At 43.3% G+C, this 72,089-nt stretch overlaps 1 long non-coding RNA gene across 1 annotated transcript; it reads right to left on the bottom strand.

Moving 5' to 3' along the window:
- Positions 1–30,234: 30,234 nt before the first annotated feature.
- On the bottom strand, positions 30,235–50,505 carry LOC116974010. Its single transcript, XR_004412251.1, has 3 exons — positions 50,494–50,505; positions 45,911–45,912; positions 30,235–30,337 (listed from the first exon to the last, which is right to left on the bottom strand). It is a non-coding gene; the product is annotated as an uncharacterized LOC116974010 (long non-coding RNA).
- Positions 50,506–72,089: the final 21,584 nt, after the last annotated feature.

The raw sequence follows: 72,089 nt of genomic DNA, 5'->3' as shown, positions 1-72,089 counted from the left end.
ATAGATGCTGCCTCACCCGCTGAGTTTCTCCAGCATTTTTGTCTACCTTTGATTTTCCAGCATCAGCAGTTCCTTCTTAAGCACATTGGAGAATTGTCAGTTCAAGAATAGTTATCAGCTGACATTTTGGCTGTTTCCAAATGTATTGAAAGGCTTAGAGTTTTGCATGCAATCCGTCAATCAGACCTCAACAGATTTGCAATACAAATGAAACTGCAGTTATAGAAGTAATTACACTTAGTACAGATCACACAGACAAGAAGATAACAAACCTTAGGGACCATTTTCAATAAATGTCATCCCAATTTTTTTAAGATAAGAAATATTTTAGATTACCCATACAAGTCCGAGTTAATATCAACACATACGCTGAGATTACTTTATGACATTAATTTTATTGCTAGATATGTTCAGTGCTTTCCTTGCACTCGTTTATAGGCCCTACCGTTGGGTCCCAGCATCACACGGGAGGGCTGGTCCCCCAACGCAATATTCCACCTCTCCACCAATTCAAATATTGGTGGCCAGTGCGGTGGGGGGGGGGGGGGGGCCTTTCTGGAGCGCTAATATGGGTGTTGTGGGCTGAAGGGACAGGTTTCCAGAGGGGTAGTATGGATATTGTGGGCCGAATAGATTCTTGGGCTGGTAGCTTAGTCACTCAAGCCTGGTGTGCTGGCAGCTCACTCACTCATGGCTAGTGGGCTGGTAGTTGACTCACGGCTATTCCTTGAAATTCCATTTCAAGCAGAGTGCAGGCCACCAATTTCAAATGAAGTTTCCTACCATTTCGAGCAGGGTGCAAGGCCACCAAATTCATATGCAGTTTCCTACCATTTCAAGTAGGGAGCAAGGCCACCAAATTTAAATGCAGTTTTCTACCATTTCAAGCAGGGTGCAAGGCCACCAAGGTGACCTCTCCCTCCCCCATCTTGCAGAGACTGAGCCACGCCCACACTTCCGGGTTTTATAGTCCCTCCCCCTCCCACCAGAAGAGGCGTGGCCTTCATGGCAGTGATTGACAGGAGAGAGAATCTCAACATTTTTTAAACACTAATAACTCTTTTATTTTTCATCGATGGGAAAAATCCTCTTGTCCTGCGCAGCGGAGGGGGACTGAGTAAGATGGCCAAAAATCACAGCCGTAAGTGGTAGCGAGGCAAACAATTGGGCAGCAGCCACCCGACAACCAAAATTCATTTTGTGAACACAAACTTGTTAAAAAGGCGAGGCAAACAATTGGGCAGCACACACCCGACAACCAAAATTCATTTTGTGAACACAAACTTGTTAAAAAGGCGAGGCAAACAATTGAGCAGCAGCCACCCGACAACTAAAAATTCATTTTGTGAACAAACTTGTTAAAAAGGCGAGGCAAACAATTGGGCAGCAGCCACCCGGCACCCAAAATTCATTTTGAGAACACAAACTTGTTAAAAAAGCGAGGTTAACAATTGGGTAGCAGCCACCCGACAACCAAAATTAATTTTGTGAACACAAACTTGTTAAAAAGGCGAGGCAAACAATTGGGCAGCAGCCATGTTACCGCCGCATCGAAGGGACTCACCGTGGAGTAGATGTGCGTTCAGTGTTATTCGCAGCTCAGAGAGCCGTGACCCTCTCGCTTCCCGGGTCTGGCAGAGACTGATTGAGGGACTACACTTCCGGGTTTTATGGTCCCTTCCCCCTGCGGCCAGTGGGGGCAGCAGAGAGAATGGGGAATTTGTAACAAACATTAATATCTCTCTGATTTTTTATCGATGGGAAAAATCCTCCAGTCCCGGAAGGCAGAGGGTGGCTCTGAGTGAGGTGGCCAAAAGTGACAGCCGTAGGTGGCGGCGTTCTCTCGGAAATCGCAGCACAGTGGGCCAAAAGCGGTCACCATCAGACTTTTAGTAATATAGACTTGACTAAGTGGGATCCGTTGGGTCCCATGTTCACACGGGAGGGCTGGTCCCCCGACGCAATATTCCACCTCTCGACCAATTCCAATATTGGTGGCCAGTGGGGGAGCTTTCTGGAGTGCTGATATGAGTTCTTGGGGTGGCAGCTCAATCCCTCAAGCCTGATCGGCTGGCAGCTAACTCACGGCTGGTGGGCTTGGGTGTTTTGAAATTCCATTTCAAGCAGGGTGCAAGGCCACCAAATTCAAATCCATGTTCCTACCATTTCAAGCAGGGTGCAAGGCCACCAAATTCAAGTGCAGTTTCTTACCACTATGAGCAGGGTGCAAGGCCACCGAATTCAAGTGCAGTTTCCAACCACTTCAAGCAGGGTGCAAGGCCACCGAATTCAAGTGCAGTTTCATACCACTTCAAGCTGGGTCCATGGCCACCAAATTCAAGTGCAGTTTCATACCACTTTCAGCAGGGTGCAAGGCCACCAAATTCAGTGCAGTTTCATACCAATTCAAGCAGGATGCAAGGCCGCCAAATTCAAGTGCAGTTTCATTCCACTTCAAGCAGGGTCGAAGGCCACCAAATTCAAACGCAGCTTCATACCATTTCATGCAGGGTGAAACCACCATAAAACCACTCAAAACACCAAACTCATAGTTCAGTAGACATTCAGTGTGTTCAGTTGATTCACAGCTCAGACAGAGTCATGACCTCTCCCTCCCCCATCATGCAGGGACTGAGCCACACCCACACTTCCGGGTTTTATAACACCCCCCCCCCCCCTGGAAAAGGTGTGGCTTTCAGGGTGTGATTGACAGGAGAGAGATTCTCAACATTTTTTAAACACTAATAACACTTTTATTTTTCATTGATGGGAAGAATTCTCTGCACCTGCTCAGCGGAGGGGGGACTGAGTAAGATGGCCAAAAATCACAGCAGTAAGTGGTAGCATTTTATCTTAAATCAATATACAGTGCAAACAGGAAGTGCATTTGCAGTAGTGCCATTTAACATCAAGACAAAGCACCCAAGCCATAATTTGCAGTAAGTAGTGCCTTTCAAATTCAAGCCAAAGCACCCAAGCCACCATTTGCAGTAAGTAGTGCCTTTCAACTTCAAGCCAAAGCACCCAAGCCACCATTTGCAATAAGTAGTGCCTTTCAACCTCATGCCACCATTTGCAGTAAGTAGTGCCTTTCAACTTCATGCCACCATTTGCAGTAAGTAATGCCTTTCAACTTCAAGCCAAAGCACCCAAGCCACCATTTGCAGTAAGAAGTGCCTTTCAACTTCAAGCCAAATTACCCGCCACCATTTGCAGTAATTAGTGCCTTTCAACTTCAAGCCAAAGCACCCAAACCACCATGTGCAGTAAGTAGTGCCTTTCACCTTCAAGCCAAAGCTCCCAAGCCACCATTTGCAGTAAGTAGTGCCTTTCAACTTCAAGCCAAAACCCACAAGCCACCATTTGCAGTAAGTAGTGTCTTTCAACTTCAAGCCAAAGCAGCCAAGCCATCATTTGCAGTAAGTAGTGCCTTTCAACTTCAAGCCAAAGCACCCAAGCCACCATTTGCAGTAAGTAGTGCCTTTCAACTTCAAGCCAAAGCTCCCAAGCCACCATTTGCAGTAATAGGCCATTCTCACGTTGCGAGTTGACACAAGAGGTAACCCGAGTTAAGGGCTCGTGGTTGTGTACGATATATCAAGTGAAAGATCAAGAGGTTAACCGAGTTCCCACGGGTAGACGGCAGTTTCCCGTTTACTTGTCATTTCTGCGATCTGACATTTTCGTCTCCCGAGTTAACCAGTTCCTGTCCCGTTAATCTTGAGCGAACATTGTCTACTGACGTGTTGTAAAATCATCACGTGGTACAAATGATGTAACGTATTTTCTTCACACACTAGAAAATCCTCCCTTGGTTGAATTGGCTCATTTGGAGACATGTCTGCAATAAGGCTTTTCGAGTCCAGGATGATGGTGTTTTTTATTCAAGTGCTGTATGCAGCAGCCATTTGTGTGATGCGAGGACGCTTGCGTGAAGGCAGAAGGGTGAGATTAATTAAAAGGAGAATTAAGAGGAAGTTTCACTTGGTGAAGCCCATCTTTCAAAGGAGATCTCTATTTGGACAATATGAAAAGCTGCTTAATGTGCTGTGCAAAGAGGATAAATCTGCTTTAAAATTTTTTGTCAGAATTTCACCTGAGCTACCGGGGAGGCAATCTGCAGATTTCCTTGATAACCTTTTCCCTGCTCCAAGGAGCCCACAGGCAGTGTTGACTTCTCCTGTGGCACTCCTGCTGCCTCTCTACCTGCCTCTCCTGCTGCGTCTCCTCCTCCTCCTACATGACAAAAGCCTTATTGGCAAGTTTTGTTCCCTTTCTTTGGACTTTTCTTGGAGCCATCTCTGTAAGTCTTCCTCTTAAAAAGATTCTCCAGCAATGAGGTGAAACGCCCTCGATGGCCCCAATGTCACGTGGTGATATTGAAACCGCCTTTTTTTACTCGCCTTTTTTTTTCCCTCTGTCCAGCTGCCGGGTTCACCGTGCCCAGGACTTCCCACGGTAGACTCAAGAGTCACTAAGGTTAACGCACGGGCCACTACGTTATTAAAATGTTTCAATTCTTAACCACAAGAGTAAAATTGACTCGTGGAAAATTTCAAACATGTTTGATTTTTGGCAAGAGTAGACAAGTTACTCGAGTACCTGCCGTTAGCGCCATGATGCACTACGTTGCATCCACGAATGCCGTACGCTAATCGTACGTTATTACCACGAGGTTTAACTCGGGTCACCTCTTGTGTCAACTCGCAACGTGAGAATGGCCTTTAAGTAGTGCCTTTCAACTTCAAGCCAAAGCACCCAAGCCACCACTTGCAGCAAGAAGTGCCTTTCAACTTCAAGCCAAATTATCCACCACCATTTGCAGTAATTAGTGCCTTTCAACTTCAAGCCAAATCACCTGCCACCATTTGCAGTAAGTAGTGCCTTTCAACTTCAATCCAAAGCACCCAAACAACCATTTGCAGGCAGTGCCTTTTTACTTCAAACAAACCATATTTTCATTTTCAAACCACATTAAGGGTACTCACAGTTGTGTTGACATTTGTTCAGTGTTATTCAGAGCTCATAGAGACGTGAACCTTGGCTTCATCCATCTTGCAGATACTGAGTGAGGCACACCACTTCCTGGTTTTATAGTCCCTCCCCCTCCCTCCAGCAGGTGCAGCAGATAGAATGGTGATTGTTTTAAACTTCAAGCCAAAACTCCCAAGCCACCATTTGCAGTAAGTAGTGCCTTTCAACTTCAAGCCAAATCACCCAAGCCATCATTTGCAGTAAGAAGTGCCTTTCAACTTCAAGCAAAGCACCCAAGTCACCATTTGCAGTAAGTAGTGCCTTTCAACTTCAAGCCAAAGCACCCAAGCCACCATTTACAGTAAATAGTGCCTTTCAATTTCAAGCAAATCACCTGCCACCATTTGCAGTAAGTAGTGCCTTTCAACTTCAAGCCAAAGCTCCCAAGCCACCATTTGCAGTAAGTAGTGCCTTTCAACTTCAAGCCAAAACACCCAAGTCAATGTTTGCAGTAAGTAGTGCCTTTCAACTTCAAGCCAAAGCTCCCAAGCCACCATTTGCAGTAAGTAGTGCCTTTCAACTTTTAACCAAAGCTCCCAAGCCACCATTTGCAGTAAGTAGTGCCTTTCAACTTCAAGCCAAAGCACCCAAACAACTATTTGCAGGCAGTGCCTTTTTACTTCAAACAAACCATATTTTATTTTCAAACCACATTAAGGGTACTCACAGTTGTGTAGACATTTGTTCAGTTTTATTCAGAGCTCAGAGAGACGTGACCCTTGACTTCTTCCATCTTGCAGAGACTAAGTGAGGCACAACACTTCCTGGTTTAATAGTCGCTCCCCCTCCCTCCAGCAGGGGCAGCAGAGGGAATGGTGATTTTTAAAAAAACATTAGTATCTCTCTGAATTTTCATCGATGGGAAAAATCCTCCGCACCCGTAAGGCGGAGAGGGGCTCTGAGCGAGGTGGCCAAAAATGATGTCCGTAGGTGGTGGCGTTCTGTCGGAAATTGCAGCACAGTGGGCCAAAAGCGGTCAAGATCAGAGATTTAGTAATATAGATATGTTCACTCTGGCACATAACTAGCACTAACCTACTGTGAATATTCATAAATGTTCAAGTGGAGGAATGAAATAGATCACAAGGGGTTTTGAAAGTAAATGTTAGCATGAAACTAAGGGTGGGTTGAGAGAAAAACAAAGAAAAACAATAAAAGCCCTTTGAAAGCTGTGAAGAAATAAGACAAAAAGGTGTGAAGTAGAAGGCTCCAGGGTAAAAAAATATTATGAATTAAAGGGCAGCTACCAGGAATGAGAACAATGAAGTGACAGTGGTTAAGGCAATAAGTGATTGACTTATGTTCACAAGGTATCACTCAGGACTGATGAGGTGAAGGTGGACTTGAAGATGAGGATGTGGATCTGGAAATTATGTTGTAGAACGACAAGAAGCCAACTGCACTGAGGGATAATCTGAGTCAACTTCATAGGGTAGATGTTAAGAGTCCACAAACAAATGTGAAATTTAAAGCAAGACGGAAAATTTAAACAAAAAGGATGTAATGGACATGCATGCTATGAGCTTCACAGTAATGTCATTGATAATTGAATTGTGAAGCATACCAATATAGTGTAATCTGGAGAAACAAGAGACTATTGGTACTGGAATTTTGAGTGAAAAACAAATCTATGGAGGACCTTCGTTCTGAAGACGTTCCATCCACAGATGGGCCAAACCATTGAGTTCCTCAAGTAGTATGTTTTGCTCAGAATTCCGGCATCTGCAGTCTGTTGTATTTCCATTTTACTGCTCCACTACAAAATCTCCTCCATGTATGCCCACGTTGTTGATGCTCTCTCTTTGATTAACGTTTTGTGAGGTTCTCGCTCGCTGCTCCCTCTGTGATTCCTATTATCCTGCTTTTCGACCATGTTCTCATACAGGCAGACTACAACAGCCATGTGTCCATCTAGTCTAATGATAGGTCCTGACCCGAAACATCATCTGTCCATTCACCTCTGCAGATGATGCCTGACCTACTGAGTTCCTCTAGCAGTTTCCATTTTGCTCAGTGTAATTTGGAGATCTTCAAACCGGGCTGGTTTCACAGCCGATGAATTTCAGCTTGAAACCTTTATGTTTGAGGCCATAGAGACAGCTGTCATAATGGAAGCATGACATGGATGACAGATCATTGGAAATTATTCAGGATCAAAAGTGATAAAAGACAAAAAATTATGGAGGGGATAAATACAGATGTCAATTTTGCAATTTGTAGATAAGCTAAAGAATGTAACTAATAATTAAAAATAGGCATTGCAAATATTACTGATTAATTAGTTCTAATGACAGAAGTGACAGGCCAGCTGATGTTTTGTGGCTGTACATCTATAAGTTTTTGTGGACCATCATGATCAACAACTGCAGTAAGCATTTACAACTTGAGGAGCTTTGGCTAGAGTCTATTAACTGGATTCCCCTTTCTACACAGAAATGTGTCAGGGAGGGAAAGAGTTACCTGGAACCTTTATTCACTGGCTATCCCTCTCTCTCTCCCCCCCACACATGACATGGGCTTCCTTGCTCCCTCTCCCTCTCCCTCTCCCTCTCCCTCTCCCTCTCCCTCTCCCTCTCCCTCTCCCTCTCCCTCTCCCTCTCCCTCTCCCTCTCCCTCTCCCTCTCCCTCTCCCTCTCCCTCTCCCTCTCCCTCACCCCCTGCATGTGGTATGCTAATGAAATCAAGGGATATTGGGAGAAAGCAGGAACAGAGTACTGATTTTGGATGATCAGTCATGATCATATTGAATGGTGGTGCTGGCTCGAAGGCCGAATGGCCTACTCCTGCATCTAGTTTCTATATTTCCAGAGCCAACTACCAGATTAAATACGGTATAGATTTTGATGCGTAGTACTGTACTGCTGTAGTCTGTGGTCAAGGACAGAAGGAGACAACCACAAGTGAGGCAGTTATGGGAATTCAAAATATAGTGCCATAGGACTTTAGCCCTTGTATTTGTCCAAGCAGGTAGAAGATTCTTGAAGCCTATGTGGAGGAAGTAGCAAGGCTCCAGGGAGGATGGGCAAACTGACTGCTGCACTGTGGTAGACCACTCGAGTTAGTGAAAGGGAATGTACAGCGACAGGGACGAATATGATTAGAGGTTACTATTCTCTGCATTATTAACTGTGAGTCCTGAATTCTGTGTTACATACCCAGTGACTGGATTAAGGACAAATCTTCAGGTTTAAAGGTGAAATTTGAATGGGTGGGAAAATATCCATTTGCTGTGGTGCATGCAGATGCCAGCAGAATAGTGGGATGTAGAAGGAGGTTTTGCTAGGGGAGTATGAGCAACTGGGGTTCACTCTAAAATACAGAACCATAACAGTAATAATCTTTGGATTACAATCCGAGCCCTAGAGAAATTAGTATGATGTTAAATAATTAGAAAGCTAAAAGCTTGGCTCATAGGGTACTGTGGAAGAAATGAAATTCAACGTGTGGGACTAAATATCTGAAAAAAACTCCAGCTGCTGAATATCTGAAATAGTATAAATTAAATACTGGAAATACCCAACAGGAAAGTGTGCATCTGTGGATAGAGAAACAGACTGTTACATTCAGATCTGTTGTAGGATATTTCACCTGGAACTTTAATTCTGTTTCTCTGCCGCAGATGCTGCTGATATGCTGAATGTTTTTAGTATTTTCTATTTTGATTTCAGTACATGGGAGTCTGTCATCAGTACTGAGGAATGAGGGAATTGGTCTCTTTCTAGATTTCACTTGCATCAAGGTGGAGCTCATGTTCTGATGAATTGAAACACCTGGGTCCTCGGTAGGGGTGTCAACTTTCTCATTCCCAAATAAGGGACAAATTCCCAATGGCAATTCGGTGACCGACTCGGCCGTGGCTGGGTGAACGATCATTTGGCCCGGGTGCAGGACTGTACACAAAGCCCAGCTGGTGGGCCAGCTGAGGAGTTTTAGATCAGGCACGGACTTTGTGCATGACCTCAATTTACTCTCCCTTTTCCCCCTCACTTCCCTGTGCCTCACCTGGATTTACACCCGATTCTCCCTTTCCCCTTCCCTCTTTTCCATTCCACCTATATTCCTTCCTCTGGCTTCACATTTTCCACTTCTATACGTATTATACCAAACATGGATAGGACATGAAGTCAAATAAAAGCAGATGAGACTAGTGGGCCAAATGCAGGCAGGTGGAAGAGTGTAGATGGGACATGTTGGTTGGTGTGGGCAAGTTAGGCCAAGGGGCCTGTTTCCACGCAGTGTAACTATGACTCTATCTCACACACTTTGTCTTTTTGTCTCTGGCCTTTGTCCAACCATCTGCCAATCAAAGGGAAAGCATCCCCTGTATCCACCTGTCCCATTCCCACTTATCTTCCAGCTTTCTCCCCCTCTCCTCTCTACAGTCAGTCTGAAGAAGGGTCCCGACCCAGAACATCGCCTTTTCTGAAAACAGCAGATACTGCTGCTTCGGCACAGCTCCAACAAACAGTCTGGACCTCTGATGTTGTGTAGTCTTTTTATGTTTTCTCTGTGCCTATTGTATTACTGCTTGCTCCTACATCTTAGGAACATGTTGGATAGTGAATTAATTGGCTTCTTAAATTACCTCCGTGTAGTTGAGCGCTGACTGAAGTGGGTGCTTGGGTGGACCGTAGAGAATAGATTACAGGGAAATAAATTGGGAAATGGGATGGCTGAGATTGTTTTGATCGCAATCATAGACTACAAGGGACAAATGGTTGCTTTCTAAGTTGTAAAATATTATGAGAAGAAAAAGGTATTAGAATCATGTCTGAGGTGGAGGTAAAAATTTGAGAGAAATAAGTAATTTGTGGGAGTAAGCTCGGGGGTCCCTAATACTGTTATACTGTAAGATAGAGTATGAATCAAGATATAATGGCATATTGCAAAAGGTTTGGTAATAATCAAGGATTACTTTAATCTTTATATGTTGGACATATCAAATTGACGAATGAAGCTTCAGGACATAGTCTAGAACATAGGACAATATCATGGAGCAATATGCACTGCAATCAAACATAGGTAGACTATTTTAGTTCTTGTCACGTGTAATGAGGCAGGATTAATTAATTATTTCACAGGTAAAGATCCTCTGGAGAAGAGTGGTCATACGATGATGGAATTTCTCAGCGTATGAAAGTGAAACTATTGCCTTAAAAATAAAGGGAACATTAAGGAGATGAAGGTAGATTTGGTTAAAGGACTCCTGCAAAATAGATTGAATGGCATTGTAACAATGTGGGAAAGTAATGGCAGACATATAATGAAATATGTATTAATTCTCAATAAATATTTATATTCCTTTGAAAAAATGAATGAAGGATGCAAGAAGAATTATCCCTTGAGGTGAACCAAAGTTGAGGACGTTATCAAATTAAAGTGACAAAGTGAAATCTTGCCTAAAAAATGTAGACCAGAAGATTGGGAACAATTTTGAATCCAGCTAAGAATGATTAAAGGAATAAAATAAAGTATAAAATAAATTAAGTATTGTGGCTAAACATAAGAATATACTTATTGGGACAAGAGTCTGCTGCTAGTCAAATTTGACCTGCCATTTAATCAAATCACAGCTGCTCTCTAATAATCATTAGCAAGAAAACTAAAAATATATACATATTATACCAAGTAGGTGGATACCTAAAGTCGGATTTGGACCATAGCTCATAAAACTGGATGATTCCTTTGTTCAAAAAAGCAGTGCAATAAGATTAGAAAAACAAAAGATAAAATTGAGTAAGAAACTTAAAGCTGCCATGATATTGAGAAAAAAATGAAGCAAATTAATGAGTATTATGCTTAACAAAACTATTAGAGGTATTTGAGGCTGCAATGAGAGACAAATTTGGATATCATTCAATAATGTGCCATATAAAAGTTCATGACATTTCGTTTAAAATATTATCAAGAGTAGATGATTAGCTAATGCTATGAAAATGGATTCAGTATAAATCAATCATTTTCAGGTTGGTAGTCTGTAACTACTGGAGTCATTGAATCAGAAGAGTATTGAAATAAGCCCTTCATCCTACCACATCTGCCGTGACCTTTATGCCCAGATTAGGATTATATCCATCTATACCTTGCCTATTTAAATGTCAAAGTGCCTTTTAAATGCAATCATTGTTTTGATCCACGACCTCCTCTGACAACAGATTCCTGATAACAAACACTCTTATATAATAAAACTTAGCAATCAAATCCCATTTAAAATTCCTCCCTCTGCTTTTGTTTTTGTACTCTTACCATGGGGAAAATATTTTGATTATCTACCCTATCTATACTTCTTCTTCTGCTTGCGTATGGCGTGCACAGCCTAAAGTTGAGGTCAACCTGTTCTATTTGATCTTGTGCACGTTGGGTTGATTGCATTAGTCGAAACAGGGCGGACCACGTGAAGGTTGCAATCTCCCACCCAATCTATACTTCTCACACTTTTATATATTAGGTCACATCTCAGCCTCCTTTGTTTCATGCATTACAAGCCCAGCCTTTCCATAACGAATATTCTCTAATTCAGGCAAAATCCTGGTGAATTTTTTTGTGCTTTCTCCAGCACAATAATATTATTCTTATTGTGTGGTGACCAGTACTATGCACAGTATTTAAGATCCAGCCTAATCAGTGTTTTAATCTCAGTGGATAGATAAGAGGCCGCAGAAGTGGAATGGTGAATAATAAACCAACTGCTGGAGGAATTCAACACATCAGCCTGCATATGTGGAGGTAAATGGACAACATTTTGGGTTGGGGCCCTTTCTTTACTGTTTTATAAAATAGTAGCACAAACATACCAACTTTTATATTCTATGTTCCATCACCACCCTAGCAACACGTGTTACCCCTCATAGAATTGTGGACTTGGGGCCCCAGGATCTGTCTGCTCATTAAACATTCTTTTTGAACTCTAACATTTATTATATCTCTTCTATTCCTATTTGACTTCTAAAAATACATCTTTCTGCACTTACCAGAATTAAAGTTAATCTGCCAATGCTTCGCAAAGCTTTCCAAATAATCTATATCCTTCTGTAGTCTTAAGGGCCTGTCCCACTTGGCGATTTTTTTTGAAATGTGCAAAATCTTTTGGCAACACTGATATGACGCTAACAGTCGCCGAAAAAATCGCCTAGTGGGACAGGCCCTTTAGACAACTTGCTATCCTCAACATTACCAATTTCCATATCATCTGTTTCAGGTTTCACTTCTGGGAATGCAACTATTTACAATCTGCATAATGTCCACACAGTGGTGCAACTTTTGGAGTTCCTGCTTTACAGCTCTTGTGACCCAGATTCTATCCTGAACTCTGGAACTGTTTTGGGTAGAGTTTGCATCTTCATCCAATGAGTGCATGGGTTTCTTCCAAGTGCACAGGTACCTCAAATCTGCCAAAGAATCGCAGGTTGGAATGATAATTGAGCACAGTGAATTGACCCTTATGTGTAGCCAAGTGGTAGAATCTGAGGAGAGCTTCTGAGAACTGGGAGAATAAAATAAGGGAAAATTGGTGTTTGAAGTGTTAGATTGAACTTGGCAGGCTAAAGGATTTGTTTGCTTGTTGTATGATTCTCAAATGTGCGAGCGAGTGTGTTATCGCCTTATTTACTGTCGGTACACAAGTGATCAACATAGAAACATAGAAAATATGTACAGAAGTAGGCCATTCGGCCCTTCGAGCCAATATCACCATTCAATGTAAAGTAAGTAAAGTAGAGTAAAGTAAGGTATCCTTTATTGTCATTCAGACTTTACAGTCTGAACGAAATGTTGTGCCTGGCAGTCATAACATAGAATAAAATAACAAACCACATGAAAAACACAGATTTAACATCCACCACAGTGAGTCCACCAGGTCATCCTCACTGTGATGGAAGGCCAAAGTCTTAAAGTCCTTGTCTCTTCCCTCCTTGTTTTCCCTCTGCGTTGAGGCGATCCAGGCTTCCGATGTTGCGACCCCGCCGGGTGATGATAAGTAAGTCCCACGGCTGAATCGGAGCTCGGCGAACAGGCCGGTTCAAACTCCGCGGTCTGGGGCGTATGAAGCTGCAGAAGCTGCCACCCTCCAGTCCAGTGGACGAAGCTGTTGTTGTGGGAGCTCCGGAGAACAGGTCACCAACCTGGGACCTGTGAGCTCCCGACGATGTCGTCCAGTGGGCCCGCGGCCGAGCTTCCGAGGCTCCGAAGTTGGGTCAGAAGTCGGGTCACCGCCGCTGCAATGCCACCACAGCTCCGAAGTCGTCAAAGCCCCGAAGTTGGAAAGTTCTGGCTCCGCCTCCGGAGCCTCAAGGTCGGTCCCAGTTGGAGGCTAAAATAAACTGAAACAGGACAAAAAGAAAAGAAAAAAAAGAAAAGACAAACAGACTGCAGGAAAACCACAGCTGCAGGGCAGCGCCGCCACTTCTGGCTGATCATCCAGAATCAGTTCCCTGTTCCTGCTTTCTCCCCATATCCCTTGATTCCATTAACCCTGAGCACTATATCTAAATCTCTCTTTAATACATCCAGTGAATTGGCCTTCACAGCTTTCTGTGGCAGATAATTTCACAGATTCACAACTCTTTGGCTGAAATCGTTTTTCCTCATCTCAATCCTAAATGGCCAAACCCTTGTTCTTATTCTGGACTTCCCCCAAAAAGGGTAAACATTTTTTCTGCATCTAGCCTGTCCAATCCCTTAAGAATTTTATAGGTTTCTATAAGATCCCCTCTCATTCTTCTAAATTCCAGTGAATATAAGCCCATTCTTTCATCATGTGTCAGTCCCATCATCCCGGGAATTAACCTGGTGAACCTACGCTGCAGTCCCTCAATAGCAATAATATCCTTCCTTAAATTAGATAACGTAAACTGTGCACAATATTCCAGGTGTGATCTCACCAGGGCCCTGTACAACTGCAGTAGAACCTCCTTGCTCCTAGAAACATAGACACATAGAAAATAGGTGCAGGAGTAGGCCATTCGGCCCTTCGAGCCTGCACCTCCATTCAATATGATCATGGCTGATCATCCAACTCAGTATCCTGTACCTGCCTCTCCATACCCCCTGATCCCTTTAGCCACAAGGGCCACATCTAACTCCCTCTTAAATATAGCCAATGAACTGGCCTCAACTACCTTCTGTGGCAGAGAATTCCACAGGTTCACCACTCTCTGTGTGAAAAATGTTTTTCACATCTCGGTCCTAAAAGATTTCCCCCTTATCCTTAAACTGTGACCCCTTGTTCTGGACTTCCAACATCGGGGACAATCTTCCTGCATCTAGCCTGTCCAACCCCTTAAAAATGTTGTAAGTTTCTATAAGATCCCCCCTCAATCTTCTAATTTCTAGCGAGTACAAGCCGAGTCTATCCAGTCTTTCTTCATATGAAAGTACTGCCATCCCAGGAATCAGTCTGGTGAACTCCTATACTCAAATCCTGTACACAACTCTTACTGTATATTACACTTGCTCCTAAACACAACGTGCATTGAGCATATTGTGGGAAGGATATGAAAAATACAATTTTTTTTAGGTAGGTTAGCTAAGTGGGTAAAAATTTGGCTGAATGTAAATTATGTGGGGAATTGTGAGTCTACTCACATTGACAGGAAGCAGTAAATAAAAGCAGATATTGTATGAGTGGAAAGAGATGAGGATATGCTGGTTATTGGCAACCACATGGAGTAAATACCAAGAGCATATCAACCATGATCTTATTGACTATCTTTAGAGATACAGCGCAGAAACAGACCTTTCGGTCCACTGAGTCTGCATCGACCAATGATCACCCCATACACTAGCACTATCCTACACACTAGATACAATTTACAATATTACCAAAGCCAATTAACCTACAAACCTGAATGTCTTTTGTGTGTTGGAGGAAACTTGAGCACCTGGAATAAATCCATGTGGTCACTGGGAGAACACCGTACAAACAGCACTCTTAGTCAGGATTGAACCCAGGTCTCTGGCGCTGTAGGGCAGAGACTCTACCACTGCACCACTGTGCCACTCTACATGGGTGATTGAATGACGCATGGGCCTGAGAGGCTGTAAGTTCTACTCTTGGTTCTATTTCTCACCTTCCTGTGTTCCTGGTTATAAATCTATAAAGATTGTGGTTATAAAGCAAAAGTGAGATAATCATCTGGGAGAACTCTATCAGTGATGCTCTCAAAACTATCAAGGTCCATATTATGAAGATGTTCACGCAACTTGGAATGTCCACGCATCTTGGTGGAGAGTTAGGTTTGACAATAAGGCAAGAACATCTTGTGAAATATGGTTATAGAAATTATGTGGTCAAAATCAGCAAGATTCATGTGTCAATACTGAAGATATGGATATGTCAAAAATGTTGATTAGATTATTCCTTTAATAATCCTTTTCAGGAAATTACAGTGCCACGACAGCTTCAAGACAAACATAACACCACGCTTTCATACATAACAAGTTAAAATACGTTAAAATACAGGTTAAAATACAATTAATTTAAAAAAAGTGCAGTTATTTATGCTCATTATAAAGTCTTATAGCAGCTGGTAAACAGGACTTCCTGTATCTCTCCGTTTTGCACATTGGTGCAATCAGCCTCTGGCTGAAGATGCTGCTCTTGATCACCTTCAGGGCATGAAGTGGGTGAGTGGGGTTTGTCATTATGGAACCTAGTTTATTTAGAGTTCTGGCCTCTGCCACCTGCTGGACCGTTCGTTGCTCAGCCCCGACCACTGAGCCGGCCTTCCTGATTAGTTTGTCCAATCTGTTTTTATCCGCTATACGGGCGCCATCTCCCCAACAGGCCACAGCAAAGAACAGAGCACTGGCCACCACTGAATGGTAGACACTGCACAGTAGGGGTTGGCAGATATTAAAAGACCTCAGCCTCCTTAAACAATACAGTCGGCTTTGTCCCCTCCTGTACACCGCCTCCATATGACACTTCCAGTTCAGCTCACTGTCAAGCTGCACCCCAAGGTACCTGTGATTAGCAACCACCTCCACCTCAGTGCCCTTAATGGTGATCGGCGTTGCTTGAGTCCTCCTCCTCCCCCTCCTAAAGTCCACCACTATCTCCTTTGTTTTTTTGGTGTTGAGATGGAGATTATTGTGTGTGCTCCACTCCACAAAGTTACTTATAATGTCTCTGTATTCCTCCTCATTGCCCCCTTTAATGAGGCCGACAACAGCTGTATCATCCGATGTGATTGTATTGACTGTCCTTTGTCCTTGAGCCTTAAGCACAAATTCCAATGGCAATATAAATATCAAGAATAATTACAGCTTTGTTTTGCTCTTTCTATATAACAGGCTGTTTTGAATTTGAGGACATCAGACTATACAATCAGTTATTAACAAAGGGCACCTATTATGCACATTTGAATTCCTACTACTACTTTACAAGTGGCATCAACCTAAGTGGACTAATTGTTGTGTTAACATAATGAAGAGCATAATTATGCACCAACACGTTAAGCTCTCACATGAGTACCGCAAAGTGTAATTTCAGGGTATTAGCATGTTTTACTTTACAATGAGCCTCTCTTGAATCTTACATGAGTTTCACACGACTGCTTTTTCTTTTTAGCCTCTATTTGTCTGTTTTCTATTTACCTTTTAAGCACTCTCAATCTCAATGGGATGGGCCTTACTAATTCTTGATTACTTTCTCCTGGCTGTAGCTTTATAATGGCCATGGCTTGTTTTAATCCCAAACACTCTATAATTATTATGAAGCCAAGGAGTGTTCATGAACACAAGCCATTTCCATAATGTTATGGAATATACCTTCTGCCTCTAATATATTAGTAAGCCAACCTTGTGCTAAATCAGCCTGGAAATAGCCGCAATAGCCTCCTGTCAGTGGCTGATTGAAACTTCCCAGTCACAATGTTGGTCCTGTTTATCAACAATGTACCTGATCTTCTATACAAAACAACTACTAGATACAATGTAGGAAGTACATCAACGGCAGTATACAGCCTTTTTTAACTGCACTAAAGCCTTTGATAAGGGGATTGTGGGGGATCCTTCTCATGTTTGACTGCCATAGACATTTGTGACCATTCACTGGCTGCTCCATGGTGACACACAGGCTTCACCATCACAATGAAACCATAATTAGGGGCAGCACAGTGTTGCAGAAGTAGAGCTGCTGTCATACATCACCAGAGACCTGGTTCGTTTCTGACTATGGGTCCTGTTTGTATGGAGTTTGAACGTTTTTCTTGTAACCACATGGGTTTTCTCCGGGTGCTCCTGGTTTCTTTCCACACAATAAAGACGTACAGGTTTATAGGTTAATGAGCTTTGGTAAAATTGTACATTTTCCCTCATGTGTAGGATAGTGCTAGTGTATGGGATCGCTGGTCAGCATGGACTCAGTGGGCTGAAGGGCCTGTTTCTCATTGTGTACCTCTAAAAGTCTAAAAAAGTTTAAAACAGACCCAGTGCAATGTGGCATCGCAATAGCCCTCTTCTCAATCTTCTTCACTATCATACTTCTCCAACAATTTCTCTGCTGGAGTGGCCTTGATCTACATGATATATGAGACTGTGTCTAATCTTCATCAAAGGACACAAATTGCTAGAGTAACTCACTGGGCATGCAGCATATCTGAAGAAAATGGATGGGTGATGTTTCAGATCGGGACCATTCTGTAAAGAACTCGAACTCACACAGGTTGAAACACAAGCATCTTTATTGTTCAGGTCATGATCTTGTAAGTAGGTCATTACACATTCACACTGCTACGGCTACTGCCAGGCAGTGGCCAAGTTCTTACAGTGTGAATGTTATAATTAGGCAGAATTATAATTATTAAGCATTCTGATTGGCTAACATGCAATAGCCAATCTACACATTCTATATTTAATCGTCATCACTTCTGCTTCAGTACTGCTCCAGCCAGTCATTGACTCATAGTACTACACACTTACAAGCCAAGCCCAAGTCATTATTGGTTCCTTAACTGAAGCACATGAGAGGTTTTACATTACAATACAATATCGTTTATTTGTCATTTGAACCTCACATGAAGTTCAAACGAAATTTGATTTCTGCAGTCATACAAGAAAAGAACCAAGACACACACCAACATAATTTACACAAACATCCATCACAGTGAATCTCCTCCTCACTGTGATGGAAGGCAAAGTCTTGTCTCTTCCCTGCTCTCCATTCCTCTCCCGAAGTCAAAGTCAAAGCCCCCGGCCGGCGCTAGCTAGTCCCACGGCCACTTAAAGCCGCGTCGGGCAATGTAAGGCCCCGCTCCAGGTCACTCTCAACCCCACAATTCTAGCGGGAGAAGTCACCGTTGCTGGTGCCTCGCAAAGCAGTCTCCCACCGGGGACCCGCGAGCTCCCGGTGTCACCATCCACCGGAATCGGGTCGCAGCAGCGCGCCGCCGCAGCTCTCCACGCTCCGAAGCTGGCCAGCTCCACGATGGTAGGTCCGCAGCTCTGCAGGCTCCGTGACTTGAGCTGTCGTTCCGGTTGGAGGCCGCTCCACGGTGCTAGGCCCCAACGACAACGGAGACCCGACAGTGAAAAGGTCGGGTCCCGTACAGGGAAGAGATCTAAAAGTTTCCCCCGCCCCCCACACATACACAGTCAAAAACCCACCACAAACTATACACTCAACAGGACAATAAAAAAAAAAATACAGACGGACTGCAGAGGCCGCTGCAACGTCGGTCGCGCCGCCAACCCACTATTACATTATGCACCTGGAGGACTGCGCTTCTTCAGTGACTTTCTTCTGGACTGTAGTGGGCAGTTCAAATCACTTGTGAAGTAATAGCTGTTCTGCCTCCATAAATTCCTCCAAATGTACTGGCATGATTGGCAAATCAGTATCAGGCCAACATCCCCAACACTGGAGATAGACACAAAATATTGGAGTAACCCAGTAGGACAGGCAGCAGCTCTGGATAGAAGGAATAGTTGACGTTTCAGGTTGAGACCCTTCTTTAGACTGAGAGTCAAAGGAGAGGGAGACATAGAGATAAGGACGGGTGTGTGAAAACATCAAAGGAGATGATGTTCGAGGAAAATGTAGAACAGATCATTATTAGCTAGGAGAAGGTGACAGAAGCATACAGAGATAACATTTAATCAGGGGGACAGTCAGACTGGTTGGAGTACTAGGAAGGTGTAAGGATGGAGAGAGAGAGAAAGCAAGGGTTACTTGAGGTTAGAAAAGTCAATATTCATACTGCTGGGGTGTAAGCTACCCAAGCGAAATATGAGGTGCTCCAACACTGGAACTCTGATCATGCACAACTAGCTCTTATGGGCAGGTCACATTGTCTCCATGCTTGACATCACACCTCCAAAGCAAGCATTGAACTCCCACAAGGAAAACGATTTTCAGAAGGACAGAGAAAATGCTTCAAACATGACCCCAGAAACTCCTTGAAAATTTGTAACATTATCATCAACTTAAGGGAATCATTGGCCCAAGGCCACTCAAGGGCAGAAAGTATGTGGGAAGGCACTGTGTCTCGATAACAGGACTACATGGAGTTTAAGCTCAAACAGCAGAAGGGTTATGTAAAAAATCAATCAACTACTCCCTCTGCCAAGCTTCGCCTGCCCTGTCTATGGCCTATATCCCCCATAGGACTTATTTGTCATTCAGAAACCAGACAGCTATAGTGGGAAGCAAGCTAACTTTGACCCCGAGAGACTGCCTAAAAATAAAGAGGAAACATAATATTCCTGGACTTTCAGCAGAGAGTGAAAGATTATTTGGGAATGGATAACATGTTCAAAGACATAAAACATGTTATCGAACATCGAAAACTACAGCACAGGAACAGGCCCATTGGACCACAATATCTATGCAAAACATGATGCCAAGACGTTCCTTTATTTACCTGCAAATAATCCATATCCCTCTATTTCCTGCATATCCAAAAATCTCTCAAATACAACTGTTGTATCTGCCTCAATCACCAACGCCAGCACTAATCACCCTCTGTGTAAACAAGCTGTATGCTTGTTCCTGGATTAGGAGTCTGTACTGAGGAAAAGTGTGTTAGAATTGAAAACTGCAACCACACAGAAAAAAATGATGTTACGTTGAACATAAAAATCAAATTCTTTAACGTGGTGATACTGGGAGTGAAAGCAGCTGTTTTCAATAATATTTTATAATCGCCTTCTTAACATATTAACCTATTTTGAATTATCACTTTGCAGTGATAAACAAAGGAATATTACTTATGAATCTTGTTTTATTGTACCTAATTACTGACTTTTATTAAAAATGTTAACCTCCAGGTATTGCATGAAAATTGGAATAATGGTCATAACTCCTGGAAGGATAGTTGATGGTTCTCGGCTGAATTACTCCTATAAATCGAGTTCCTAAAGTCTTCACATTTTTTTAATCAAAGCAAGTTCCAATTAAAATGTTCTTATTTCTTAGTATCCATTTAGCCTCCTGTGGTTGAAAGATCCCAAATGATAATATGATTTGTATTGGTCAAATCCCCTAAATAAAACATTGCAATCTCAGCAAATCAATCGCGATTTCTTCAATAATTAATAAAAAAAACCTTTAATTGAGATATTTTGATTTAATAGTACATTGTTGAATATGAGTCAGCAGCTGTTAAAGTGCACATTTCTTTCAATTTATCATCCACCAATATTAAATGAGGGAGACCTATGTAAAGAAAACTTCCAAAGCATAATCAACTTCTTCCGGCACCCGTCATAGTCGCAGCAGGTTGGGGAAAATTTTCAAAATGTTGAAAATCCAGTGGCGACCAGAAAAAGGTTCAACTCTTTGGGCAACTACTCACGGCCATATAGGCGACATGTCGCAGGGTTATGCCTGTATGGTCGTGAGTAGTCACCCAAAGAGTCATACCTTTTTCTGGTCGCCGCTGGATTTTCAACATTTTGAACATTTTCGGCAACCTGCTTGCGACTAAGATGGGCGCTGGCAGTCGCCAAAATAAATTGCGTAAGTGGGCCAGGCCCTTTATCTGATATTTGTTTGCTCACATTGGTCGACCAACATACTGGAAGAAGAATTAATGCACATCACAATATTATTCTGCAACAGAGCCACACCACTCCAAGATCTTTACTTTATTGCCTGTTCCTGACTTTGATGTTTTCTGTTTAGGTAGACCTTTTTGGGAAGAGAATGACTTGTTCTCACCATATCCTTGAAGTTGCTGATCAGGGGAATGTGGTGCATGCTGGTGCAGCTGAGGTAAGAGATGCTTGGTTGGGTAATTGAGTGGGTTATGTGGATTGTTGTGAATTATTTCTGCTATTTTAGCTTCATTACCATTTGCTCCCATTGAAAAGACCTTAAACCACCCTGGATGTCCCTCATCCATTTTGGACAGACAACATTCCCATGAGTTGACAAGGATGTCACCATCCCATTTCTCAAAGAGGATTTGAGAACATCCTTTGTTCCTGTAATGATGTGATTAAATTCAGAACAGAATACCTGTTATGGGAGAATGGTGTCAGATATCTATTCCACCCATTGGAGCTGGCTAAGGATGTTTAGAGCCTCGATGGCAGGGATATTAGCCTAGGTGAGCATATTGGATTGGGAACATTTTGTGTAGGCCAGTATAGGTGGGATATTTATTGTGTTTTGAGTTGCCTAATAGAGGTAGTCCAAGATTCAATAATTTGTCAGAGAGTCAGGGTAACTATTCTCAATTGGACATGACCTTTGTGTCAGGATAAGGTCTTAATCGTTGAACACCAATTTTTCTTTCCAAAGATATTGCTGGTGAATTTCATTATTGATGAATTCCTTTACTGAGAGAAAATCAGCAGGAAACAGAAGTGATATTTGCTTCACAGGGTTTTATCACTGGGTGGGGGTGGGAGATTGCAACCTTCATGTGTCCGCCATGTTTCAACAAATGCAATCAACCTGCCGTGCACAATCAAATAAAATCAAATAGAACAAGATGTCCTACAACTTTAGGCTGTACACGCTGTACACAAGAAGAGGATCACTGGGTGGCATTGTGCAGTGACAGCAGGATTTGTATAAGAACTTAGTCTTTTAAGGGCCTGCTACTGAACCCCCCAACGACAAGCTACAACAACCTACCACCTAGTTAACGTCAAGATGTGGCAAGTTAACGACAACCAGCGACCCATTAGGACGTCCAACTATGAACAAACCTACGACAACCTATGACCACACAGGTGACAACCTACGACAACCGAAGTCAACCTACGTCCTCCCGCGATAAGCTACGACAAGCTACAAACCTGTCGGCGACAACTGAAGATAACTGAAGACATAGGTTGAAGTAGGTAGTTGCCAATGGAATTCACCGAAGTCAGCACTGGCGACAACCTACATCACCTGGCGACAAACTACAACAGCACCCATGTCAGGAAAAGTCAAGCTATGCTCATTGGCGTCAACCCACTATCGCCGAAAAATGTTGAACATGTTGAAAATCCAGCGGCAACTAGAAAGACGCTACGACTCTGTGAGTGACTGAGGAGACTACTCATGACCATACAGGCGACACCCCAGCGACCATGTGGCAACAGCCTAGTCGCCTGTAGTCGCCTAAAAAATAACCTAAGTGGGACAGGCCCTTTACCTATATTTAGTATCAAATGCATTTTCTCTTGTGCTGCAGGGAACAGATTAATAATGGTCTCCAAGTGTGCATAGACACAAGTTTTATATGCAAGCTGCAGCTCATTGTCTGAGGACAGAATGAACTTGGTTCTGGAATGGACTGAATGAAGGCTGAAGAGTTTCCCATTCATTATTTAGATCTGTTGCATTCAATAGACAATAGACAATAGAAAATAGGTGCGGGAGTAGGCCATTCGGCCCTTCGAGCCAGCACCGCCATTCAATGTGATCATGGCTGATCATTCACAATCAGTACCCCGTTCCTGCCTTCTCCCCATATCCCTTGACTCCGCCACCTTTAAGAGCCCTATCTAGCTCTCTCTTGATAGTATCCAGAGAACTGGCCTCCACCGCCCTCTGAGGCAGAGAATTCCACCGACTCACTCTTTGTGTGAAAAAGGCTTTCCTCATCTCAGTTCTAAATGGCTTACCCCTTATTCTTAAGCTGTGGCCCCTGGTTCTGGACACTCCCAACATGGGGAACATGTTTCCTGCCTCTAGCATGTCCAAAACCTTAATAATCTTATATGTTTAAATAAGATGCCCTCTCATCCTTCTAAAATCCATCCCAGGAATTAACTTTGTGAACCCTCAATAGCAAGAATGTTCTTCCTCAAATTTGGAGACCAAAACTGCACACAATACTCCAGGTGTGGTCTCACGGGGGGGCTGTACAACTGCAGAAGGACTTATTTGCTCCTTTACTCAACTCCTCTTCTTATGAAGGCCAACATGCCATTCGCTTTCTTCACTGCCTGTAGTAGGAAGTAGGAAGATGTTGGAGGTGAGGCACTATTTTTCAGTGAGGAAGAGTGAGAAGAAGATTGGGGAAATGACACAATCTTACTTGACCAATACCTGCATTGAGATTGGATCCATAGGTAACCAATTCATTTGCGTCTGAGCTTGAATGCCATTTTGTAGCATATGGAGAATTAAATCCATTTGCTGAGGACAGCCATATTTGAATCACTTTTTCCATTGTCCCTTCATAATTAGTTTAGAGATACTGTGCGGTAACAGGCCTTTCAGCCCACCGAGTCTACACCGACAAGCGATCCCTGCACATTAACACTATCCTACACACACTGGGGACAATTTACACTTATACCAATCCAATTAACCTACAAACCTCTATATCTTTGGAGTGTGGGTGGAAACGGAAGATCTTGGAGAAACCCATGCAGTCACAGAGAGAACGTACAATCTACGTATAGACAGCACCCATAGTCGTGATCAAACCCGGGTCTCTAGCGCTGCAAGCATTGTAAGGCAGCAACTCTACCGTTGCACCACCATGCCACCCGATTGACAGAATTGAAGTGTTTCTGGGGTTGATAAGGTCATGTGCAATGATTGATTCAACTGTCTGCATTTTTCTTGGATATGTCACACCATTAATATCATGTTTGTTGCACTTATAAAGGATGGACTCTGCATTGTTACTCAGGGAATACTTCTGTATCTTCTGGAGGAGGCAGCTCTGGAGGTCTCTCTTGGCAACTTACCTTATGGCTGACAACATGGAAATACCTCTGACCAGACCACAATTACAGTTGTCTGCAATATTTCATTGAGACATAGAAAAATAGGCCATGTGGCCCTTAGGGCTGGCAACGCCATTCAATATGATCATGGTTGATCATCTAAAATCAGTACCCCTGCTTTTTCCCCATATCCCTTGATTCATTTAGCCCTGAGAGCTAAATCTAACTCTTTCTTGAAATTGGCCTCCACTGCCTTCTGTGGCAGAGAATTCCACAGATTCACAACTCTCCAGGTGAAGATGTTTTCCTCATCTCAGTCCTAAATGGCCTACCCCTTATACTTAAACTGAGACCTCTGGTTCTGGACTTCCCCAACATCGGGAACATTTTTCCTGCATCCAGCCTGTCCAATCCTTTAAGAATTTTATATGTTTCAATAAGATCACCTCTCATCCTTCTAAATTCCAGTGAATACAAGCCCAGTCGACCCATTCTTTCATCCTATGTTAATCCTGCCATCCCGGGAATTAACCTGGTGAACCTACGCTGCACTCCCTCAGTAGCAATTAGGTCCTCCCTCAAATTAGGAGACCAAAATTGCACACAATACTTACGTGTGGTTTCACCAGTGCCCTGTACAACTGCAGTAGGACCTCCTTGCTCCTAAACTCGAATCCTCTCGCAATGAAGGCCGGCATTCCATTAGCTTTCTTCACTACCTGCTGTACCTGCATGCTTACTTTCAGTGACTGACGTACAAGGACACCCAGGTCACGTTGCACCTTACATTGTCCTAATCTGACACCATTCAGATAATAACCTGCCTTCGTGTTCTTGCCACCAAAGTGGATAACCTCACATTTATCCACATTATACTGCATCTGCCATGCATCTGCCCATTCACCCAACCTATCCAAGTCACCCTGCAGCCTCATAGAATCCTCCTTGCAGCTCACACCACCACCCAGCTTTGTATAATCCACAAACTTGGAGATGTCACATCTAAATCGTTAATATATATTGTAAACAATTGGAGTCCCAGCACCGAGCCTTGCGGCACCCCACTAGTCACTGCCTGCCATTCTGAAAAGGACCCGTTAATTCCTATTCTTTGCTTCCTGTCTGCCAACCAGTTCTCTATCCATGTCAATACCCTACCCCCAATATCATGTGCTTTAATTTTGCACACTAATCTCTTGTGTGGGTCATTGTCAAAGGCTTTTTGAAAGTCCAGATACACCACATCCACTTGCTCTCCCTTATCCATTCTAATTGTTACATCCGCAAAAAATTCCAGAAGATTAGTCAAGCATGATTTCGCCTTCATAAATCCATGCTGACTTTGACCGATCCTGTCACTGCTTTTCGAATGCACTGCTATATCTTTAATAATCGACTTAAGTATGTTCCCCACTACCGATGAAATGCTAATTGTTCTATAATCCACTGTTTTCTCTCTCCTTCCTTTCTTAAAAACTGGAGTTACATTGGCTATCCTCCAGTCCACAAGAAAATGATCACTTTGACATTGCATCCACAATTTCTAGGACCACCTTCTTGAGTACTCTGGGATGCAGACCATCAGGCCATGGGGATTTCTCTGTCTTCAGTCCCAGTTTACCTAACACCATTTCCTGACTAATGTGGATTGCCTTCAGTTCCTCTCTCCCACTAGATTCTCGGTCCCCTATTATTTCTGGGAGATTGTTTGTGTCTTCCTTAGTGAAGACAGAACCAAAGTAATCGTTTAACTGTTCTGCCATTTCATTGTTTCCCATTATAAATTCACCTGTCTCTGATTGAAAGGGACCTACATTCGTCTTCACTAATCTTTTCCTTTTTACATATCTAAAGAAGCTTTTACAGTCAGTTTTTATATTCCCCACACGTTTTCTTTCATGCTCCTTCTCCCCCCCCCCTCTCTTAATTAATCCCTTTGTCCTCCTGTTGAGTTCAACATTTCTCCCAGTCCTCCGGTTTGCTGATTCAGCTGTCCAATTTATATGCCTCTTCCTTGGTTTTAAAACTATCCTTGCTTTGCCTCATTGCCAAAGTTGAGCTGTCTTCCCCGCTTTATTTTTTCGCCAGGCATGGATGAACAATTTTTGGATTTCATCCGTGCGGTCTTTAAATCTTTGACATTGCATCTCCACCGTCAACCCTTTAAGTATAATTTGCCAGTCTATCCTAGCCAAATCCTGTCTTATACCTTCAAAGTCTCCTTTCTTAAAGTTCAGGACACTGGTCTCTGAATTAACCGTGTCACTATCCATCCTAATGCAGAATTCCACCATATTATAGTCACTGTTGCCCAAAGTGCTTTGCAGAACAAGATCGCTAACCAATCATTCCTCATTATACAATACCCAGTTTAGGATGGCTTGCCCTCTAGTCGGCATTTCTATACATTGGTTTAAAAAACCAGCCCGTATACATTCCAGGAAATCCTCCTCCACAGTGCTGCTACCAATTTGGTTGGCCCAATCTATATGTAGATTAAAGTCACCCATGATAACTGCAGTACCTTTGTTACACGCATCTCTAATTTCCTGCTTGATGCTATCCCCAACCTCCCTACTGCTGTTTGGTGGTCTGTATACAACTCCAAAAAGCATTTTTTGCCCTTGGCTATTTCACAGTTCTACCCATACCGATTCCACAGCATCCAAGCTAATGTCTCTCCCCACAAGTTCATCTCTGCCAAGCCAGGATGTTGTCTGTTCCCAAACTAATATATGAGCCTTTCAACTTCTTGTCAGCCTGAGGTAGTAGCAAGACTGATCTGTTATGTATTCTGGGAGGGAGTCAAAGGGAGTTTCAATAAAAGAGTTGTTAAAAATGATCCAATGGTCACTGTTCTTGGTGAGTTCTCCTCCATAGCAGTGCACTTGCGAAGGTGTTTGGCCATTAAATGTTTTTAACAAATGTCAGAATACCATACATCATAGTCAATGTGATTTTCTGTGTTCTTTCCAGCTACCATCTGTTCTCTACCTGTGGTCATTTATTTATTTTGGACCTTAACTTTCAAGTGTCTGTAGATCTGTTTCCTTGCTCCTTTGAGATGTAACTGAGTTTCATTCTAAAAAGACTTTGTACTTATAGTTTTACAGCTCCTGAGTTCTCTGGCTGTCATCATCAAATCAGTCCTTGCAATTTCTAGCAGTCAATCCAAAGCATTTTTCATGGATGCTCAATAGAGTGGACCTCAGGAGAATCTTGCACTGCAGAGTCTGCAGCTCCTGTTGGCAACGTCTATGAAGCATTGACTGAGAAGGAGCTTTCAGGATTCTTGAGATGTTGATTGATTTTCTTGCTGAAACCTTCTGTAGGCATTGTTGTTTCGAGACCAGGCTGCTGCAAATGTCAAAATGCAATTGAAAATGGTCTATTGTACTGCCATTAGCATTTGCCCTAACGCAGGTGATATGGATATTCTTGTGATTTCTCACTCTGACAGTGGCATGGAATATTATCTCGACTGAAGTTGCTGCTGGGGATGTAAACATTGTTTTTGGACAAATCAGTCTGTTGGTTATGGTAAACTGGGCTGCAAGCATTTCATAAAGAGGTAGGTCCTTCACTATTTGGCATGTAGCAGCATGTTACACAACTCTACAGTTCTTTCCATCAATCTGATGTCCCCTGGATTTCTCACTTTTCTTGAAGAAGCTTATTAAAACCTATCCCTTTGTTTAAGATATCTTTATCTGGCTCCCTCAGGTTTTATTTAAAAGAAAACAGCCCAAATAAAGATTTAATGTTGTTTTACAATGTAAGTGGCTTCATAGAAATGCACATTAATCATGGGCAAAGTTTGGGTAAATGGAATTGGAGAATATAGATTCAAATAAAGAGATGGCACCGGCACTCAAGAAAGATCAATGAATTACTTCAAACCTGGCTGTGTTTTCAAAGATTTTGAAGACTATTTCCTCACCAACTTGCAATAATAATGTGCAGCTTACATTCACTCATGTAACTACATGTCTGCAAATCTAACTGAATTGTAAAATAATGAACTACTATGACCAATACTATACATTGATTGTAACACATTAACTAAACTCCTCAGTGGATTTTATGAACTGTAATACAATTCCAAGACTTATACAGCTAAAGCCTTATCAGAAAATTGACTAGCGAAGTACTTGAATGATAGAGTCAATATTCAGCTGAACTCTAAGATAAACCCTCAATATATTTCAAAATTATTATGTTAAATATTAAATAAAAACAATATAATACAATCAACCTTACAACTAACCAATATATATTGCACATGAAGGTATAAAAATCAATGGGAGGCAAAAATTAAATGATTTCCATTGCAGAAGGTGAAACATAACATTTCAGCAGAGATTATATTTACTCTGTACTCTTTCACAGAAGATTGCAATTATTTAAACAATTTGTGAAGCTTAAGATAAAATGTGTAAAGGAATAAAATAAATGACAATAAAGCATGGAAAAGTAAAATCACCAGTAATATCTGGATCAGTTCCACTCTGCCAGGAAATAAATAAATTATAAGGTTATGATTTTACTATTGACTGCCTGAAACAATTTACAGAATCTTTTTGCTGCTTCTGAAATGTCTATTCCCCCGGCAGAGAAAGATAAGATTAGTAATCTGGATCAGAATGAGGTCAACACTGTGGAAATCAAAATTCTACTGATACTGGAAATCAGTAATAACATCAGAATGTGTTACAATGTTCAGCAGGTGAGGTAGCATCTGTAGAGAGAGAGAAGCATAGAAACAAAATTAATATTTCAGGTCAATGATCCTTCTTAACTTCTAATGATGGACTGACTGTTAGTCAGAAATGTCATATTTTTCTCTCCCACAGATGTTGTCTTACCTTCTGCGTGTTTCCTACACTTGCTATTTTTATATGCAGGCCAACAGTGGATACCAATGTGCAGAGAAAGGACACTGTTGGATGCCAGAATTAAGGCACCAAGTATGTTAGGATTTTTCTCCTGCATTCTGCTTTCTTTGTGTGTCATTTACTGGTAGTAGATAGTAGACTATCTGCACTGCTAGTGTTATTAAATTCCATCAAGTTTTACTAGTTTAATTGTGTACTCAAAAATATGCTAGTGAAATCCTTATTTATCACTGCAATCAAAATTATTAGCTGAATGCAATATAAGCCACTCAATGTTTTGCTGCAGCATAGCCCATAGTATTTATCAATGAACTTGCTATTAGGTCATGGGTTAGTGACAGTTACTTATTGCAGTCTTTTGCTCAGTAGGAATTAAACTGAATCTATCTTATTTGTTTTACAGCGAACAAAAATAATAAACTTTGATCCAGCACAGGTTAGATTTAAACATACCATAGAAGGAAATGTGTGCAAATGTCTGCAATATAGAACAGAATAGAATAGAATATATTTTATTGTCAATCAAACAGACAAGGTTTGAACAAAATTTCATTCCAACAGTCATGACATTACAAAAAAAACCAAGACACACACTTAACACAATTTACACAATTTACACAAACATCCATCACGGTGAATCTCCAATACCTCCTCACTGTGAAGGAAGGCAAAAGTCTTATTTCTTCCCTTTGTTCTTCTTCCTCGGTCCAGCAGGCCAACTGTAGCATCGAGGTGACTGGGGCTCATGATGTTAAAGCCCCCGGCGGGCGATGGTAAGCCCCGCGGGCCATTTAAGCTGTGCGGGGCGATTTAGGCCCCGCTCCAAGTCATTTAAACCCAGCCATTCCGGCTGCAGAAGTTGCCGTTGTGGGAGCTCCAAAAAGCGGTCTCCCACAAGGGACCCGCGAGCTCCCGATGTTCCTGTCCACCGGGCCTGCGGCTGGAGCCTCCGAAGCTCCAAAGTTGGGTTGCAGCCGAGTGCCACCTCAGCTCTCCCCGCTCCGAAGTTGGCCAGCTCCGCGATGGCAAGTCCGTAGGCTCCGCAACTGGAGCCCTCAGGTTGGTTCCGGTTGGAGGCCGCCGCCGACTCCACGATGTTAGGCCCAACGACACCGGAGACCCGACAGGGAAAAAGTCGGGTCCCAGTACAAGGAAGAGATGAAATGATTTCCCCCCACATATCACAGCTAAAAAATAATAAAAATTAGAACCAAAAACATACATCTAATGGACAAAAAAAAAAAAAGACAGACGGACTGCAGTTGAGCCGCTGCCATTAGGCACCACCACTCGGCCAATATGTTGAGAAGCCAGCATCACTTACCTATTATAACACAGAAGAGGACCATTTGTTTATGACAGTTCCCAGCAGAGAAATTCTATCAGTCTCATTATGCTAATTCCTGCCAAGGTAGACTGTTAAGGTGTGCTTCTGTGGGATGTGGGAGGAAACAAGAGCACCAGGAGGAAGCCCACAGTCATACAGACAACACCTGAAGTCATGATTGAACATGGGTTTCTGGTGGAACATGGAGACTATTAGATGTGTAAATTCCGGTATCTAGACTTACCCCCTTAGTCTGGTTTAGTCAAACACTAAGTCAAACTCTGGTTCCAAAACCTTACTTTATTGAAGAACAAACTGCAGGGCCGGTTGCTGATCCACCCACGCAAGTCAACAGTATCTCGTGCAAACAAAACAGGTCACATTTAACCGACACACCCCAAAGAATTACACACCCTCTTACACCCTTCCAAACTAAGGGCGTGACATCACTTGGGGTAGGCAACCCCAACAAACCAATCACACATATTAATTATAACAGTACATAATTGACAGTTCCACAACCCAATAGCCAATACATTGTATTTGAAAAAAAGCTCCAGAAGGAAGAAAACAAGAACAAACATTGAAACATGTGCCCTGAGATTCAAACGGTTTCTCCAAGGCTCAACAGTTCAACCAATCATCAATTAACAGGATGACCATCTCACAACATTATTTATACTATTACAATGCTTTTGCAGTGATCCAATCAAAATGATGCATTTATGGTTCATTTGGAAAACTGCTATACATGTTATCAATTTAAGAGAAACAGGGAGAACACCTGGACCCTTCACCATCCTGCATACCAGTCAAAGCCTGTAAAGTTCAGCTGACAAGGGTTAAGCAATTCTGACAAGTGCAGGGATCCTCCGTTTTATTGTGTCTTTAATTTGGCCAATATTATCATTCCCCCATTTTATCATTCATGATAACCCTCATCATAAATGATAACTAAACAATCAGATAATCAGATAACCAGATATACATATGTGTGTATATTACATTTTCCATCTATCAACAACACAAGATGATAAAAAGTACTGGACAAGCTAGATGCAGGAAAAATGTTCCCAATGTTGGGCGAGTCCACAACCAGGGGCCACAGTCTTTGAATAAAGGGGAGGCCATTTAAGACTGAGGTGAGGAAAAACTTTTTCACCCAGAGAGTTGTGAATTTGTGGAATTCCCTGCCACAGAGAGCAGTGGAGGCCAAATCACTGGATGGATTTAAGAGAGAGTTAGATAGAGCTCTAGGGGCTAGTGGAATCAAGGGATATGAGGCGAAGGGAGGCACGGGTTTTTGATTGGGGACGATTAGCCATGATTGCAATGAATGGCGGTGCTGGCTCAAAGGGCCGAATGGCCTCCTCCTGTACCTATGTTTCTATGTTTCTATGATGTTTCTTCCCAGAATCTTGTCAAGCTTCCCGAGTTTTCGTGGGCGTAGCTTCACAATTTCCATCTGATGAGTCTTCACCTCCCGAGTTTTCATGGGTGCGAATTCGCTCCATCCATGTTGTTGCCCATTCTTCCATCCCTTTCCATAGTCAAACCTATGACCTAAAATTCCTGAAAAACTTGGGACAAACAAGATACCATCATGCACCCATGCTGTTCCATACATTCACTATAATTCTATTTCACTCGAACCTATTATATTCTGCTCTATCACTGTATTCATATTGCTATTCTGTTCCATAATATACTTTTTATTATCCTAGGATCAACATTAATCAGCCCTCTTCATATTCATACGATGCTATAATATGTATATCTGCTGATGGGTTCTCATATAGATTTCAGCAGGGTTCAGTCCAGATTTCCCTACAGGCGTGACTCTAAAGCAAACCATGAAGAATGTTCCAATTTAACCAAATTCAGTCTCAGCCTTCAATTCAATATTTCAAATTTCAGTGCCCCTCATCCTTCTTATTCCACAGCATTGTGACCGATAACACAATTCCATTACAATTCCTGGGGCCAAGGAAAGAGCGTTCACGTCGCGGCCCTGTTTCCACCAATCTTTCCACCACCACGCACAAGAAGCACAAGAAGCGCAAGACAGACACCATTGTGCAGATGCCGAGAAGTGTGTTCAGCTCTGGCTGAACAACTTCTAATCTTGTGTGTGGACTCGATAAGAAGAAGATTACAATTCCTGTGGAATTCACAGCTGTTCAAATTTAAACAATCAATTTCTATACGTCGTCAATTTCATCATAAATCCAACTAAGAATTCTGAATCCAGGGATAATTTCTTCTCACCTTGATAATAGAAGCTGCTTTACCATCAAGGGTTAAACAATTCAAATCCATCGGTTAAATATGCATCGGCTCAGCTATTCCTACACCCATTCAAATTTCTCCCTCTAATTCACTAAGTCTCTCCTCCAGTACTTCTTCTTATTTATGTATGTTTCTTTACTATGTTGACTCTTTACTATGTTGGCTCCGTTCTCAGTCTAGGGGTTCTCGCTTATACTAGTTTCCTTTTATCTCTAAGTAACTCTTTCTGGATGGTTAGTATTGACTTTCCGAGGGGAACATAAATTTCAGTCTACCTCATCATTCTATACCACCACCTAGGGTTCCCAGGGTATTTCTGTCAGACTAGCACTGCAATTCCTGATATCTGATATTGTATGTCTTCTTGTGTGCATTTAAATCTCATAACAGAAATTTGTCTGGGTAGCATTTAGGCCTCTAAGAAATATGTCACCAATTATTGATTTGAAATTTGAGTCCCTACCGAAGCCAGAAATCTCCTATTTTCATATAATATCAAGGATCTGCGTAAACATTGATCCTCAAATGTTACCATGATGCAATCCCAAATTAAAGCAAATAATTCAGCCTATTATGCTGAATAATGGGTGAACTGGGTGAACTGGGGTGAACTGGGGTTGGGGACTGGACTTTGTGCCTTCCCTCATGGTGGGAGCCATTGTGGGGGGATGTTCTTTGTGTTTAAGACTCTCATTGGTGTTATGTCTGTATTCTTTTTTTTGTGTGCTGCAAAATGGCAAAAAGCATTTCACTTCATTACACCTCGGTGTATGTGAATGTGACTAATAAAAACCTTTGAATACTTTGAATACTTTTAATAAGGTGACTTAAAGGTAACTGATTTTACATTTTTCCCATCCTAATTAATAATTGCATACCCAGACAATTTCTCTCCTCACGATTCGATAGATGAACTTTCATCTACATGTCCAGGTCCTCTATGGGTGCATCTCTTAAGTCCTCTCTCACAGACGTCCTCTCCTTGATGATCACTAAACAGTCCTGTCCCACTTCTGACTGCTCTTCTGGGGGTGAGACAAGAAAATATACTAGGTTAATTTATATACTGTGTCTAAATCAAAATTTTCAACTATCTCTGAAATAGATCCCATGCCATCCTGATAGGCCATTGTTAAATGTTAGATTTTGAAGTCATTTCAATAATTTCCTGATGGTGGGTAGTTAAATTTGGGTGCAGAGAGGGTGTCCCCTGGTTACAGAGCAATGTCTATTCTCATATTTTTAGAGTTGAGATAACCCGTTCAGACAAAGTGGTGCAGTAGAGCTAGAAGGGATTGCTGTACAATGATCTTTCTAAAGTTGGAACCTGCCTTGATGATCTCTCTGGAGGCATACTGTACATTTTTAATTTACTGTGACTCGATTCGTCTTCCTTGCTGGTATGAAGTGTTGGGTTAGATAAGATGTTAGCAGGGTTTGGCACTAGTATATACTAGACTAAGTGGGACTCGTTGGGTCCCATGTTCGCACGGGAGGGCTGGTCACCCGACGGCCGATGCAATATTCCACCTCTCCACCAATTCCAATATTGGTGGCCAGTATTGGTGGGTTTTCTGGAGCGCTGGTATGGGTTCTTGGGGTGGCAGCTCAGTCCCTCAAGCCTGATCTGCTGGCAGCTCACTCACGGCTGGTGGGCTGGCAGTTGACTCATGGCTATTTCTTGAAATTCCATTTCAAGCAAGGTGCAAGGCCATGAAATTCAAATCAATTTTCCTACCACTTCAAGCAGGGTGCAAGGCCACCAAATTCTTTAGCAGTTTCTTACCACTTCAAGCAGGGTGCAAGGCCACCAAATTCAAGTGCATTTTCCTACCACTTCAAGCAGGGTGCAAGGCCACCGAATTCAAGAGCAGTTTCTTACCACTTTGAGCAGGGTGCAAGGCCACCGAATTCAAGTGCAGTTTCATACCACTTCAAGCAGCGTGCAAGGCCACCAAATTCAGTGCAGTTTCATACCACTTCAACATAGAAACATAGAAACATAGAAAATAGTTGCAGGAGTAGGCCATTCGGCCCTTTGAGCCTGCACTGCCATTCAATATGATCATGGCTGATCATCCAACTCAGTATCCTGTACCTGCCTTCTCTCCATACCCCCTGTTCCCTTTAGCCACAAGGGTCACATCTAACTCCCTCTTAAATATAGCCAATGAACTGGCCTCAACTACCTTCTGTGGCAGAGAATTCCAGAGATTCATCACTCTCTGTGTGAAAAATGTTTTTCTCATCTCGGTCCTAAAAGATTTCCCCCTTATCCATAAACTGTGACCCCTTGTTCTGGACTTCCCCAACATCGGGAACAATCTTCCTGCAGCTAGCCTGCCCAACCCCTTAAGAATGTTGTAAGTTTCTATAAGATCCCCCCTCAATCTTCTAAATTCTAGCGAGTACAAGCTGAGTCTATCCAGTATTTCTTGATATGAAAGTCCTGACATCCCAGGAATCAGTTAGGTGAACCTTCTCTGTACTCCCACCTTCAAGCAGGATGCAAGGCCGCCAAATTCAAGTGCAGTTTCATTCCACTTCAAGCAGGGTGCAAGGCCACCAAATTCAAGTGCAGTTTCATTCCATTTCAAGCAGGGTGCAAGGCCACCAAATTCAAATGCAGCTTCATACCATTTCATGCAGGGTGAAATCACCATAAAACCACACAAAACACCAAACTCACCGTTCAGTAGACATTCAGTGTGTTCAGTTGATTCACAGCTCAGACAGTTGTGACCTCTCCCTCCCCCATCATGCAAAGACTGAGCCACACCCACACTTCCGGGTTTTATAACCCTTCCCCCTCCCACCGGAAATGGTGTGGCCTTCATGGCTTGATTGACAGGAGAGATATTCTCACCATTTTTTAAAAAACATTTCTGCACATACTCAGCGGAGGGGGAGTGAGTAAGATGGCCAAAAATCACAGCCGTAAGTGGTAGCGTTTTATCTAAAATCAATATACAGTGCAAACAGGAAGTAAGTGCATTTGCAGTAGTTCCTTTTAACTTCAAGCCAAAGCACCCAAGCCACCATTTGCAGTAAGTAGTGCCTTTCAACTTGAAGCCAAAGCACCCAAGCCGCCATTTGCAGCATGTAGTGCCTTTCAACTTCAAGCTAAAGCACCCAAGCCGCCATTTGCAGTTAGTCCATTTCAACTTCAAGCCAAAGCACCCAAGCTTCCATTTGCAGTAAGTAGTGCCTTTCAACTTCAAGCCAAAGCACCCATGCCACCATTTGCAGTAAGTAGTGCCTTTCGACTTCAAGCCAAAGCACCCAAGCCGCCATTTGCAGTAAGTAATGCCTTTCGACTTCAAGCCAAAGTACCCAAGCCGCCATTTGCAGTAAGTAGTGCCTTTCAACTTCAAGCCAAAGCACCCAAGCCGCCATTTGCAGTAAGTAGAGCCTTTCAACTACAAGCCAAAGCACCCAAGCGCCATTTGCAGTAAGTAGTGCCTTTCGACTTCAAGCCATAGTACCTAAGCAGCCATTTGCAGTAAGTAGTGCCTTTCAACTTCAAGCCAAAGCTTCCAAGCCGCCATTTGCAGTAAGTAGTGCCTTTCAACTTCAAGCCAATGCACCCAAGCCGCCATTTTCAGTAAGTAGTGCCTTTCAACTTCAAGCCAATGCACCCAAGCCACCATTTGCAGTAAGTAGTGCCTTTCAACTTCAAGCCAAACAGCCAAGCCGCCATTTGCAGTAAGTAGTGCCTTTCAACCAAGCCAAAGCACCCACGCCACCATTTGCAGTAAGTAGTGCCTTTCAACTTCAAACCAAAGCACCCATGCCGCTATTTGCAGTAAGTAGTGCCTTTCAACTTCAAGCCAAAGCACCCAAGCCACCATTTGCAGTAAGTAGTGCCTTTTAACTTCAAGCCAAAGCACCCACGCCACCATTTGCAGTAAGTAGTGCCTTTCAACTTCAAGCCAAAGCACCGTCACCATTTGCAGTAAGTAGTGCCTTTCAACTTCAAGCCAAAGCACCCAAGCCACCATTTGCAGTAAGTAGTGCCTTTCAAATTCAAGCCAAAGTACCCAAACCACCATTTACATTTAGTGCCTTTCAACCTCAAGCCAAAGCACCCAAGCCACCATTTGCAGTAAGTAGTGCCTTTTAACTTCAAGCCAAATCACCCAAACAACCATTTGCAGGCAGTGCATTTTTACTTCAAACAAACCATATTTTCATTTTCAAACGACATTAAGGAGACTCGCAGTTGAGTAGACATTTGTTCAGTGTTATTCAGAGCTCAGAGGGACGTGACCCTTTGGCTTCATCCATCTTGCAGAGACTGAGTGAGGCACACCACTTTCTGGTTTTATAGTCCCTCCCCCTCCCTCCAGCAGTGGCAGCAGAGAAAATTGTGACTTTTTAAAAAACATTAATATCTCTCTGATTTTTCATAGATGGGACAAATCCTCTGGTCCCGGAAGGGGGAGGGGGGCTCTGAGCGAGATGGCCAAAAATGACAGCCGTAGGTGGCGGCGTTCTCTCGGAAATCGCAGCACAGCGAGCCAAAAGCGGTCAAGATCAGACTTTTAGTAATATAAGATATGGAGCATTCTTTCAACTGAGTTAATTGCTGTTAAATTTCGTTCCAGTTCATGTTGTTTTTCTTCTTTCAGTTTCAGAGCTGTAAGAGTTAAGGGCCTGTCCCATTTTCCCGAGTTATTCACGAATTCTCCCGAGTTACTCACAAATTCTCCCGAGTTTTCAAACTCGCAGAATGTTCATAACTAGTACGTAGGAGACCATAGGAGTCCGTGGATATATCGTAGTGGCTCATTATGCCAGCCGTAGGTACTCGGGGCTATTTTTTTTACTCGTGGACATTTTTCATCAGGCTGTAAAAAATGTCCCGACTTACCTGATGCCCCGAGTACCTACGGCTGGCATAACGAGCCGCTACGATATATCCACAGACTCCTATGGCCTCCTACGGACTTGTTATGAACATTCTGCAAGTTTGAAAACTCGAGAAAATTTGTGAATAACTCAGGAGAATTCGTGAATAACTCGGGAAAGTGGGACAGGCCCTTAAGGATGTTACAGTGAGGAGCAATTCTTATAGTTCTTGTAGATGGTTTTATTTGAGTTTTATTCTGGCATTTCCTGAATCAATTTATCAGTGCTGCTGGTGGCCTATGATCTTTTTGGAAATGTATTTCCACTTTCTGGGGAGCTACATTACTTTTGATGTCTTCTCAAGGGGTCCGTATATTCTTTACCTCACTCCCCCAATTGTGTTTGATAGTTAACACTGTCCTGGAGGCTTGATAAAACTCAACAACATTTCAGTTAGATATATTTGCTCTAATTGTTCGTGTCTGCCATAATGATTGCTCCTCTCCACTATTGCTCCTAAGTCTCCTGCCTCTGCTGGTTCTTACTGGTACCTCAGTGTATCCTACAGCTCCCTCCACTTCTCTCAACTAGAGCCAAATCTTATTTTCATCAAATTCCTTTATTACTCCTTGATTTCTCTTACACGCTGCTCTATTTTGTCTTCTCGCTGGGCATTCCTTGCTCCACTGACCTTGCTGGCCACAATTAAAGCAAGCATCCGACTTTACTATTCTGCTGACTTTAAAAGGTGGTTTCGGGGAAACATAGGGTTGACTGTAATTGCTCCATGTTACTGGGGTATCTATTGGTACCTCCTTCCGTGCGACATATTCAGTCTTTTCCACAACTACCGGCTGATTCTCTTGTTCTCCAATATCCCTCCAGTGATACTTCGCTGCCTGTGCCACCTGACTGGCACTATTTTCTGTCCAGTCCATGTTACTAGTTTTAATGCATTCAGCCACACTAGTGGGAAGGCAATTCAGTAAGATGGCACAATATTGTGGGGCATTTACTCTGTTTCGATAATTTAGATCACCCGATTGGTTCATATATAATTCTGAAAATCGTTCTACGAATTCATCTGCTCCCTCTCTCTTTTTTGGTCATATCTAGGATTCTGGCAAAGTCAATCGGCTTCTGAAGAGTACTTGCAAGGGCAGTTAAAACTGCCTTTTCCCTAGCACCATTATCCGCTATTATATTTGCCAGTGTTATGTGTTGGATGTCCCAAAGCTGTTATGAAGCTAGAGTGTTCAGTTGCTGTAATTATTTGCTGGATCACTGCCCATAAATCTCTGGAGTCTGCATGATATACGCGCATTGTTGTTCTTAAGTGATCCACAAAGAAAGCAGGTGATTTTCTACGATCGGGTATTTGACTTAAAATTGGCATCATCTCATTGGGCTTCCATAGGGTATAGACTTTTATGGTCCGGGGATTATTTGCACTCACTGCATTGGCCGGATCAAAAGAAGGCATTTCCATGATGGGGAACTGCCTTCAAGTTACTTGTTTGTGATTGTACTTTCTGTCATATCGGGATCTATCTCGGTATCTTCAATTATTGTCCCACTCCCAGATATATCTTCCTCTTCCCTAGGGGGTTCACGGTACCTTCTAAATGACTCCCTTTCTTCTCTCCATACTCGTCTAATTCATCTAGGTTTAGGCTCGCAAGAATACTCTGGTTGTTGTCCTTTAAATTTTTTGTCCTTAACTACTGGAGCTATCTTTTTTGTTTTACTCCTGGTACCGTGAACTACCGGACTGTCTATCAATAGTGGAGCAGTCGGTGTTAAAGAATCCTGTACTTGTGTTGCTGCTGTTTGTAAAGCTGGCTTTATGGTAGAATCTGCAGGTGGTGTTAAAGGTGCTGCAGGATCTGAATGTCTGTGGCTACTCTCCAATCCTCTGGGACCTATCTTGCGGCTACAGAAGATACAAAAATATTTGTAGGGCCCTGCAATCTCCTCTCTTCTCTATCTCAATAATAAGGAAAAGATCCATTCTGTCTCTTGGCATTTATCCACTTTAATGATTTTCAATAGCCCAGCAAAACCTTGTTCTTGAACTCAAACTGCCCGAGTATATTATTAGTGCCCACATTAATTTCACTGTCCTCCATCACCTTCTCCTTGGTGTGTACAGGTACAAAATACTCACTTTGTACCTTGCCTATGTTGTTTAACTCCAAGCATCAATTTCATTCTTTAACTTTGAGCTTGCCCTCTTGTTTTTAATGTGTATATAAAAAACCTGAGAATTATCTTTAATCCTACTCACCAATTACATTTTATGGCCCCTTTTGGTCTTTCAATTTCCTGCTTGTGCTTTTTCCTACTTACTTTATGTTCCTCAAAGGGTTTAGAAAGATCTCATCTTTCTAAACTTTACATACATTTCCTTTGACTTTTTTTAACCAAATTTACAACCTCTCTGATCATCCAAGGCTTCTTTACCATGCAATACTTTGTCTTTATCCTTACTGGAACATGCCAGTCCTGAACTCTGATCAGCTAGCCTTTATGTAAACTTATCTAATAGCAATTGCACGTAATTTACTCTCCCTAGCTCCTACCTGGTAAAGCTGTAATCTACCTTACCCCAATATTCAGAGTTACCCTTATTCATAACTATCTTAAAACTTATGGAGTTGAAATCACTATTCCCAAATGCTCTTCCACTGAAATACCAGTCAGCTGGCAAGGCTTGTCTCCCAACACAAGATCAAGTATGGCTTCTCCTTTACCTGGACCGTTAACATACTGTTTCTGGAAAGTCCCTTGGATACACCTAACAAATTCTGCCCTATCTAAGCCTTTTGCACTGAGTAAGTGACAGTTAATGTTGGGGAAGTTAAATTTGTTAACTAAAATAATCCTGTTGCCTTTGCCTCTTTCTGTAATCTGTTTATATATCTATAAGAAGCCTATAGTATCATTCCATTAGATTGATTGCTTTTTTCGTATTTTTGAGCTCCACCCATATTACCTCAGTGGAGAAACCCTCCAGGACGTCATCTCTGAGTTCTGCTGTGACATTCTTCCTGATTAGAAAGCAACTCCTCCACCTCTTTTCCCCTCACCCTATCAAGTCTGAAACATGAAATCCCTAGAATATCAATCTGACAGTGTTGTCCCTCTCGTAATCAAGTCTTTATAATGGCCACAACATTGTAGTTCATAGAGGGGCAAGAGAGGATGCTCATGGAGGGGATAGTTTTTGTTTCAATCAACCTGCCTCAACATTTTTATGTTGATTCAATGATCAAGAGGTTGGAATACTCTCGTACAATGTAGCTCACAGAATGCCTGCCAGGAATCTAACTGCAGAAAAGCAAATTATGTTGGTATTGATCAGACACCTGGCAAAAATGAAACAAATGGCAGCGTCTCTTTTTCCTGAAGCTGCTGAAATAATGGCAGATGCCTTTGTGAAAGCGTGACATTGGGGAAATCACATTTTGTTAACAAAATCTACAATTTAAACCCAACGGTTACTAGTGTGCATCATATGATTGCTCTATACCAGCCCCCAGTCAAACGAGAAGCTGTCAAGAGAGTCAAGAGTCTTTTATTGTCATATGCCCTGAAACAGAACAATGAAATTCTTACTTGCAGTAGCATAACAGATATGTACACATGTTAATCAGTAGACACCATATGAATAACAAAATGAAGTACAATACATAAAAAGAAAACAATAGAGTGCAAAAACAAAAACGATGCCTCCAAGTTCCTAGTCCAAGCAAGGCAGTTGTTTTACCTGCAGTTCCTAGTGTTCAATAGCCTAATGGTTGCTGGTCAGTTTAGGGTCAGATTTCCGACATTGATAAATGCAACCACTCTTCTCGATCCCATCTAGGGTTACATATCAGTCCACTATATTTGTTTCGGTTCATTTGGTACCCCTGGATCAGAAGGTTCAGCATATTGCAGAGATTTCAGACAAATACATTGAACTAATCCTGCAGGATAGAGTTGGGCTAATTCTGCATTGCTTGAAGTTGTTTATCTTCCATGAATAGACTTAAGAAGTTCCATGGTCCAGATTTTGCTATCAGCTGCAAGGAACATTTAGACTTCGCTATTACAGACCCCAGTGCATACTTTTCATTTGTTGCCAACTTCTTCCATTATATAAGCCTCTTCATAGCAACAGAGGACATAGTGAATCACATGCATAAGGAGAATATGAACAAGCCTCGCCATTAACTCAACTGAAATGCTTTGAAATTCAGCTGAGCCACTGTACCCAGCATGACCGGCTATCAAAGCTGGCTAAGAAGAGAAATGTTTCTTACACTCAGGAATATTCATAATGTATTAAAATATTAAATACAAAAAAATTCTAATTGAATAAGCCCAAAAATCAATTGAAATAGAATAATTGCACACATTTCCAAACCATTGAGAAGACCCATAAAATTATCATTTAGGATCAGGTTTTCAATCCAATTCACTTTTTTTTAAATTTACTTAGAAACGTAACATTGCACCCAAACAAAATGATTAAATCATTTGTATATCTTGAGGGTAATGTTCCTATGACATTATTCATCATAGTAATTTGGCACTCTTACTACAAATGCTGAGATTTTATGAAAATTTCATTTTCAGATGTGTTAATCGAACTGTACCTACTAACTATAGTAGGAATATTTTTATTATTAGAATCTTCAATTTAAAAAAAACATTCCAAGCATTTCACAATTGTGCTGTTTCACGCTAGCTCTTATATTTCGTGAAATGCCAATGAGTTTGATTGGAATATTGCAAAAATGGATATAAATGCAGAAATTATTGGCCAGAAATGCTGTTCAAGGTTTGAAGCCATTGCACAGTTCTGTGACAACACTGGGAGAGTAGTGGGAATGAATTAGAGAACCAGGGATTAATGGAATTGACCATTCAGCAATAACTTTAATGCAGTTATGTGGATTTTTCTACCAATTCTATAATACTAGAAAGAGATACATACACTATACTTCCTTTGTTTCTAAATAAATGCAACAAATTTAAAATCATTACTTCCCTTCAAATTGTCTTTAGTAAGACAACCGATATATCCAAAGAGGACTAAATGATACAGACATTTGAATGGAACAAATGCAGCTAATAATAATAGAACACCACAAGGTAGAACAAGTTGCAGAACCTACTCTACCTTGATACCCTTCCCCACCTTCCAGGCTATCACTTGTTATTGGTCTCAGCAGGAATTATACAACTTTGCTGCAGAGTTTTATGTAAGTATGCTCTTCACCTCTATCATTGAAGATGGATTTGTGCTAAAACCTAGAGGGGCCCAAAATATCCAAAACTGTCCGTGACATATTTGTGAGATTTCTCTTTCCTGCATATATTATTATACAGAATATTTTGCTAAAGGTAGGTATGTTGCAAAGCCTACCTGAAGCGTCGGTGAAAATCTGCCGTTGCGGGTGTGCGCGATTTTGGCGCCGTTTAGAGGGGGCGGGTTTAAAACGCGATTTTCTCTAAGCTGTTCCAATCGAAAATGTTCAGCCTAGTTAATTATTAACGAAAAATCGCTGAAAGACCCCGTCGCAAAAGCTATTATTAGGTTTAAAGGCCTTGAATAATAGTTATAGTAGTTTAAAAATCAATCTCTAAACCCGCGACCACCAGCAACCGCAGGGTCTCATAAAGCAAATATCTGAAGGTAGGCTGTATATTTTTACATTAAAAAGGGCTTCTAAAGATCCCTTTATACAAAGTTTAATATTGCGAGTAGCTCATTTTGGGCCCATTATATCCCGCAGTATTTTTCTCGGCATTTGGGGCACAAATCTACCGCAATGTGAACGTTCTAAACCAGCGCGTTCCACAGGGACCCACTGGAAAGCTGATTTAAATGGGCATTTATTTACAGCAATTAAACACTAAATTCCTTCCATTTGGCCTATAAATTAATGTAAATGAGATTTTAAAATCATGTTTTATTGTGAATTATTTGTGAATATTATTTGGACATTTAGGCTATTTAAAAATGTTAATCATTTATTAAGAAATGGATAGATGTTTAGATCTAGTAATTGAAGTCTGAAATTAGCTACAATTAGGTAACTAACTAATTATATGCTTTAATTTCAGGTCATCCAAGTAAGATTATTTTATATTTGTTTCAGAATGCTTCAATCTGTGATAACTGAAAATTTCATTCAGTTCCCTTAATTTTTAAGAAAGTTATGGGCTTTTGACTGTTCACGATCACAGCTTTTTTGTTATGTCCATAGAAAATCAATAGGGAACAAGATGCTCATTTCCCAGTATGAAAATGGCCATAACTTTTTAAATACTTGAGATATGAAAGTGAATTAGGTGTCAAGTTAAACTTATTTTTATGCTTTATCTGATGGGATAAATTACAGACTTGATTTTTTAAATCTCAAAATGTTGTAACATTGCTACTAAAGGGTGGTGAGTTGTATAGATGTGTCATTATCCATGATGTGAATGGGTATCCTATATTCTGAGAGGCTTAGTAATGTGTCACATGCCAACTGCAATATGTTATTAGCACAGTGGGCAGCAGTCGAGTTGCTGCTTTACAGCATCCAAGACCCAGGTTCAATCCTGACTAGGGGTGCTGTCTGTATGGAGTTTGTACATTGTCTTTGTGACCATGTATTTTGCGCTTGTTTGTCTTACCAAAATTCAGAGTTAATACAGATCGTTTTGCAAATTTAAATAGCCTTGCTATCACCACCAATTTGTGTCTGCCGTAAATTTGCTCTCAACATTAACTACATTACCATCCAAATTAATATAGATGATTAGCACCAGTCACTGGTACACAGACCTCTATAGCAAATCACTGGTCATAGGTCTCCAACCAGAGAAGCAACATTTACTTCCACCTTCTGATTCCATCCACCAAGGCAATTTTAAATCCAGTTGCCCAGCTCACACATGATCCTTTGTGATCTATCTATTCATACTCACCTACCATGCATACTTTATCAAAGACCTTGCTAAAGCCCATATAGGCAATGTCCACCATCCTGCCCTCATCAATCCTCCTGGTAACCACTTCAAAAAACTCTTATCAAATTTGGACAGGTACTTCGATAGGAAGGGGGAAGAGGGATATGGAACTAACATGGACAAATGAGATTACCATATAGTCGGTAGTACAAACTGGGCCCTAAGGGCCTTTTTCTCTACTCTCCATTTCTACGATTCTATGATATTGTGCAAGTGCAATAAGAGATCAATATATTTTGTGTTTTTTCAAAACATATAATTTTTAATTAAAATGTTATCCCTGCAGTGACTGTAATTTTCATGTGAACATAACCTTTGCAGGTCAGTGCTGGTGTGTCATTTGCTTTGGTTAGCATGTGTCAGAAACATTTGAAATTAATGGGATGGAAAGCTAATATATGGTGAAATTCGAATGACCATTATCCCAAATCTTGAAAGTAAAAGGAATAGTGGGTGAACTGGTTGTCATGTTCCAGAAATCTATTGAGTCTGGATCGATTCACACAGTTTTGGAGTATAGCCGATGAGACGCTTAATGACCTGTGAAAGAAATTGGGAAACTGCAGACCAGAAAGTCTGATATCAGTTGTTAAAAAAATGCTCAAATATATTTTTGATTTTCAAGATTTAAAAATCAAATGTGTTTAAATGTCATATGCACCAAGACCAGAACAATCAAAAATCAATGATAAGGCAATAACTCAACCGATACATATATAATAAACAATAATACAAAAGTTATATTAAGTAACCTGACCATAATGTTGAAAGCCAAAGTACATATTGCAACCTTATATCAAGGCCATAGTAGTTTGGTGCTGAGGGTAGGTTGTGGTCAGGGTTATGGAGGGTGGTTGAAGAGCCTGATGGTTGATGGTAAGCAGCTGTTCTTAAACCTGTAGGAAATGGTTCTCCTGTACCTTCTTCCCGATGTTAGAAGCGAGATGTGAGGGTTACCAGAGTCCTGTGGGTCTTTGATAATGTTAGCTACCTTCTTGAGGCAGTCCTTCCTGATGACATGGAGAAACGTCATACAACCCGACACATTGGCGCAGCGGTAGAGTTGCTGCGGTAGAGTTACAGGGCCAGAGGCCTGGCTTCGATCCTGACTATGGATGCTTGTCTATGCGGAGTTTGTACGTACTCTCTGTGACCTGCGTGGGTTTTCTCTGCCTCCTATACTCCAATGACGCACAGGTTTGTAGGTTAATTGGCTTGATATAATTGTAAACTGTCCTTTGTATGTGTAAGTTTAAGTGTGCAAGATTGCTGGTGGGCCGAAAGGCCTGTTTACACCCTGTATCTCTAAACTAAACTAAACTAAACCCAATGAGCTTCAAAGCAATCCCATCAACCATATTCTCATACTTATTTCACTGTAAACTACTCTATGGATTTATGATAGGCAAATCATGTTTGACAAATTTGTTCATGTGCTATTTCACACTCATTTCACAATTTTATGACCTCCCATTTCAATATTTCCAGGATTTATTTTTCAGCATATTTGGCAAATTGTTTTTCATTATAAAGTTGGCTAATGTGCATTGACACAGAGGTGAGTATCGATGCATCTCATCAAGTGTTTTCATCAGTATTTCTAATCTATTAAAAGGAAATTGCTGTTTAATGGTGAAATTCTTTCCAGAAGCTAAGCCACTGCAAAAAAAAAGGAAGTGGAATCACAAGCAAGTCACAGCTGCAGTAATATGAATGGAAGCTGGCTATAATCAGAGATAATTAGAATATAAATTTGCTGAACAATTAATCTTCGGATGTTACTAAAATGGAAATAATAATGTCCACAACTTGCCCATGACCTTGTGGATCCGAGATTGGATTGTGTGCCTGTTTTTTTCTCTGTTTCTTGATTGAAAATCAGTGTTTTCATTTGTCAAGGGGCCGGGGCTACAATCTGACAACTTGAAACTTTAACAGCAATAGACTCAGCTACAGCTGCTCCTTGAAGCCATAACCTTTCTCTATAATGAAATCTGCAGCAAGCATAAGAAAAATAACCAGGGGTAAGCAACTCATCCCATTTTGTTGCCTCTGCCATTCAATAAAATCATGGCTGATCACTAACTTAGCATTCCAAAGGTGGACCTGACACAAAATGTTGTGCATTCATGCCCTCCAGAGATGCTGCCTGACCCGTTGAGTTACTCCAGCACTTTGTGGGGTTTTTTTGTTATTTCAGTATCATTCTCCTGTTCAAAGGTCCTATCTTTGTTCCTGCTTGATATCTTTAAAAAAAACAATACATTCTCTCAAGAAGCTAGGCCACAAGAAATACAAAAAAAAAGAAAGTGGAATCACAAGCAAGTCACGGCTATAGTAATATGAAAGAAAGCTGGTTATAATCAGAGATAATTAGTTATAATCAGAGATAATTGGTTATTCATAAGCTGATCAATTAATCTATGGATGTTACTGAAAAGGAAATGGAATGGCTTTGCCATTCAATAAAACATAGCAGATCACTAATTCAGCATTCTAAAAAATGGTTGACAAAAAATGCTGGAGTAACTCATCGGGACAGGCAACATCTCTGGATAGAAGAAATGGGTGACATTTTGGGTTGACTCCTTCTTCAGACCTTTTCTCGACCCGAAACGTCACCCATTCTTTCTCTCCAGAGATGCTGCCTGTTCCGCTGAGTTACTCCAGCATGTCTATTGTTGGTTTAAACCAGCATCTGCAGTTCCTTCATACACATTTCTAAAGAATGGGCCTGACCCAAAATGTTGCCTATCGATGTCCTCCAGAGTTGCTGTCTGACCCGCAGTGTTACTCCAGCACTTTGTGTTGTTTTAAATTAATTCAGCATCACTCTCCTTTTCTAAGACCCTATTTCAGCCTGATCTCAGACATCGATGAGATGGCCTACCGGGAGGAGGTGACTGATCTGGCACTCTGGTGTCAGGACAACAGCCTCCTCTTGAACATCAAAAAAACTAAGGAGCTGATCGTGGACTTTAGGAGGGCACATCATCCGAGGACGTACACACCATTGAGGATAAATGGGGATACTGTGGATAGGGTGAGCTGTTTTAAATACCTGGGAGTCCACATCTCTGAGGATATGCCATGGATATCACACGCTGCAGCACCCGTGACTAAGGCAAGACAGTGCCTTTACCACCTCAGGCAATTGAGGAAATTCAGAGTGTCTCTGAGGATCCTCCAGTGCTTCTACTCAGCGGCTGTAGAAAGCATCTTGTCCGGAGATATCACGATTAGGTTTGGGAACTGCTCTGCCCAGGCCAAGAAGGCTCTGCAGAGAGTAGTGCGTTCGACCGAACGCACTATGGGAACTTCACTCACCCCTCTGCAGGAACTATACATCAGAAGGTGCAACTCCAGAACCAATAAGATCATGTGAGACCCCTTCCACCCCTGCAATGGACTGTTCCAGCTGCTATGGTCAGGCAAACGCCTCTGTTGCCATGCTGTGAGAACGGAGAGGTTGAAAAGGAGTTTCTTCCCAGAGACCATTAGGACTGTAAACTCCTACCTCACCAGGGACTAACTTTACTGTACCATTTTACTGTTTTTTAAAAACATTGCTGTTTTTTTTCCTTTTTCCTTCCTCCCACAATATGTAATATGTAAAAGAATATGTGACTCTGTTCCATTCTGTTTATAGTTTGTTTGTTTATTTGTTTGTTTTATGCACAAAGTCCGCGAGCATTAACACTTTTCATTTCACTGCACATCTCGTATGTGTATGTGACGAATAAACTTGACTTGGCTTGACTTGACTATCTCTGTTCTTGATTAATAACTAAAATCTATTATTTTCTTGAATATGACTGAGGCTCCACAGTGGACCTGGTAGAAAATTCCAAAGACTTATTATCCCTCTGTGAACATATTCCTTCTCATCTCAATTTAGCATAGTTATTTTTTATTTCATTTTCAGATGGTGACCCCTGATTCTGGACACTTTTTCGGGGAAACAATATCCCTACATCTATTCTGTCAAGCCTTAGAAGCCTCATAACATTTTAATTAATAGTACATTTTAATCAGATCACCTCATCCTTCCAAACTAACAAAAGTATAGGCCCAGTCAACATAGATTTTCCACATAAGACAAGCATGTATCGCAGAAAACAATCTGGTGAGCCTCATTCAACTTACTTTAGACTTCATAGATACAGATAGATACAATGTGGAAACAGGAAATTTGGCCCACCGAGTCCATGCCGGTTAGTGATCACCCCGTACACTAGCACTATCCTACACACTAGGGACAATTTACAATTTAATCAAAGTTAATTAACCTACAAACCGTATGTCTTTGGAGTTTTGGATGAAACCGAAGCACCCGGAGAAAACTCATTTGGTCACAGGGAGAAGGTACAAACTCCATTTAGGCAGCACCCGTAGTTAGGATCAAACCTGGGTCTCTGGCGCTGTAAGGCAGAAGTCTACTACCATGCCACTGTGCTGCCTTACTCTATTGCAAGTACACTTCTCCTGAAGGGATCAGGGGGTATGGAGAGAAGGCAGGTACAGGATACTGAGTTGGATGATCAGCCATGAACATATTGAATGGCGGTGCAGGCTCGAAGGGCCGAATGGCCCACTCCTGCACCTATTTTCTATGTTTCTATGTTTCTATGAATGAAGCTGACCAGACCTGAACACAATATTCCAATGAGGCTGTGCCAGAATTGTATAAAACTAACACAACTGATGTATTTTACTCTTCAGCTCTATAAATGCCAACATACCATTTACTTCATAACTGCTTGCTAAACTTGGCTTTTAACTTTCAGTGATGTGTCTGAACAATAACATATCAGCTTTTCTCCGTTTTCTAGAAATTGGGGTAACCTTACAATTTTGTCACATTATATTCCATCTGCCACATTTTTACCCACTTACTTAGCCTGTCTATATCACCCCGCATCATCTCTGCATGCTCATTACAATGCAAATTGACACTCAGGTTTGATTCTTGGGAGAATCTGACCAGCCTCTTCTGAGGCACAAAACATTATTCAGCCTCCCTCAGGGGAATCAATGGCTGCATTCTTACCTTGAAAATAATTATTTGTTTTAAAAGGCTAGTCGGTCTTGATCGCTCAGCGTTATGAATAGCACCATTGAGATAGCTTCATCGCAAGGTATGCTCCTGAGGATTTTTTACAGTAGGCAGTGGAATCATTCAAATCAATGAAGTAGATTTATTTAGGATTTGTAAAGAGAAGTTCAGTGGTTTGGTTTAAACACTAGAAATATTGATACCATCCTTAACATTGTCAATTTCACTCATGTTTTAGCCTAAAATTCTTTAGAAATATTCCTCAGCTAAATCACAGAAGTCCCACCAAATTTAAATAGCCATCAGATTGCAGCATTTTATCAAGGAGTCTTTTATCTGAAGGATCAGTGAATTTTGTGACTGTGATACTACCACTGCATAGAGTGCTGAAACAAAATAAAGCGTAATTGTGTGGAGCTGGCGGCAAACTCTATGTCAGCATTCCAAGCTTTTAAGGCCAGGCCAAGCTACTGAATATGTTCTGAATCTAGACATGCTAAATTTTGAAAGCAGAAGCAATGAAGAGTGCTCTCCATTTCACATGCATGAACAGAAGGAGGAGTTGAGCTTTCACTGTGAATAACATCTCAAGATGTGTCTTCAGCATGATATGAATAAACACACATCTTCATGCTGATGCTCAGATTGTCTCTCTAAGTCTTGGCTGGTCTCATTATCTTCAGATGTCTTTGTCTTTAGATCATCATGCAATTATTAATTACATGTGGCTCTGCTAATTGTCTCACAAACCAAAAGGATGACCATGCAAAATGGTTGCCTCTGAGAGTTTGCCACTGTGATGAGTAAGGACAGGAAGAATTACATGAACTCAGAAGATCACACATTTAAGTAATCGGTGATCAATAAACCCAATTTGCACTGATTAATTCATTATAATGTAACAATTCCACCTCCAGGTGCGAATGTTGCATAGGAACTTACACACGTTGCAGAACATTGCATTTGAACACAGACTAAGTGAGGTATAGCCTAAAATATCCAAATGCTCTTCTGATTTATTTTATGAAGGCAGGGCATGTTTTGCAGTGTTAATCCCAGGATTTTAAATAATTATTTCTATTGATTAACTGATGCAATTTGCACCTTTTTTGATTCATATGCCTGCGCTGCGGTCGCCGCGCTGGAACCTGCTGGGATCTGCCGATTGAACATCGCGGAGCTGCGGTGTGTGGAGTGCGGGTGGTTGCGCTGACTTCAACATCGGGAGTCTGGGATCTCTCGCCGAGATCACTAGTGGTGGCCGCAGTCTCTGGTAAGGAAGCGGCCAAGCCGCTGAGAGGGTTCTCCTGATGCCGGAGCACCATCACCCGGCGAGAGGGCCTGAAACATCGGGCCGCTGTAGCGGCGACTGTGGTGGCCTCAATAGGCCCGACCATGGGTGGACAAGAGGATGGGGACTAGACTTTGTGCCTTCCCCCACAGTGGAAACCATTGTGGGGGGATGTTTTTATGTTTTAATGCTAAATTTCTTCTTTAATGTTATGTTATATTTTTATTAGTGTGCTGCAAGGACATCTGAATATCCCCTGAAAAGGGGATTAATAAAGTATTTATTATTATTATAATAATAATAATAATAATAATAATAATAATAATAATAATAATAATAATAATAATTATTATACATGTAGTATACAGAAGTATACATGTGCTGCATTTGACTCAAAGTTGTTGCAAATAATAATAATAATAATAATAATAATAATAATAATAATAATAATTGATTTCAAAATGATTTACAATACAATACAACACAATACAATACAATTCAATTTATTGTCATTTGGACCCCTTGAGGTCCAAACGAAATGTTGTTTCTGCAGCCATACATTACAAACAAATAGACCCAAGACACAACATAATTTACATAAACATCCATCACATTGCTGTGATGGAAGGCCAAAAAAACTTATCTCTCCATTGCACTCTCCCCCCCGATGTCAGAGTCAAAGTCAAAGTCAAAGCCCCCGGCGGGCGATGGCGAATTGTCCCGCAGCCATTAAAGCCACGCCGGGTGATGCAAGGCCGCACACCGGGTCTTGATGTTAGAGCCCCCGGCGGGCGCTCGCAGAGTCCCGCAGCCATTCCAAGCCGCGCGGGGCGGTGCTGTAAAGCCCCGCTCAGGTGCTCTTCAACCCCGCAACTCGGGCGGGAGAAGTCGCCGTTGCGGAAGCCCTGAAAAGCGGTCTCCCTCCAGAGACCCGCGGGCTCCCGGTGCCGCCCGCCAAACCCGCAGTTGCAGCCACCGAATCTCCGGGGGTCGGGTCGCAGCAGCGTCCACCACAGTTCCACCCGCTCTGGACTCGGCCAGCTCCGCGACGGTGAGGTGAGTAGTCGGCACCACAGCCCCCGGTCTTCCTGTTGGAGGCCGCTCCTCGTTGCAGCCCCAATGACAACGGAGACCCGACAAAGAAAAGGTCGGGTCTCCTGTGCAGGGAGAGATTTAAAAGTTACCCCCACCCCCCCCACACCACCCCCACACCCCCCCCCCCACACACATACCCCAACAAAAATAACAAAAACTACATAAAAACATAAGACATAAAATAATAAAAACGCAGACGGACTGCAGAGGCCGCTGCTGACGAAAGTCGCGCCGCCCACCGAGCGCAACTTTAAATTATTATTATTATTATTATTATTATTATTATTATTATTATTATTATTATTATTATTATTATTATTATTATTATTATTATTATTATTATTTGCAACAACTTTGAGTCAAATGCAGCACATGTATACTTCTTGCTGCTCAGTGGTGAATGCAGAATTTAACCTGTGAACCACTGCCTTCAATTAGTGTGAACCGAAGTGATGGCTGCACTGTATTGAAGGTATAGTTATGGGGGACTGAACATTTTGACCTAAAAGTGCAGGTTGCTAAAAATGTGGATTTACATTGCCTTGGGAATCGTGATTGCATTTCACTACCAAGCTGCACTGAAAGCATTAGGTTTGGGTTAATCAAACAATGAAGGTTTCACTCTTCTAGGACTGATTGAATTTTAACATAAATATCTTTCAAAATGATTTAATGTATCCGAAGTGGGCAACTATAATTTCCAAATAAGAAATACAATTTGTTTCTCATTTATAAAATAAGCAATATTTTTAATAGGGAATGAGAAAACACATTACAATATAGTCCATCCTGATAGTATGCACGTCTTCAGACCACTGCTGATTATGTGTACTTATTTGGTGGTTATTGGGATTACTGCGGGAATATCAAGTGTAAGCAGTGCAATTTCCTTTTTATTTAATGCATGCTGTTCAGTGCCAGAGAACAAGTCCCATTAAGTGTTATGAACCAGCCATATTAATTGCTTGTGGTGATAGGATAGGATTATACATGTTGGCAATAAACTTCATAGGGTTTTGTTTGGAAAATCAAGAGAATCAAGTCAAGAGTGTTTTATTGTCACATGTCCAGAAACGGAACAATTAAATTCTTACTTGCAGCAGCACAACAGATATGTGAACATAGAATTCTGTGAAACCCTTATTAAACGACAAGGCTTTTTGGTGTCTGTTAACCTTCTAGTGGTGTGGCTTGCAATGCCAGTATATTTGAATTGCCTACATTCAAGTTATTGCTGCTAGCTCTGACACATCCATCATTGCACTGGAATGTTTGATGGGATAAATGTGGCATTATTATGTGCCACAGTGGCATTACCATGGCACAATTGGAAGTGCCACAGTCTCATAGCTCTAGTAACCTGAGCCCAATCCTGACTTCTGATGCTGTCTATTTAGAGTCTGCATGTTGTACCTGCGACAACATAGGGTATCCCATACTTGTTCCAGCTTCCTCAAGCATTTCAAATATGTGCAGGCTGATAAACTAATGTAAATTGATAAAATCATGTAAATTGCTTTTAGTGTTGTGGACAATGGGAAAATTCAGCATGGAGCTGATGGGTTTGCAAGGAAGAATATGTTACAAAGAAATAAGTGGGATTGACAGAATTGTTCTGCAAACTGGTATAGACATGTTGGGCTGAATGGCCTCCTTCTCTGGACAGTTTCATACATTTTCATTCATTGTTATTGCATTTTAATTGTCCAAGCATGTGGACAGGATGCCACAGAATGCACTTGAGATGGGAACCCAGCAGTTCCATAAGAGCAGAGACATTATACATGACAGGTACTCCCACAGTGCTGACTCCTGTGTCCCTGAGTGGGGTGCTATATGAGCAAATATTGCTCATCTCTTCATACATACTGTAGCAGAAAACATTCATTTGTTATGACTCAAATTTCAGTTCCAAACCCTCATCTATTCCTTTTCAGAACCAACAATATGGTTTGTGTTGGTGTAAATAACACTCGTTCTTTATTTTGCTCAGATTGCAGTTGCCATGTGTGAGCAGAAGAAGCAAAGTCTGAACATTAAAGTATGCAATAAATGTCAGAACCCTGCTGGACCAATGTACTTTGACAGATCCTGGGGTCTTAGTACTGGATGCTGTGAGATTCGGATTTTTCTGGACCATTAACTGTGGCAGGAGTCTGTGCATCTTCTAAAAATAGAAGAAATCAAATTATAGCTGGAAATAATAAGAAAAGAAAGACTTCCATTTAAATTGCACTTTCTTGCCTTTGCTGCATCACAAAGCAATTCTCATCCAATGAAGCAACGTTGAAGAGTGTCCACTGTTGTAATAAAAATGCAAACAAATCAATGCAGTTCAATTCTTAAGGATTGGAATCAATAACCAGTGAACCATAGACAATAGAGCATTTTCTGTTTCAATATTAATACTACAAAACGATATATATAAGCGCTAGAAAAGTTGAAAACAAATTGCGAGAATGAAATCAGGTTATAAGTATTAAGCAAGTCTGAAAGGGGTGTTTTTTTTATTTGTCGTCCAAGTTGCCTGATCTGGGCCAGTCCCACGCTCATATTTGGCCCATTTCCCTCTAAAACTTTCCTATCCATGTACCTGCCCATGTGCCTTTGAAATGCTATTATCGTATTTGCCTCAACTACCTCCTCTAACAGCTCGTTCCATATATATCCACCTCCCTCTGAGTGAAAAATGTTGCCCCTCAGGTTCCTTTTAAATTTTGCTGCTCTTAACTTAAACCTGTATCCTCTGGTTCTTGATTCTCCTACCCTGATACCCTATGAAGTCTGCTGATGATTTTACACAGCTCAATAAGATCGCCCCTTAACATCCTGTGCGCCAAGAAATGATGCCCTAGTCTGCCAAAACGTTTCCTATAGCACAGGCCCTCGGGTCCTGGCAATATCCTCGTAAATTTTCTCTATATTCTTTCCAGCATAATGACATCCTTCCTATAGAAGGATAATCAAAATTGAACTCAATACACTAAACGCAGCCTCACCTATGTCTTAGAGTCATAGAGTCATAAAGTGATACAGTGTGGAAACAGGCCCTTTGGCCCAACTTGCCCACACCGACCAACAATATCCCAGCTACCATAGTCCCACATGTCTGCGCTTGGTCCATAATTCCCCAAACCTGTCCTATCCATGTACCTGTCTAACTATTTCTTAAACAATGGGATAGTCCCAGCCTCAATTACCTCCTCTGGCAGCTTGTTCCATACACCCACCACTCTCTGTGTGAAAAAGTTACCCCTCGGATTCCTATTAAATCTTTTTGCCCCTCACCTTGAACCTATGTCCTCTGGTCCTTGATTCCCCTACTCTGGGTAAAATACTTTGTATATCTACCCGATCTATTCCTCTCATGATTTTATATACCTCTATAAGATCTCCTCTCATCCTCCTACGCTCCATGGAATAGAGACCCAGCCTATTTAACCTCTCCCTATACTGTAGCTCACACCCTCTAGTCTTGGAAACATCCTCGTAAATCTTTTCTGAACCCTTTCAAGCTTGACAATATCTTTCCTGTAACATTGTGCCCAGAACTGAACAGAATATTCTAAGTGATGTTTCACCAATGTCTTATACAACTGCAACATGACCTTCCAACATCTATACCCAATACTCTGACTGATGAAGGCCAAAGTGCCAAAAGCCTTTTTGACCACATTATCTACATGCGACTTGACCTTCAAGGAACCATGCCCTTGTACTCCTAGATCCCTCTGCTCTACAACACTACCCAGAGGCCTACCATTTACTGTGTTGGTTCTGCCCTTGTTCGACATCCCAAAATGCAACACCTCACACTTCTCTGTATTAAATTCCATCAACCATTCCTCCGCCTACTTACCAATCGATCCAGATCCTGCTGCAATCGTTCACAACCTTTTTCACTATTTGCAAAACCACTAACTTTGTATCATCAACAAACTTGTTAATCTTGCCCTGTATGTTCTTATCCAAATCATTGATGTAGATGACAGTAATGGGCCCAGCACCGAACCCTATGGCACACCACTAGTCACAGGCCTCCATTCCGAGAAGCAACCTTCCACTATCACCCTCTGCTTCCTTCCATGGATCCAATTTTCTATCCATTCAGCTATCTCTCCTTGGATCCCATGAGGTCTAACCTTCCAGAGCAGCTTACCATGCGATAATTTGTTGAACGCCTTACTGAAAGTCCAGGTACACAACATCTACAGCTTTGCCCTCATCAACCTTTTTGTTCACGTCTTCAAAAAAAAATCAATCAGATTTGTGGGACCCAACCTCCCACATACAAAACCATGCTGACTGTCCCTAATCAGCCCTTGCCCATCCAAATACCTGTATATCCTATCCCACAGAATACTCTCCAGTAACTTACCAACTACAGATGTTAAGCTCACCAGCCTATAGTTCCCAGCATTTCCCCTGCAGCCCTTCTTGAAAAGAGGCACAACATTCGCCACCCTCCAATCCTCTGGCACCTCTCCTCTATTTAAGGATCTCATAAATTTCAACCAGGACTCCTGCAATTTCCTCTCTAGTTTCCCACAATGTCCTTAGATATACCTGATCAGGCCCCGGAGATTTGTCTACCTTCAAACACGACAGTACATTCAGTACTTCCTCAACGGTAACCCTGACTGCTCTCATGACACTTCCAGTGACTGTGTCTCAATTTTCAGTCAAAGTAACATTAGCAAATTTGCAGATGACACAAAGCTGGGTGGCAGTGTGAACTGTGAGGAGGATGCTATGAGAATGCAGGGTGACTTTTACAGGTTGGGTGTGTGGGCAGATGCATGGCAGATGCAGTTTAATGTGGATAAATGTGAGGTTATCCACTTTGGTGACAAAAATAGGAAGGCAGATTATTATCTAAATGGTGTCAAGTTGGGAAAAGGGGATGCACAACAAGATCTGGGGGTCCTTGTTCATCAGTCAATGAAAGTAAGCATGCAGGTACAGCAGGCAGTGAAGAAAGCAAATGGCATGTTGGCCTTCATAACAAGAGGAGTTAAGTGTAGGAGCAAACAGGTTCTTCTGCAGTTGTATTGGGCCCTAGTGAGACCACACCTGGAGTATTGTGTGTAGTTTTGGTCCCCTAATTTGAGGAAGGACTTTCTTGCTATTGAGGGAGTGCAGCATAGGTTTCCAAGGTTAATTCTCGGGATGGCGGGACTGTCATTTGCTGAGAGAATGGAGCAGCTGGGCTAGTATACTCTGGAATTTAGGGGATCTTATTGTAACATAGAAGATTATTAAGGGTTTGGACATGCTAGAGGCAGGAAACATGTTCCCGATGTTGGGGGAGTCCAGAACCAGAGGCCACAGTTTAAGAATAAAGGGCAAGCCATTTAGAATGGAGATGAAGAAACACTTTTTCACACAGAAAGTTTTGAGTCTGTGGAATTCTCTGCCTCATGGGCGGTGGAGGCCGGTTCTCTGGATACTCTCAAGAGAGAGCTAGAGAGGGCTCTAAAAGGTAGCGGAGTCAGGGGATATGGGGAAAAGGCAGGAAAGGGGTACTGATTGGGGATGATCAACCATGATCACATTGAATGGCGCTGCTGGCTCGAAGGGCTGAATGGCCTACTCCTGCACCTATTGTCTATTGTCCAATTTCCTCTGTCCCACTCTCTTTCTCCGCGGTATATACAGAGGAGAAATACTCATTGAGGACCTTTCCCATCTCCTGTGGCTCCACAGAGGTAAACGGTTTTATTCCTGAGAGGTCCCATTCTCGCTCTAGTTACCCTTTTCCCCCCTAATGTATTTATAAAATCTTTTGGGTTTGTCTTTTATGCTACCCGCCAGAGCTATCTCCTGGCTTCTTTTTGCCCTTTTGATCTGCTTTTTTAGTTTGCTCCTTAGTTCCTGAAACTAGCTGCCTATACCTGTCCTATGCTTCCTCTTGTTTTTGGCTAACGTCTCAATTTCCCTCATCAGCCAAGCTTCCTTACGTTTGCCTGCTTTGCCTTTCACTCTAACTGGGACGTACACATCCTGAGCTCTCTTCAGAAAACCTTTAAAAACATCTCACTTAGGCCAAAGTTCCTTTTCCCTCTAATAACCAGCTCCAGTCAATTTGAGCGAGACCTTCTCTCATACCCTCAAAGTTGGCGTTACGCCAGTTGAGCATTTTAACACGTGGACCCTCTCCATCCCGATCCATAAATATTTTAAACCTAATCGAACTGTGGTCACTTGTTCCAAAAGGCTCCTCCACACACAATTCATTAACTTGCCCTTCCCAATTTCCAATTCTTTAGGGAACGGGGGTTCCCCTCTTCGACTATAGATGAGGCTCTCACCAGGGTCTCTTCTATACCCCGTAACTCTGCCCTCCCCCCCCCCCCCCCATTAGTTAGAAGGGCAGAGCCCCCCTTGTCCTCACCTTCCGCCCTACCAGCCGTCACATACAACAGATAATCCTCCGACATTTTCGCCACCTCCAACGGGATCCCACCACTGGCCATATCTTCCCATCTCCTCGAATTTCGGCTTTCCGCAGAGACAGCTCCCTCCGTAACTCCCTGGTCAACTCGTCCCTTCCCACCCAAACCACCCCCTACCCTGGTATTTTCCCTTGCAACCACAGGAAATGTTACACTTGTCGCTTTACCTCCCCCCTTAACTCCATCCAAGCAGTCTTTCCAGGTGCGGCAGAGGTTCGCCTGCACCTCCTCCAATCTCATCTATTGCATCCGCTGCTCTTGGTGTCAGTTGCTCTACATCGGTGAGACCAAGCGTATGCTTGGCGATCGCTTCGCCCAACACTTTCGCTCAGTTCGCAATAACCAACCTGATCTCCCGGTGGCTCAGCACTTCAACTCCCCATCCCATTCCGAAACCGACCTTTCTGTCCTGGGTCTCCTCCGTGGCCAGAGTGAGTCCACCGTAAAATTGAGGAGCAGCATCTCATATTTCACTTGGGTAGTTTACACCCCAGCGGTATGAACATTGACCTCCATTTTCTGGTAGTCCTTGCCTTCTCCCTCTTTCCCCTCCCCTTCCCAACTCTCCCACAGCCCACTGTCTCTGCCTCTTCCTTTCTTGTTCCCACCCCCACCACCCCCAAATCAGTCTAAAGAAGGGTTTCGACCCGAAACGTCACCTATTCCTTCGCTCCATAGATGCTGTCTCAACCGCTGAGTTTCTCCAGCATTTTTATCTACCTTCGATTTTTCCAGCAACTGCAGTTTCTTCTTAAACTTCCTTTTCTTGTTCCTCAGTTCCACCCATATAGCCTCTCTAGAAAAAACATTCATAATGTCACCTCTGAGCACAACGTGACATTCTCCTTAACCAACAATGCAACACCCCCTCCTATTTTTTCCTCACATCTGTCTCTCCTGAAGCTCCTGTATCCTGGAACATTGAGCTGCTAGTCCTGCCCCTCCCTTAACCAGGTTTCCGTCATGGCTACAATGTCCCAGTCAATCATACCTATTCGCACCCGAAGCTCATCTACCTTACCCATGCAATAAAATACGTGCAGTTTAAACCAAACCTCCTTCCTCGTTCTCCGGCTTTTTGCCTATTCAGTCCATTAACCTTTCCCACACCACCCTCTATACCAACTTCTAGCCTCTCCTGTGCCTCTGTCCTGCATGAGATCCCACCCCTCTGCCAATCTAGTTTCAACCCTACCGTGTAGCATTAGCAAACCTTCCCATTAGGATGTGTTCAAGAAGGAACTGCAGATGCTGGAAAATCGAAGGTACACAAAAATGCTGGAGAAACTCAGCGGGTGCAGCAGCATCTATGGAGCGAAGGAAATAGGTGACGTTTCGGGCCGAAACCCTTCTTCAGACTGATAGGGAGTGGGGGGGGGGGGAGAAGGAAGGAAAAAGGGGAGGAAGAGGAGCCCGAGGGCGGGGGGGGGGATGCGAGGAGACAGCTCGAGGGTTAAGGAAGGGGAGGACCATCACTCGCCACATCTTCCCATCTCCCCCCATGTCTGCCTTCCGCAAATACCGCTCCCTCCGCAACTCCCTTGTCAATTCTTCCCTTCCCTCCCGTACCACCCCCTTCCCGGGCACTTTCCGTTGCAACTGCAAGAAATGCAACACCTGTCCCTTTACCTCCCCCCTCAACTCCATTCAAGGACCCAAGCAGTCGTTCCAGGTGCGACAAAGGTTCACCTGTATCTCCTCCAACCTCATCTACTGCATCCGCTGCTCTAGATGCCAGCTGATTTACATCGGTGAGACTATGCGGAGGTTGGGCGATCGGTTCGCCGAACACCTCCGCTCAGTCCGCAAGAACCTACCTGAACTCCCGGTGGCTCAGCACTTCAACTCCCCCTCCCAATCCGACCTCTCTGTCCTGGGTCTCCTCCATTGCCAGAGTGAGCAACACCAGAAATTGGAGGAACAGCACCTCGTATTCCGCCTGGGTAGCCTGCGGCCGGCACGCATGAACATTGAATTCTCCCAACTTTGCTAGCCCTTGCTGTCTCCTCCCCTTCCTTAACCCTCAAGCTGTCTCCTCCCATCCTCCCGCCCTCGGGCTCCTCCTCATCCCCTTTTTCCTTCCTTCTCCCCCCCCCCACCCCCTATCAGTCTGAAGAAGGGTTTCGGCCCGAAACGTCACCTATTTCCTTCGCTCCATAGATGCTGCTGCACCCGCTGAGTTTCTCCAGCATTTTTGTGTACCTTCCCATTAGGATGTTGGTCCCCCTCCAGTTCAGATGCAACCGTCCCTTTTATATGTCACCCCTGCCCCGGAAGGGATCCCCATTATCCAGAAATATGAATCCCTGCCCCGTGCACCAACTCCTCAGCCATACATTCATATCCTCTCTCTTACTTTTCTTACCTTCACTAGCACGAGGTACTGGAAGCAATCCTGAGATCACTACCCTGCAGGTCCTGCTTTTCAATATTCTGCTCAATTCCATAAAATCTTGCAGAACCTCTTTCCTCTTCCGACCTACATCATCTGTGCCAACATGTACAACAACTCCGGCTGCTCCCCCTCACTCTTGAGGATGTTGTGCAGCCGCTCCGAGATGTCCTGGACCCTGGCACCAGGGAGGCAACACATCATCCTGGAGTCTCGACTGTTGCTGCAGAACCTTCTGTCCGCACCACTGACGATGGAGTCTCCCACCACTACGGCTCTGCCTGACATCACTCTTCCCCATTAAGCCTCAGTACTAGGGTTGGAATCACAGCCTTGGCTACCACTCAATCTTGTTGTGTCATCCGCTTCCAAGAGGGTGTACCGGTTTTAATTGGGTACAGCCACCGGAGTCTCCTGCTCTCCACGTTTACTCCTCTTTCTCACAGTCACGCGCCTTCGCTCTTCCTGTATCCTTGGTGCGACAACCTCACTGTAGGTCCTGTCGAGGAATTGCTTGTTTTCCTTGAGGGCCCTGAAGTCATCCAACTGCTGCTCCAGTTTTTTGTTTTAAACTTGGGAGAGCTCTTGAGCCAAAGACTCATACTTTACTCACCAAGGCACTTCACCTCAACAAGGCCACTCCACTACAGCTGCAGTTATTTTTAATCTCTTACCTAATTAACTGCTTTAGGGCTAATTAGAAAAGTACCTGAACCTGGGTCTTGCCGCTCTTTTTAAACTCTTTCCCTGTGATTTACATTCTTTCTCATGGACTTTCAAGTAAATTGTCTCTTCTCTCTGCTTTTGCTTGCTGCTTCTCCGAGCTCCACGTGAGGACGAGGACTAGGACTTGGGGATTAGTGATGGGCCCTTTGCTGCTTCTAGTTTATACTAGACCAAGTGCAGACCCGTTGGGTCTGTTCCCCCAACGTGCGGTTGTGGGGGGGGGGAGGCGGCATGCAGCGTCACACACACTAACTATCCCCCCCGCACTCACGCTAATTACCCCCCTTGATATTATATTAATATTATTAATTTGCTCCTTTTACCCCATAACCACCCTATCTACTGACGCATAGCCCCCAACTTGCAGTCACACCTAGTGGGGGGGGGGGGGTAGAGAGTGAGGGCAGAGAGAGAAGGGGCAGAGACAGAGACAGAGACACAGAGAGAGGGGCAAGAGGGAGAGGGGCAAGAGGGAGAGGGGGGTGGAGAGGCGAAGAGGAAGGGTGGGTGAGGGGGGAAAGGAGGGGAGGAGAGAGAGAGAGGGTGAGAGTGAGGGGGAGAGAGAGGGGGTGCTGATAGGGGGTGAGGGAGAGAGGTGGGGTGCAGGGAGGGGGAGGTAGGGGGGAGGTTGGAGGGAAGAGGGTAGGGTGTGTGGAGGGGAGGGGGTTTAGGGGAGGGAGGGAGGGTGGGTGGGGGAGGGGATGGAGGGGAGGAGGGGAGAGAGAGGGGGGAGAGGAGAGAGGGGGAGGAGAGGGGGGGGAGAGTGGGGGAGAGAGGGGGGAGACTGGGGGGGAGAGAGGGGGGGAGAGAAGGGAGGAGAGAAAGGGGGTTGGAGAGGGGGGGGGGTGGGGAGAGAGGGGAAAGAGTGGGAGAGAGAGGTTTTGCTGAGAGGGGAGGGGGGGAGGTGGGGAGCAGGGAGGGGGAGGGAGGGTGGAGGGAAGGGGTAGGCGTGTGTGCAGGGGAGGGGGTTTAGGGGAGGACTGGTGGGGGAGGGGATGGAGGGGAGGGGGGGAGAAAAAGAGGGGAGAGAGAGAGGGGGGGAGGGGGGGAGAGGAGAGGGGGGAGAGGAGAGGAGAGGAGAGGGGGGAGATGAGAGGGGGGGAGGAGGGGGGGAGAGGAGGGGGGGAGAGGAGGGGGGGGGGGGAGAGGAGGGGGGGGGAGAGGAAAGGGGGGGGAGAACCTAAAAACATTTTAGAACTAAAAAATACATTCTGCAAGCATTGTAGAACCAAAAGAGACACTTTTTGCAAACATTTTAGAACCAATAAACACTTTTTGCAAACATTTTAGAACCAATAGACACATTCTGCAAGCATTTTAGAGGAGAGGGGGGAGAGAGGGGAAAGAGGGGGAGAGAGAGGGTGTGCTGAGAGGGGAGGGGAGAGGTGGGGAAGGTGGGGAGCAGGGAGGGGGAGGGAGTGTGGAGGGAAGAGGGTAGGGGTGTGTGGAGGGAGGGGGTTTTGGGGAGGAATGGTGGGGGAGGGGATGGAGGGTAGGGGGGAGAAAAAGAGGGGAGAGAGAGGGGGGGAGAGGATAGGGGGAGAGGAGAGGGGAGAGGAGAGGGGAGAGGAGAGGGGGGGAGAGGAGAGGGGGGAGAGGAGAGGGGGAGAGGAGAGGGGGGGAGAGGAGGGAGGGGAGGAGAGGAGAGGAGAGGGGGGAGCGGAGAGGAGGGGAGGGGGGGGGAGGGGGGGGGGCGGGAGCGGCGGGGGGGGGGGGGAGGAGGGGGGAGGAGGGGAGGGACGAGCGGGGAGGGGAGGGGAGGGGAGGGGAAGAGGAGAGGGGAAAGGAGGGGAGGGGAGGAGAGGAGAGGGGAGGAGAGGGGAAAGGAGGGGAGGGGAGGGGAGGGGAGGGGAGGGGAGGGGAGGGGAGGGGAGGAGAGGGGAGGGGAGGGGAGGGGAGGGGAGGGGATGGGGAGGGGAGGGGAGGGGAGGGGAGGGGAGGGGAGGGGAGGGAGAGGAGGGGAGAGGAGAGGGGGGGGAGAGGAGAGGGGGGGGAGAACCTAAAACATTTTAGAACCAAAAGAGACACATTCTGCAAGCATTGTAAGCCAAAAGAGACACTTTTTGCAAACATTTTAGAACCAATAGACACATTCTGAAAGCGTTTTAGAACCACTAAGGGCACTTACATTTGAGTGACATGTGTTCCGTGTTATTCACAGCTCAGAGAAACGTGACCCTCTGCCTTCCTCCATCTTGAAGAGACTGATTGGGGCACACCACTTCCTGGTTTTATAGTCCCTCCCCGCTGCCCCAAGAATTTTGTAAATTCATTAATATCTCTGTCATTTTTCATCGACGGGAAAAATCCTCGGCACACCTATGGCGGAGGGGGGCTCTGAGCAAGGTGGCCAAAAATGACTGTCGTAGGTGGCGGCGTTCTCTCGGAAATCGCAGCACAGAATGCCAAAACCGGTCAAGAACAGACTTTTAGTAATATAGATAGACTAGACTAAGTGGGCCCCGTTGGGTCCCGTTCCCCCAATGCAATATTCCACCACTTACCCATAGCCTCCAACTGTGCAGGCACGGCTGATGGGTTCCCGTTGTGATGCTACTGATCCCAACCCTCTTCCCCTCACTCCCCCCTTCCCATCCCTCCCCCTTTGCCCTCCCTTGCCCTCCCCCTTGCCCTCCCTCCCCACACTTGCCCTCCTACACCCTGAACTCAAATACCCACCTGGCCCTTACCACCACTCCACCTACACCCATCCTTCCCCCCCCCTCTCCCATCTCCCCATTTCCCCACTCCCCTTCCCCCCGCCCCCCTCGCCCTCTCCTTCCCCCCCTCCTGACGCGGCTGATGGGTTCTCGTTGTGATGCCACTGATCCCCTCTTCCCCTCTTCCTCTCACACCACTCCCTTGCCCTCCCTCCCCCTCGCCCTTCCCTCTCCCCTCCCCCCCCTCCCGTCCCCTCTCCTTTGAACAAAGTCCAAAAATGTTCAATTAAATTATGAACATATCAGTTTCCCCTCCTCAATTTCTTTCTTTCTCTCTTCTCCTGCTGTGTTATTGGCATCCTACTGTTCTCAAGTCTTCATGTGACATCTTCTTCACAGTTGGCTGACTGAAAAGAGAGATCAGTAATCCATTCATCAAGCGAGAAATTAGGAAACAGCCCAGGATTTAAAAGAGTGAAATAGAGCAAAGCCAGATATTTACTCAACTGTGGTGGCAATTGTCAACAAAGATTTTTAAAAAAATTGTGGGCAAACAAGACAAGATGAAGCACTATTTTAGGGTACATGACCTTTTGTCCCAAGAAACATTACATTGATCAAGCATGGTATGTGCAAATTGGCATTGATCAGTCACCATAATCCTGAACTTGATTTATTTGCATTTAAACTTTGTTATAATAGTTCAAAGAGATATAGATGGCTGATTCTTAGTGCAAACTTCCATCAATCAACCTAATCAGGTCTTCCAAGAAGTAATTTGCTAGATGGCCCAATATTCTAAATTCAATACTCTGAAAGAAAACACATGCTGGAATGATTGCCAGAATAACCTCTAATGCTTTCACAATAAATGAAAGATGGAATGAAATGTACATAAGTTCTGTTGCGACTTCATCTGTTATTTATAATAATATACATGTAAGCTGTCATTATGTAAGAATTAATATTTGAAAAATAAAATAATACAGTGCAGGACTAACTTTCTAGAAACCATAGAAACTTGAGGAACAATAAAAGAAACAAAGTACTGCAGTAACTCAGTAGGTTTGACTATCTCTGGAGAACAACAGATGGAAGTTCACATGCACCTCCGCTAACCTCATCCAAAGCATTCAGTGCTCCCAATGTGGCCTCCTTTACATCGGCGAGACAAAGTGAAGATCAGGCTAATGTTTTGCCAACATGTGTTCTTGTCTCCAAGGCCTATCGGATCTTCCAGCTTTAACTCTCCTTTCCATTCCCATAACAACCTTTCTATCCTGGGCCTCCTCCATTGTCAGAGATAAGCTACACACAAAGTGGAGGACCTCATATTCTGCTTGGATAGCTTATAACATAACAGTGTTAATATTGAATTCTCCAATTTTAGATAACCTCCTCCTCCCCTCCCATTTTCCTTGTGTCCCACCTGTATGCACACCCATTTCACCCACTATCTCACCGCACTTTCCCCTTTTCCCAATCCCCATCCACTTATATCCTTTCCTCTAGCTTCACATTTTGTGCCATTTCTCTCCTTCTCTCACAGCCTTTTGTCATCTTCCCATGGGACCCGAGTGCTGCATAATCTCTGAAAGAAAACACTGTGGTGAATACGGAGTTTTTACGTTCAGCCTGTGACCATGTGGGTTTTCTCTGGGTGCTCTGGTTTCCTCCCACATTCCAAAGCTGTGCAGGTTTGTAGGTTAATTGGTTTCCATAAAAAATGGTCTCTAGAGAATAGGATAGAACGTGTACAGTGATTGCTAGTTGGCACAGACTCAGTGGGCCGAAGGATCTGTTTACATGCTGCCTTTCTCAAAAACTAGACACTTTGGCCCTTGTCCACCTCTCTGCCAACCAAAACACCCCTCACTTATATCCATCTATCACTTGCCTGGCTTTGTCTCAACCCCACCTCTTTCCAGCTTTCACACCCCAACTAAAATCAATCTGAAGAAGGGTCTGGACCCAAATCGTTGCCTATCCATGATCTCCAAAGATTCTGCCTGAACAGTTGAGTTACTTCTGCACGTGTTCTTTTTTTAGAAACCACGATATGCAGGATGTCATTTGTTCTTTTGATCATTTTTACAATTGTGTTGCCGCTAGAAAAGGATTCAGAATAAGTACTTGCCTAATCCTTGTTCTTGCTGTTATGCTGTGGTTAGGTCTTCATTAGTTATTTCCCGTTTCTTAAATGTCGGTGTCACTTCTCTCAGGTTAAATGGAGGAGCATAATGTGAGCAAAAGTTGTCCTGGTTACACTAATGTAGGTAGCTGGCCATTGGGTTACCATTCAATGGGCACATGTACACAAAATATCTGGTCAGAATATCAAAGATACAGCAACTAATCAAATGTAATATGGGGTTCATTGGTCACCTCCTCTTATCCAAGGTTTTGTACAATTGTTACAAGTTCCACATGGCCTAGTGTTTTCTACCCAATCTTCATTTATCTTTAAATTAAACTGGATAATTTTTAGTACCAAATAAATCTTAAGTACATTGTGGGAAATATACATGTCTCTGTGGCTGTCATAGAACACATAAACATGCCGTTTCCTCACTGAGTCCATGCTGAAGATCAAGCACCAGTTTATGCTAATCCTCCATTAATCCTATTTGAAACTTCCCATGTTCCCATCCACCTCACCCTCCTCAATCTCAGATTCTATGATCACCTACGCAATATAGGGGCAATCTACAGTGCACAATTAACCTACCTACTCATAGGTCTTTGTTATGTGAAAGTAAACCAGAATACCTGCAAGAAAACCATGTGGTCATGAGACACTACACAAAAATAGCTCTGTTGATGAGATATGAAAAGGAAGCAAAAGGGTAACAAAAGGGGACAAAAGGAGACTAAAATAAGACAAGGAAACAAAGGTGTGTCAGGTGAGGGGAGAAAAGGAGTGATAGAGGAGTGAAATGTAAAGCCAGAGGGAGTGATATACGTGGAAGAGGCTGGGGTGGATGGGGGTAAATGGGGGATTGATACTGTGAAAATGTGGACAGACTGGAATGAGGAGAGTACAGGAAACAGAGAGGGGAAAAAAGGGAGGAGAATGTTACCTGTAATTGGAGAATTTAATGTTCTGACCGTTGGATTGTAAGATGCCCAAGCGGAATATGAGGTGCTTTTCCACCATGTTGCATGTGGACTCATTGGCAACACAGGAGGCCCAGGACAGAAAGATCGGTATGGGAATGGGAAGGGGACCAGAAGATCCAACAGGCCTTGGTAGAGCGAGTGCAAATTTTCAGTGAAATGTTCGCCTAGTCTATTTTTGATCTCGCCAATATAAAGGAAGACTTATTGACAGGATCAAATGCAGCAGATGAGATTAGAGGAGGTGCATGTGAACCTCTGTTTCACCTGGAATGGCTGCCGGGATGGATGTAAGGGAAAAGTTATTACATCTCCTGCGGTTGCAGGGGAAACCATCAGGGATGGGGCCGATTTGGGTGGTTTCCATTCTCAGAATTTACCCATACAACTTGTCAATATTTACCTTGCTTGAATCCTCTAGCAACTAGCTGACATACCTCATCCTGAAATTCCTGGCGATTGAGACCCCCCCCCCCCTACACATCCTCCAGCCCAGTCATCACTTCACAGATTCATGACTCTTCCCACTCTCCTATGAAACTCCAGTCCCTGGATCTAGGCCCGGCTTTGAACCTACCTGAATTCCTTCATACACTCTGCCATTGGAACAGCTAGATTGAATGTATTTACCTGTGGATTGTCTATTCTATCTTTGCACCATGTGTTATGTAATGGTGGTGCAACCTAGAGTTACAAAACAATGTGCTCGCAAACACATTATAAAAGGATAGTGATTAAAATGTTGATTTCGAATGATAGAAGTGCCCAATGTTAGGCTGCACTGCTTTGATTCCTCTTGTACCCTTGGATTGACTGAATCAAAGCCACATTTCACATTTCACAGCCCGGGAACCATTGGAGCGAGTGGAGGAGGGTCAGGGCTGTGAGTATTTAAATCGAGAGTGGGGCTTTCTTTCACAGAGGCCTGGGAACCGTTGGAGCGGGTGGAGGAGGGTCAGGGCTGTGAGTATTTAAATCGAGCGCGGGGCTTTCTTTCACAGAGGCCCGGGAACCGTTGGAGTGAGTGGAGGAGGGTCAGGGCTGTGAGTATTTAAATCGAGCGCGGGGCTTTCTTTCACAGAGGCCCGGGAACCGTTGGAGCGAGTGGAGGAGGGTCAGGGCTTTTACCGAAATCTGTAACGTTCCACACTTCATAGGGAGGGTTCTGGTGGAAGCCGCTGATTGGTGGAAGCAGACTTGAGGAAGCAGCTGATTGGGTGCAACTTCAGGTTAGCATTTCTGCTTTCTGGTTAAAGGTACAGTGCTTTAGTAAAGATACAGTGAGCTAAGGGTACAGTGCTTTAGTAAAGGTACTGTGCTTTTTGATTATATAATAAAGGTACAGTTTAAAGGTCAAGAGGGAGCAGCTGTTGTGAGTCAGATACCTGCTGATTTCTCCCAGCAGTTTCTATTGTAATGTACTTGTATCGGATCCAGGGTAAGGCAGGAGAATGACAGCCAGAGCAGTGTACTGTTCTGGATGTCAGATGTGGGAGGTCATGGAGTCGGATGGCCCTCCAGACGTCCACATCTGCACCAGGTGCATCGAGATGGGGCTCCTAAGGGACCGTATTAGGATCCTGGAGCAGCAGCTCGATGACCTCTGTCTGGTCAGGGAGAGTGAGGAGGTCATAGAGAGTAGTTATAGGGAGGTGGTCACTCGAAAACCATGGGAGAGAGACATGTGGGTCACGCTAAGGAAGGGCAAGGGGCAGAGGCAGGGACGAGTGAGTACTCCATGTCGGTACACCTTGGAAATAAGTACTCCTGTTTGAGTACGGATGGGGGTGACGGCCTGCCCGGGGGTAGCGACAGCGGACGGGCCTCCAGCACAGAGACCGGCCCTGTTGCTCCGAAAGGTAGGGACAAAAAGAAGAGGGCAATAGTAATTGGGGACTCTATTGTTAGGGGGTCGGATAGGCGATTCTGTGGACGCAGTCGGGAGACCAGGATGGTGGTCTGCCTCTCTGGTGCCAAGGTCTCGGACGTGTCTCAACGCGTCCAAGATATCCTGAAATCAGAGGGAGAGGAGCCTGAGGTCGTGGTACATATAGGTACCAATGACATAGGTAAAAAAAGGGAAGAGGTCCTGAAGGGAGGATTCAGGGAGTTGGGAAGAGAGTTAAGGAAAAGGACCAAAAAGCTAACAATCTCAGGATTACTGCCTGTGCCCAACGATAGTGAGAGTAGGAATGGAGCAAGGTGGAGGATAAATGCATGGCTGAAAGACTGGTGCAGAGGGCAGGGATTCAAGTTTCTGGATCATTGGGACTTCTTTTTGGGAAGGTGGGACCTGTACAGAAAGGATGGGTTGCACTTGAACCCGAGGGGGACCAATATCCTTGCGGGGAAATTTGCAAAGGCTACTGGGGAGACTTTAAACTAGAATGGTTGGGGCGAGGGACTCAAATAGAGAAAGCTAGTAGACAGCATGGGAGGCAGGAAGCAGAAAAGGGAAGCACTCAGACACAAGAGGAGAAAGAAGAAAAAGGAAATAAACAGAGAATAAGAGGCGGGGGGTTTCTTAAATGTGCATATTTTAATGCTAGGAGCATTGTAAGAAAGGTGGATGAGCTTAGAGTCTGGATAGACACCTGGAAGTATGATGTTGTGGTGATCAGTGAAACATGGTTGCAGGAGGGCTGTGATTGGACACTAAATATTCCAGGATTTCGTTGCTTCAGGTGTGATAGAATTGGAGGGGCAAGAGGTGGAGGTGTTGCATTGCTTGTCAGGGAAGATATTACAGCAGTGCTTTGGCAGGATAGATTGGAGGGCTCATCTAGGGAGGCTATTTGGGTGGAACTGAGAAGTGGGAAAGGTGTAGCAACACTTATAGTGGTGTATTATAGACCGCCAAATGGGGATCGAGAATTGGAAGAGCAAATATGTAAGGAGATAGCAGATATTAGTAGTAAGCACAAGGTAGTGATTGTGGGAGATTTCAACTTTCCACACATAGACTGGGAAACACATTCTGTAAATGGGCTGGATGGTTTGGAGTTTGTAAAATATGTGCAGGATAGTTTTTTGCAGCAATACATAGAGGTACCTACTAGAGGAGGGGCAGTGCTGGACCTCCTGTTAGGAAATGAGATGGCACAGGTGGCGGAGGTATGCGTTGGGGAGCACTTCGGGTCCAGTGATCACAATACCATTAGTTTCAATATAATTATGGAGAGGGTCAGAACTGGACCTAGGGTTGAGATTTTTGATTGGAGAAAGGCTAACTTTGATGAGATGCGAAATAATTTAAAAGGAGTGAACTGGGACATTTTGTTTTATGGGAAGGATGTAGAAGAGAAATAGAGGACATTTAAAGGGAACATTTTAAGAGTACAGAATCTTTATGTTCCTGTTCGGTTGAAAGGAAACAGTAAAATTTGGAAAGAGCCCTGGTTTTCAAGGGAAATTGGACATCTTGTTCGGAAAAAGAGGGAGATCTACAATAACTATAGGCAGCATGAAGTAAATGAGGTGCTTGAGGAGTATAAGGAATGTAAAAAGAATCTTAAGAAAGAAATTAGAAAAGCTAAAAGAAGATATGAGGTAAGGTGAAAGTAAATCCAAAGGGTTTCTATAGCTATATTAATAACAAAAGGATAATGAGGGATATAATTGGTCCATTGGAGAGACAGAGTGGACAGCTATCTGCAGAGCCAAAAGAGATGGGGGAGATATTGAACAATTTATTTTCTTCGGTATTCACCAAGGAGAAGGATATTGAATTATGTGAGGTAAGGGAAACTTAATAATAATAATAATAATGCATTTTATTTGCTGACGCCTTTCTGGACAGCCAAGGACACCTTGCAGGACATAAAATCGCAATACATTTATCAATATTAAAATCAAGTTGATTTTTTTTTTTAAAACAAAAAAAAAACAAAAACATTTTAAGTAATTAAAATCAGGGTGAACATGGTGGAAGTTATGTCGGGTATGCTAATCTAAACAGGTGTGTTTTGAGTTGTGATTTAAATTGATCGATAGTGTCCAGGTGACGGATGGGAGGTGGGAGAGTGTTCCAGAGACATGGGGCAGAGCAGCTGAAGGCTCTGGCACCCATGGTGCTGAGTCTAAATGTGGGGACAGTTAAAATTGCAGCTGAGGAGGAACGAAGTGACCGGGAAGGAGTGTATGGTAGCAGCAGGTCAGAGAGGTATTGGGGAGCAAGGTGGTGTAGGGCTTTGAAGGTCAGCAGTAAAATCTTGTAGTTAATCCGGTAGTGCACAGGGAGCCAGTGGAGCTGAGTGAGGATGGGTGTGATGTGGTCCGATGATCTGGTGCGGGTGATGATCCGGGCTACAGAGTTCTGAATGCATTGGAGGCGATGAAGAAGTTTATTGGAGGTGCAAGTGAGGTGGGCATTGCAGTAATCGATGCGGGATATGACCAGAACGTGGATGAGGACTTTTGTATTGTCTTTGGAGAGGGAGGGGCGGAGTCTGGAGATGTTGCGAAGATGAAAGTATGCAGAGCATGTGATATGCTGATGTGGGGGCCAAAATAAAGTGTACTGTCCAGAATGACGCCGAGACTTTTGACATGGGAGGAGGTGGGTATGGGTGAGCCATCAACTGAAATGGTGAACGGGTGGGTTTTGGAGAGTGTGGACTTTGAGCCAATTAGCATGATTTCTGTTTTATTTCCATTGAGTTTTAGAAGGTTAAGTGACATCCAGTTGCTGATAGCTTGAAGACAGGTGGTGAGGGCAGTTGGGGGAAGGGAGGTGTTTGGTTTTGTGGAGAGGTAAAGTTGTGTATCATCG

This window comes from Amblyraja radiata, chromosome 6, assembly GCF_010909765.2.
Source record: "Amblyraja radiata isolate CabotCenter1 chromosome 6, sAmbRad1.1.pri, whole genome shotgun sequence".
Lineage (NCBI taxonomy): Eukaryota > Metazoa > Chordata > Chondrichthyes > Rajiformes > Rajidae > Amblyraja > Amblyraja radiata.
The sequence above is the reverse complement of the archived record's forward strand: the minus strand, read 5'-3'. Positions and strand labels throughout refer to the sequence as shown.